Here is a 72089-nt window from a genome sequence, read left to right as displayed (position 1 = left end):
TCCATTACCTATCAGTTAGTTACATTAACTATAGGTAACAGATGTTAAATATTATTTGCATGAGATTTATGCAGTAGACATGACACCTACAGTAGATATATCTAATATACATTTGATAGTGGTATATTATATATTGGCTATAATAGATACACTTTTCATACATTAAATTCTAGTTTCAGTAGATATACGCAATAGGTATTTGCTGTTAGTTACTGTAGCTGTACTTACCAATAGAGGTTGATTCCAGATCAGCGCCTGCAGCAGACAAATAATCAGTGTGATAAACTACATCGACAAAAAGAGATTCCTCATTTGTGTGTATTGCTCTCAAAGCGATAACCAGGCATGATGATCAATGCTTACTTATAATACAGACAACTTACGAAAAAATTTGAGCTTTCGAAACTGAGAAGGCATTCGTTCAGCCACCAGCACGGTGTAATCATCTAGCCATAGCCCTGCCTCCAACTCGTGAAAGGTGCATATCTCACCCGTCCCATCAATGAGACTCACAGTCATGTTCTCTTCTTTGCTACAAAAATCTTGTAAGTCACCTAAAACGAAGTGGGAAAACGTTTATGTCAAACCACATCTCTAGGGGTACACTGGGATGTTAGAAGTTCTGTCTTTCAGTGTAGACCAGGGTGATGGAAAGAAGGCCCTTCATAATGAACAACAACATTTAAAACATAGCAAAAAAATCACAAGAAGAGTTACAAAACTCTATCAAAAATTGAAAGCAGTCAAAATCAGCTTTTAGAATTGAAGCGTATTCAAAGTTTGATAAAAACCATTTGGTATTCTCAATCTTCGCTAACGAAAGCATTTATATCGTTTCGCTTTTTCTGGCTTTTTTTGTAAAGCAACTGCATTAATCATTTTACTCTCAAAATGCACCAAAACCCTGAGACCCTTCATGGAATATTGCTAAGGATATGTCATAGTTAAATTCGATATAAAGAGTTGTTTACTCTTTTTATAAAAATAAAAAAGGAATAAAAAGAGAACGACTCCTAATACAAATACACAATCACTTGCGATATATCAATAATATTCAAGGAATTGCTATTTAGGTTTCCTAAGACAGTGTGTATGGAGTGCTCAGCAAAAGGCAATGATTTCCCTAACATTAGATGCTGTACATACAACAGGTCTGTAGTAATGCAGAAATACTTTGAGAAATTTCTAGACGAGCATTACATTAATGGTATGAAGAAAACTAACACTATGCCATCGAACAAAATATAGTTATTTGTTAGGGTTCAATTTTTTAGCATAATATCTACCTTTCTACTTTAAACAGAAATCATATATGAGGAGACTACATTACATTGTGTAGTTCTATGAACATGGCATGGCTCTATGAGCATGGTATGGCTCTATGAACATGGTATGGCTCCATGAACCTGGTATGCCTCTATGAACATGGCATGGCTCTAAGAACATGGTATGGCGCTATGAACATGTTATGGCTCTATGAGCATGGTATGGCTCCATGAACCTGGTATGGCTCTATGAACCTGGTATGCCTCTATGAACATGGCATGGCTCTAAGAACATGGTATGGCGCTATGAACATGTTATGGCTCTATGAGCATGGTATGGCTCCATGAACCTGGTATGGCTCTATGAACCTGGTATGGCTCTATGAACATGGTATGGCTCTATGAACATAGTATGGCTGTATGAACATGGTATGGCTCTATGAGCATGGTATGGCTCTATGAACATGGTATGGTCAATGAACATGGTATGACTCTATGAACATGGTATGACTCTATGAACATGGTATGGCTCTATGAACATGGTACGACTCTATGAACATGGTATGACTCTATGAACATGGTATGGCTCTATGAATATGTTATGGCTCTATGAGCATGGTATGGCTCCATGAACCTGGTATGGCTCCATGAACCTGGTATGGCTCTATGAACATGGTATGGCTCTATGAGCATGGTATGGCTCTATGAACATGGTATGGCTCTATGAGCATGGTATGGCTCTATGAACATGGTATAGCTCAATAAACATGGTATGACTCTATGAACATGGTATGGCTCTATGAACATGGTATGGCTGTATGAATGGATATGGCTCTATGAACATGGTATGGCGCTATGAATATGTTATGGCTTTATGGGCAGGCATTATTGAGCCTGATTGTAAAGCAGATTTACCAAACAAAAAGACAACAAAAATCCTTGACCTACAATTATTACTGTTACAAATAAAGAAAAAGCTATATAACAACAGGAAGTGAGAGATTTAAACGTGAAACTGAACTAGCGCGACGAGTTTCTTCTAGATGAACACAGATGAGAGAAACAACTTATAACACTAATATGATTTTATATTAAAAGTTGAAGTGAACGAGACTTCTCAGTTCTATCCTTCGAATCATTGGAGTATTAGAAGCTACAGTAGATGGTACAAAATATGATGATAAAACTATATATATCGATAGGATAAAAATTGATAGGAGTACAACTTTTTGAAAAATACGCATTGACAAAAAAAACTGCAGCGAACTGTGATACCTCCATGAAGGCAGCGATATTGTTGACACAATTGAATAAAAAAACTCTTAATATTAACGGCTTGTTGTAAAAAGAAATTGTTAAAATTTTTTAAAACTACGGGAGAAAGATTAGTTAAATATACTTCATACATTCTGTAACCTATAATTACCTTAAAGTATGATAATTTCACTTATTTGAATATCCTTTAATGGTATAAACATTGTCGAACTTAATGCTAGTGTAATATAATTAATTATATATAATAACGTAACCAATGATTATACTTTTATTCAGCATTTTAATCAATTATTGGCTATAGATATTTAAAATTGAGTGAGCGTTGCCAGTTTTGATTTTACATAGCTTAATTTTAAATAGATTAAAGTCAATTTTAATGTTTTTACTAGCTGGTTTGTGCGGACAGCTTAACCAACATTATATAGGTATAGTTCCTTGCTCGGGCCCTGGGAACAGTGAGTATGTGTTGAGCCCCAGGGAACAGTGAGCATCTGTCGAGCCCTGAGAGCAGTGAATATGTGTCGAGCCCAGAGAGCAGTGAGTATGTGTCAAGCCCTAGGAGCAGTGAGTATGTGTCAAGCCCTGGGAACAGTGAGTATGTGTCGAGCCCTAGGAGCAGTGAGTATGTGTCGAGCCCTGAGAACAGTGAATATATGTCGAGCCCTAGGAGCAGTGAGTATGTGTCAAGCCCTAGGAGCAGTGAATATGTGTCGAGCCCTGAGAGCAGTGAATATGTGTTGAGCCCTGGGAGCAGTGAGTATGTGTTGAGCCCTAGGAGCAGTGAGTATGTGTCAAGCCCTAGGAGCAGTGAATATGTGTCGAGCCCTGAGAGCAGTGAATATGTGTTGAGCCCTGGGAGCAGTGAATATGTGTTGAGCCCTGGGAGCAGTGAGTATGTGTCGAGCCCTAGGAGCAGTAAGTATGTGTCGAGCCCTGAGAACAATGAATATGTGTCGAGCCCCAGGGAGCAGTGAGTATGCGTTGAGCCCTGAGAGCAGTGAATATGTGTCGAGCCCCAGGGAACAGTGAGTATGTGTCGAGCCCTGGAAACAGTGAATATGTGTCGAGCCCTGGGAGCAGTGAGTATGTGTTGAGCCCTAGGAGCAGTGAGTATGTGTCGAGCCCTGGGAACAGTGAGTATGTGTCGAGCCCTGGGAGCAGTGAGTATGTGTCGAGCCCTGAGAGCAGTGAATATGTGTCGAGCACTGGGAACAGTGAGTATGTGTTGAGCCCTAAGAGCAGTGAGTATGTGTCGAGCCCTGAGAGCATTGAATATGTGTCGAGCCCAGAGAGCAGTGAGTATGTGTCAAGCCCTAGGAACAGTGAGTATGTGTCGAGCCCTGGGAGCAGTGAGTATGTGTTGAGCCCTAGGAGCAGTGAGTATGTGTCGAGCCCTGGGAACAGTGAGTATGTGTCGAGCCCTGGGAGCAGTGAGTATGTGTCGAGCCCAGAGAGCAGTGAATATGTGTCGAGCCCAGAGAGCAGTATGTGTCAAGCCCTGGGAACAGTGAGTATGTGTCGAGCCCTAGGAGCAGTGAGTATGTGTCGATCCCTGAGAACAGTGAGTATGTGTCAAGCCCTGGGAGCAGTGAGTATGTGTCGAGCCCTGAGAGCAGTGAATATGTGTCGAGCCCTGGGAGCAGTGAGTATGTGTCGAGCCCTAAGAGCAGTGAGTGTGTGTCGAGTCCTGAGAACAGTGAATATGTGTCGAGTCCCAGGGAGCAGTGAGTATGTGTCGAGCCCTGAGAGCAGTGAATATGTGTCGAGCCCCAGGGAACAGTGAGTATGTGTCGAGCCCTGGAAACAGTGAATATGTGTCGAGCCCTGGAAGCAGTGAGTATGTGTCGAGCCTGAGAGCAGTGAATATGTGTCGAGCACTGGGAACAGTGAGTATGTGTCGCGCCCTAGGAGCAGTGAGTATGTGTCGAGCCCTGAGAGCAGTGAATATGTGTCCAGCCCAGAGAGCAGTGAGTATGTGTCGAGACCTGGGAGCAGTGAGTATGTGTCGAGCCCTGAGAGCAGTGAATATGTGTCCAGCCCAGAGAGCAGTGAGTATGTGTCGAGACCTGGGAGCAGTGAGTATGTGTCGAGCCCTAGGAGCAGTGAGTATGTGTCGAGCCCTGAGAGCAGTGAATATGTGTCCAGCCCAGAGAGCAGTGAGTATGTGTCGAGACCTGGGAGCAGTGAGTATGTGTCGAGCCCTAGGAGCGGTGAGTATGTGTCGAGCCCTGAGAGCAGTGAGTATGTGTCGAGCTCCGGGAACAGTGAGTATGTGTCGAGCTCTGGGAACAGTGAGTATGTGTCGAGCCCTGGGAGCAGTGAGTATGTGTTGAGCCCTGAGAGCAGTGAATATGTGTCGAGCACTGGGAGCAGTGAGTATGTGTCGAGCTCCGGGAACAGTGAGTATGTGTCAAGCCCTGAGAGCAGTGAGTATGTGTCGAGCTCCGGGAACAGTGAGTATGTGTCGAGCTCTGGGAACAGTGAGTATGTGTCGAGCCCTGGGAGCAGTGAGTATGTGTCGAGCCCTGAGAGCAGTGAATATGTGTCGAGCACTGGGAGCAGTGAGTATGTGTCGAGCTCCGGGAACAGTGAGTATGTGTCGAGCACTGGGAACAGTGAATATGTGTCGAGCCCAGAGAGCAGTATGTGTCAAGCCCTGGGAACAGTGAGTATGTGTCGAGCCCTAGGAGCAGTGAGTATGTGTCGATCCCTGAGAACAGTGAGTATGTGTCAAGCCCTGGGAGCAGTGAGTATGTGTCGAGCCCTGAGAGCAGTGAATATGTGTCGAGCCCTGGGAGCAGTGAGTATGTGTCGAGCCCTAAGAGCAGTGAGTGTGTGTCGAGTCCTGAGAACAGTGAATATGTGTCGAGTCCCAGGGAGCAGTGAGTATGTGTCGAGCCCTGAGAGCAGTGAATATGTGTCGAGCCCCAGGGAACAGTGAGTATGTGTCGAGCCCTGGAAACAGTGAATATGTGTCGAGCCCTGGAAGCAGTGAGTATGTGTCGAGCCTGAGAGCAGTGAATATGTGTCGAGCACTGGGAACAGTGAGTATGTGTCGCGCCCTAGGAGCAGTGAGTATGTGTCGAGCCCTGAGAGCAGTGAATATGTGTCCAGCCCAGAGAGCAGTGAGTATGTGTCGAGACCTGGGAGCAGTGAGTATGTGTCGAGCCCTGAGAGCAGTGAATATGTGTCCAGCCCAGAGAGCAGTGAGTATGTGTCGAGACCTGGGAGCAGTGAGTATGTGTCGAGCCCTAGGAGCAGTGAGTATGTGTCGAGCCCTGAGAGCAGTGAATATGTGTCCAGCCCAGAGAGCAGTGAGTATGTGTCGAGACCTGGGAGCAGTGAGTATGTGTCGAGCCCTAGGAGCAGTGAGTATGTGTCGAGCCCTGAGAGCAGTGAGTATGTGTCGAGCTCCGGGAACAGTGAGTATGTGTCGAGCTCTGGGAACAGTGAGTATGTGTCGAGCCCTGGGAGCAGTGAGTATGTGTTGAGCCCTGAGAGCAGTGAATATGTGTCGAGCACTGGGAGCAGTGAGTATGTGTCGAGCTCCGGGAACAGTGAGTATGTGTCGAGCCCTGAGAGCAGTGAGTATGTGTCGAGCTCCGGGAACAGTGAGTATGTGTCGAGCTCTGGGAACAGTGAGTATGTGTCGAGCCCTGGGAGCAGTGAGTATGTGTCGAGCCCTGAGAGCAGTGAATATGTGTCGAGCACTGGGAGCAGTGAGTATGTGTCGAGCTCCGGGAACAGTGAGTATGTGTCGAGCACTGGGAACAGTGAGTATGTGTCGAGCCCAGAGAGCAGTGAGTATGTGTCGAGCCCAGAGAGCAGTGAGTATGTGTCAAGCCCTAGGAACAGAGAGTATGTGTCGAGCCCTGGGAGCAGTGAGTATGTGTTGAGCCCTAGGAGCAGTATGTGTCGAGCCCTGGGAACAGTGAGTATGTGTCAAGCCCTGGGAGCAGTGAGTGGCGAGTGAAGGGTGACCAGCAGAGCTTGCGATCCTCATTTATAGACTCAACTTATATTTGTAATCTTTTTCTCTCAAATTTAGCTCAGAATTTACTCAATTAATATTCTGTAGATGGATGCTGAGTGTCATGAATACACTAAGGACTATCTTTGACTACAGATAAATGCCCTTGTGATTGAATAATTTATGCTACGTACTAGACATTTTGTTACAAAACTGTTTTTCCAAGAGTTTTGAGTTCATGATTGACATAACTGGGCAGGTACTCTTTCGTTTTAAAATATGCCATAAGATTCACATTTTAAAAATAATTTCAATATGTATGAAAATACATGTTTGCTGCATAGATTACCATCCAAAAGTTTGTTTATCCCATCAACACCAGATGCAGAGTAACTTATCATGACTTCACAATATGCGAAGTTAGCAAGTCTGAATTGTAACAAGGCATCACCTACCATTGTTAATACTAAAGAGAAAGATTCTGTCAATAGCCAAGTCGGCAACAAGCAAAGTTTTTCCATCTGGAGAGAGACTAATGTCTGCGTCAGCATCACCTAGCTTCTGCTCTTGTGTGCCATAACGATACCATGCTGTCGGGTCAGCTGCCTCACTCAGGCCAGTTGAACTGCAACAGAAGGATATACAGTGATATGTAATAAAACCTGCAAAATATACAGACAAGACTTTATAGATTGACTTAGATGATAGGTCATAGGTAAATGATAAATCATTGGTATAGTATAACTTTATAACTTAGATGATATACATACTAGTAATCATAGGTAGAGTATCATGTTATAACTTAGATGATATACCTACTAGTAATCATAGGTAGAGTATAATGTTATAGCTTAGATGATATACATACTAGTAATCAGAGGTAGAGTATCATGTTATACCTTAGATGATATATAACCAGTAATTATAGGTAGAGTATCATGTTATAACTTAGATGATATACATACTAGTATAGATAGAGTATCATGTTACAACTTAGATGATATACATACTAGTAATCATAGGTAGAGTAACATGCTATAACTTAGATGATACACATACCAGTAATCATTAGGGAGTATTACGTTATAGTTTAGATGATATACATACTAGTATAATTAGAGTATCATGTTATAACTTAGGTGATATACATACTAGTATAGATAGAGTATCATGTTATAACTTAGATGATATACGTACTAGTAATAATAGGTAGAGTAACATGCTATAACTTAGATGATATACATACCAGTAATCATTAGGGAGTATCACGTTATAGTTTAGATGATATACATACTGGTAATCATAAGTAGAGTATCATGTTATATCTTAGAAAATATACATACTAGTAACCATATGTAGAGTATAATGTTATAGCTTAGATGATATACGTACTAGTAATCATAGGTAGAGTATCATGTTATAACTTATATGGTATACATACCAGTAATCATAGGTAGAGTATCATGTTATACCTTAGATGATATACTTACTAGTTATCATAGGTAGAGTATCATGTTATCACTTAGGTGATATACTTACTAGTTATCATAGGTAGAGTATCATGTTATCACTTAGGTGATATACTTACTAGTAATCATAGGTAGAGTATCATGTTATAGCTTAGATGATATACTTACTAGTTAATGAACATTTGTGACAGGAAACAAGTCATTCAAACCTCATCTAAATGTTTGTCATAGAACATTCTATCGAGATATTGACATCACTCCTATCAAACACCAAACTTGTTTTCTTTAATGGACGCTGCCTTTTTTACTAGCCTTAGTTAAAGATACACAAGACCACAGGTAAATAAGTATGCAAGTAGATCATGCAATAAACACCCACAACTAGAGCTTATAAAATTATCAATTAGCAGATTGGCTGTCTGTCACATTCATGTTTTTTTAAAGCTTTTAGTTAAGCCCATGTAATTGAACAAACTTGCCATACAGAGTTGTTTCCTCCTATTCATTGACATGCTCGAGTTGTACAAAACTATATAAGAGAAGGTAGCGGGATTGCATCAAGTATAAACGTTTTGTTTCTAAAAGATTCACCTGAGGATCCTGATAAAAGAGGAGTTATCATACTTCAGTTGAGCAGTAGAGTTTGCCACAGTGAGGTTATATATGTTGAGACCTGTAACAAATCGCAATAGACATAGCTTTGTGATTCATAATTTCTATAAAAAACCAGCTACAGAGAAAGTTGTAGCAAACGTTATGGCAGTGAGAAGTAATTATACATAACTTCTTGACCGATTTAGGTCAGTAAACACTGGACACTATTATCTGTACTCTACATTTAGGTCAGTAAACGCTGGACACTATTATCTGTACTCTATATTCAGGTCAGTAAACACTGGACACTATTATCTGTACTCAATATTCATGTCAGTAAACACTGGACACTATCATCTGTACTCTATATTCAGGTCAGTAAACATTGGACACTATTATTTGTACTCTATATTCAGATCAGTAAACACTGAACACTATTATCTGTACTCTATATTCAGATCAGTAAACACTGAACACTATTATCTGTACTCTATATTTAGGTCAGTAAACACTAGACACTATTATCTGTACTCTATATTCAGGTCAGTAAACACTAGACACTATTATCTGTATTCGATATTATCACATTGTGAAGGTAAATTCTACGCTACTGGAAACAATGCAAGTACCAGCTTGTTATTGTGTTTTTCTGATAGTTTGAATCTATCTACATATTTAAATCTTAGTGTTTGGAATTTGTTGGTCTGTTTGTTGGTCTGTTGTTTGTGTGTCCAGTTATAGCGGTCAAGTTACAGGAACAAGAAATGTGCTTCACACTAATCTCGGAACCTCCAGTTTTACAAACAGGCTATTCATTACACTGCGCATCCAACTGGCATTACTATGGAACAGTTTTGCACATACTTATGCACCTGTCAATCCTTAACGCCAATTGGTTAAAATAACATGCTTCACGCTTCATCTAGCACGCTTGAAGATCATGATTGGGTAAGAGATCATGGCACAATCTTTTTTCTTAATGCTGGCTTTATAGGGACAGATACGATTCTTACTATAGTGAAAATTTAGATGAGCTTAAGTTACTAGCTCAAATTACTCAAACTCATTGGGTAAAAAACTTGGGCAATCAAAATTAATATTAAATGCAAAAACCTTTTTAATCACCCGTGCAACACCGGGCATTCATCTAGATGGTAACAATATGACTTAGCAACAAACTTTATGTTTAAGACTTTTATCCATATTTCATATTCAGGTCACCTACACCATGTAGGTGTAGGTCATTCAGGATTTACCTACACCATGTATTGAAATTTACTTACACCATGTATTGAGATTTACCTACACCAAATATTGAGATTTACCTACACCATGTATTGAAATTTACCTACACCATGTATTGAGATTCCCCTACACCATGTGTTGAGATTTACCTACACTATGTATTGAGATGTACCTACACCATGTATTGAGATTTACCTACATCCCGTATTGAGATTTACTTACATCATGCATTGAGATTTACCTACATCATGCATTGAGATTTACCTACACTATGTATTGAGATTTACCTACACCAAATATTGAGATGTACCTACACCATGTATTGAGATTTACCTACACCACATATTGAGATTTACCTACACTATGTATTGAGATTTACCTACACCATGTATTGAGATTTACCTACACCCTGTATTGAGATCTACCTACACCATGTATTGAGATTTACCTACACCATGTATTGAGATTTACCTACACCATGTATTGGGATTTACCTACACCACGCATTGAGATGTACCTACACTATGTCCTGAAATCAAGCCTAACCGTTGCCTAAGTTCTAATGTAAAGACTTATTCCACAATTTCTTCTAAAATAGGCTAACAATATGATAGAGTTAAAAAAGCTGGGTGTTCTCTCACAAAGAGCCAAGTAACATATGCACCCACCATATCGAACCTTGTTCCATATGATATCCTTGGTCATGTACACCTGTCTCAAATCAAAGGGAGGTGAGTGTGATGCGAGTTGTAAATCTACAAGCAGTCTCCCTGCATATGTTCCAGTGCTATCCCTTTCATATGCGTACAAGCCCTGGCATAGAAATACATTAACCGGTATAGAGATACACACTGACATAAAAATTCACAAACCAACATACAGATATGTACAGACAACATACAGATATGTACAGACAACATACAGATATGTACAGACAACATACAGATATGTACAGACAACATACAGATATGTACAATGCACTAATACTGAAAAGTATGTGCTAATGTTAGAAAGACTGTCTATGGCATAGATACGAACCTTGACATAGAGATACATATATTGAAATGGCGATACTCACACTGGCATAGACACATGACATAGAAATACACAACATGACAAAAAGAATCTCACTCTAACATAGACATATACATTTGAAATAAAGAGAAAGAAAATAACACACACTGGCGAAGAGCTGCATGCATTGACATAGACTTAACTCTTACACTCACTAAGATAAGCACGCATGTTCTGACACAAACATCCTTTCATAGATTTACACACACTGACATACATATACTAACATAAACTTACACTCACATATACTTATGCCCACATAGACATAAACATCATGTTATAGAGATACGCACACTGATATACATACAGATGCAAGCATCATTACCATAAAGTTGCTTGTGTGAAATAGACCTAGAGATAACTCAACATGTATACGAAAAACAATTTAGCTGGTAGTCAAATATTATTCATTCCTCTATACACATATATATACATATTTATATACATACGTATACATCTAGTGTTTGTCATTTGTTAGTCTCTTGTCTGTATTTAGCAATAAAGTTCTAGGAACGAAAGAACCGCTTCCACTAAACCACATCTACATGGCCTACTTGCCTTACCATGGAATAATTGTGTACATACTTATTACACCTGCTAATATTTAATGGCGATTGATTAAAGTATGCACAGTTCGCACTTCAGCTAGCACGTGTGAACTACTAGAAGAAAAATACGGGCCCAGACTCCCCCAAAATGCTATAAATATACCGTATACATACACAGCATAAACTTAATTTAGCTCATAGCACACACAGAAATAAACAGACACATTCATTTAAATGTTAGATGATAAATAAATGTTCATTTTCTGTAGAAAAACCTTGTTTTAATACCCGTGCAATGCTGAGCATTCACCTAGTATATCAATAAACTACAGATAGCTGCGAGGAAAACCAGCCATTCATATTCTACTACAACAAAATATGACTTAGTAATTGTCTAGGTTGGGGAGGATCTGCAAGAATAAAAGATTTGTTTATTTTTAGTCATGAAAACCATAATTCTGTCTCCTTAAGTTTATAGTTACTGTTCTATACTTTGGACAAGTACTGTTCCCATTAACCAACAGTTATAGCAAAATAAAAATAAAAACTTTTAATTACTTTATTCAGGTTTATCAGACCCAAAGCTTATACGGTAACTGCAAAACTTTACTATAATAAGAGCAGCGTCCATCTGAAGCCACGGTGGAGGGTAGGAAAAAGGATTTCACAATTGGAGATTCAAGCTTACAACTTTCAGCATCATAGACCACCACTCTAACAACTGCACCAATCGACAACCTCGAAACACTTGAGAATGTTTGTATGTATAGTTATTACACCTGTCTACATTTCACATTAGACACACTAGACTGCCAGGGTGCTGTGAGAAATAAGTGAACTGCACAAACAGGAATGTGACTAGCAGTGACACACCTTTGGTAACTGTCATTTATTTGTGTTTAAACCTGCAGTAACAGGTGTTTAGCTTGTGATCATCCCAAACGGAAACAGAGTGTAGAAGAATAGATAGATCTGAACTTTATTATCAGGGTTCAAGGCCGTTTAAAGCAAATTAGACCATAAAACAAAAAACACAAAAGATAGAATAAAGAATATGAGAGATCGAGTACAGGTTCCGCATGCCTTTTGCAAAGGTCACGCGAAACCTGTTCTAAAAGGTCATACTGCAAGGTCATGACCTGCAAGGTCACACGACAGGAGTCACTTACGGAAGAGTTGACTAGTTTGAGTGATTACAGTTCTGACCATATCAAATATAAATAAAAAAATAAAAAAATAAAAAAGATTTACTGCCCGATAGTGGCTGTAAGGAATGTCTTCAGGCTTTCTGACCTCAACTGACAGTCAAACCCACCTTGTAAAAGATACTGAATAACCACATGTCTTTCCTCTCATAATATATCATCCCGGATATGAGACGAGATGCATTGAACATATCGAGAGTGCCACTATCACAACGACCTTGACCTAAGAACAATCAAAATACGCTACAAGATTTTTTCAACATTAAAGGTTGACTTGCAACAAAATTCGCATTACAGTTGTTTGGTATCAAAAGATTTACCATGTCTTACTCTGTTGTGTTGTAAGTGCCAAATATGTGGAAATGTGATTACAAGCTCTTAAAAGCTCAAAAACGAAAAGCCGCCGCAGATTAGAATCTCTTTATTTCGATGACGTAACCACGAAATTTAGTTATCGTCTTGTCAAGTATGTTCTCACGTGAATTGAAAGGCCAATACAAAGCTCAATATAAAACTTATCGTAGTACTAGTTTATGACAAACACTTAGGGTTTTTCTGAAGACACCGTATCAAATATAGATGCTCGCTACTTTACAGTTTTGTTTCGGCCTGGTCTAATTGGCAAGTCGTAATCTGATCATGTGACCCAATAGTTCGCAAATAATTTTTGCAGCACTTTTCGATTATCACAGGTGACCGACAGGCTCGTCATGATTATCAGACAATGATATGTACTCCTTCGAGGTAAGATTAAAATGTTTAATGAATTCTCACGGTAAGTCATAAGATATCAGTGCTAAAAGTGACAGCATTACAATGACGATAAAACGGACGCGTAAGAACCATAGACATAGTTTTATTAAATGCGTGAAGTATATTTGTGAAAATATTTCGACGAATAAGATTGCATGAAAGTGTAAACAGAAACCATCTCTCACAACTACATTACATTTTAGCCGTTTTGGAAAGGGAATCCAAACTACGGCGGTCTCGTGGGGCTGCGATTTTCTGTTCGTTTTTTAGCTTTTAAGAGCTTGTAATCACCTTTCTACATATTTTGCACCTACAACACAACAGAGTAAGACATGGTGAATCTTTTCATATCAAATAACTGTAATGTGAATTTTGTTGCAAGTCAACCTTTAATAATTAGATAATTTGCTACAAATCTTCTTAAAAATCAATTAGACAGCACTTCTCAGAGAGTGGCAGCGACATTATAAAAGAAAGTTATCTGGCAATATTCCTGTTATAAGAGTGACACCCAAATCCTGTTATAATACTGGAAACAGCTAACTATTAACTTCAACTCATGAAATTGGATAACTCTATGGCAAATTAAAATGAAGTAATGATTATTATGGAAGTCATTGTGTTACCACGGAATAAGTCTATGGATGACTAGCAAACGATTCTACGATTTACTGCAGAATATTTCAACAATAGGACTAGAAAGTCCCCATAGACTCACATACCAATTACAGTGGTAACATTTCTAGAGCTTCGATCTATTTCCCTCGCACAGGAGTTGTTGTCAACAAACAGAATCCTAGATTTATCTTCAGTCTGGTAGAGATCGGTGGGCAGCACAAGTCGGGCCTCAGCTCCGATGCCATCGACAAACAAATCGGGAGGTACGGGAAGCGCTGAGCTGTTACCGTAGAGTACTATGAAAGTATTACATTGGCAGTTGTCACATCTAGGCGGGTCCAAGTAATATGACAATGTTTGTGAACGACTACGATTTATGCATGATACGAGCAGCAAACGATCTGGGAAAACTTACTCAGTGTAGTTTACTAGTAAATTCAACTAAGTTAAAATATGACACATTACAGCAGTTGAAATGCAGAGTAGAGTAAATACAGTATGATACAGATCACCGAAGTGTCGAAAATTTGAAACAAAATATTGAGATAACTTATGAGCTGAGTTAAAACATACTAAAACCTCTGGGTGTATCACTTATCTACCTGTTATTTGTAGTCTATTATAGTCTTGTTGTTTCACGGAAATGCTTTGGACAGTTGGGAACGGTGACTATTTTAAATAAAAATACTAACTTGATAGAGGCTGAGTGAGATCAGATAGTGCCAGGTTACCAATCAGGCCTGAGCTGATCGTCTTCACACCAACCAGCAGCTTTTCTGGATCAAGGAGATCCAACTGCAAGAAAGAAACAACATTTTAAATCCTATAATACCAATAGAAAGAAACCAAAGTTTGTATTAAAAAACAAGCGATGATAGCAAAAAGTACATTGAGTATTGCATGATGCAACATTGCATGACGCAATGTGTACCATTGATTAGTAATCACCACCGAAAAGTGCAATAACCAGCTACTAGTAAATTATCAGAGTAAGGCTTTCTGGTGCAGGTTACAAGTTCAGAATTTAACCATCTTTCATTTTGACTTTTTGCTCAACAAATTTTATGTAGAAGTGGAAGATAAAAACTTGAACGAAATGGCTACATTTATGTATTTAACAGAAGTAGTTCATGAGATCCTTCAATCAAATTTGGTGATGTGAACAAAAACATTCATGTAAAAGAAGAATCAACACTAAAGATGGTGAAGTGATTAATTAACTAAACCAGCATGGCCACGGATCATCAGTTGCATCAAGTCAATATGACCATGTTAAATGCGCAATAAAACGCCGAGCAAATAAGGGAAATAGTGTTTGATTACGGAAAAAGGCAACCTTTAGATTACCTCAGAGTTTTAGCACATAACTTTGAATTAAATTGAATTTCTAAGTTTCAGTTAATTTTTTTATGTATTTCATAAAAAGGTACTATGTGTGAAGGTTCATGAATGAAATAATGTTTTTTGCACTTTCCTGTTATTATCGCTGTGTTATTGATTTAATGTATTTAAGCATAAATCATTTCTTTGGTGTAAAAATGGCATCGCTAAAACGCCAGGTGCCAAAAAGCCTGATCCAGACAGTCCTAGATCAGTAAATTATCTCTAGATATTTGCAGTAAACCTCTAACATTCTTACAACGATATATAACACTTGGCAAAAAAGAACACAGAAGAAATTATATAGCTCATGAACATTTGGAGGTAAAATAAGAAGGCACCTGCAAAGAGCCTCTGCAGATATATGCTGACTCTGAGGCTAGATTGGAATGAATAGTTTCGCTCTCTCCTTCTAATTGTCCAGCAAGTGACCCTGCTACTTCGCTAACAAAACATAAACAAAGGGGTTTCCTATAATTCTCGTGACAAAAACTTCTTTACTTTCTCTCTAAACTGTTACAATATTTTTCAACATCACCTACAGTGAATAACAAAGAAATTTGTGAAGTGATCACAGTGTTGTGATAGGTAGGTGATTGTGGCCATTTGAGCAGTAGGTATCATGTGACGGGTAGGTGATAGTGACAATTCGACAGGTAGGGTATCATGGCCACGTGAAAGGTAAGCAGTCATGGCCATGTGACTGCTAGATGATCATGGTCATATAACGAAAAAGTGAAGGTGTTCATACAGATACTCACCATATAAACAGGATGCTGGACAAACCCATGTAAACAGTTGCTCTCAATGCCGCAGAGAAAAGCATTATTATAGTATAAGCGTGTCCCAGATAAAACCGATATTTGGTAACACTATTTTCGAATTCCAACAGCAATCTACAAATGAGAAAAAAACTCCAAGTTGTGTAGTAGCTTTCTAAATACTCATTTTAATAATTAGACAACATTAAACACAGTAAAACACAGTCTTCTCCAAAGTAGATGTGCATAAATACATTCGAGTAACAAATAATATCAGCAACAAATGAGGATTAAGTAAATAAATAAAGTAAGTAAATAAAAACGATGCCCATGTGACAAAAGCCATCAAATGCCCTACGGAGGAGCAACCGGAGTACCCGAGTTAGTGTAGCAGTAAAATCTGTAACATGTGTAGAACTGGAACGCAGCTGACACTTAATTTAAAATGTTGTTTCTATCATAAAAATTCTTTATCTCAAATCCATAATATATTCCATGATGCTAACACACGGGTTGACATCATGGAGTCATTCCACACACGAGCGCTATAAAGAGAACCTGAAGAACAAAGTTAAAAGGTTGCTATTTCGCTTGTCGAAAATTAAAATGGAGTGAAATTATGACTATTAGGTTTACAGACCTTATTATAATTTAAAGACCATAGTAAGGTCAAATCGGCTCACTAATAAAAGTACGTGAAGTCCTTGAGGAGTCAGTATACCTAGTCAAAACTATAGCAAAAAATAACCTAAATTTTTTGCAAAACCTATGGCAACTTTGAAGTCAGTAAAACAGTTGCATTATACCTGAATCTTCATCTTCTTTCCCACTTCTAAATGCAAGCTGAGAAAGAGAATTCTAACTGTGCAATTTTAGCTTTTCAGAAATATCTGTGTCGATGAAGTTTCTATAGTGGCTATAGTCCAATGAGGTGGGTGCCAAAATAATTTATCAATAGCATTAAATTTTTCTTGATTTGTATTGTAGAATAAATGACATTTTAAAAATGTGAAAAGATCTTATCTTTTTATAACAAATTGTGCTTGCCTCTCTTGTTGATTCAATGCTTTCTGTTTGCAACTTGTGGAAAATCATGACTTCTACAATTCAATTTTTAAATGTAGTCTACAAATACCCTGTTGCACTGTACTAAAAAAGCATTAAATTTAGATTTTATTTCTAGGAAATAAGCTACACTTAAATTATAGAGAAACCAGACAAAGCAAAAAAGCAAGAAATTCAAAGGCATTTCTGTGTGGCCACACAAATCTAATATTACCATTCCTAACAACATAAATTAGCTCAAAATTAGTAAAATTAACAAACAAAATGAAAAGACTGTACAATCTGGCTCCAGCCTTGTTTAGTAGCAAATTTTAGTAAATTTCAGACACTTCGTGACAAGAAGTTAGACTTACATACTGAACAACTCCACAGAATGTCTAAAAAATTGAAATCTAAAAACATAATAAAATTACCATTAGCATGCCTATGCTCAAAAAAGTCCTAAGACTAACATGGATAAACTGTAAGAAGTGTAATAATTTGCTGTAACCTTTACAAACGTTGTTCCATTGATCAGTAAAGATAGCGATCGTTGAAACGCAGTAAGCGTTCCTAGAGACGAGCAGAGGACATATAGCGGTCAAGGCTAGAAAGACTGTTGGTCTAATTCACAATACAGTACCTAACGACCGAAAACCATCGAGAAAACACGGCTAAGCGCTCAAGCTAAGAAAGACAACGAGCAAGTAGTAATTTAATTATAAGAGTGAACTCGTGGGTCGATTCCCACAACGATTAACTGTACATTAACTGAGATTTTACAATAGCTACTTTGGAGTTTATGAATTATAACATCGACATAAAATGTATTTTACGTTTTAGCAACGATATTTGCTAAAATTTGAAGTTTAACTTGTCTCTGAATTTAGGTATGTTGCCAGTTTCTGTGAGTTCCAAAAACTAGTTTATTTTCAAAATGTGTGAGAGCTTAGTTCTGCATATTTTCTCCGGCACAATTTGCAATATTCAACATAGGATTCCGCATCAAAAGTCTAAAAGTTATACTAGAAGTTGGTAGCATGCTCTAGGGTGTTTCTATTAGTTCAGTGAGTTTGCATTATAACGTTTTTAGTGTCACTGTGTGCAAGATTGTCCAGATCTTCAGCAGAACCAACAGGTTACATAACTTTAACCAAATCATGCAGCAGTTATTATATTACGTCTACACACAAGTAAGACATTTTGATAATTTCAGCTTTTATAGTGTGTATCTTATCACTCATTAAATTCACTGCATTGTGGCTATAAGCTGGGTGAAAATTATTCATCATAATAATTAGAATTTTCCAGTACTGTTTTACCTAACTCTAAGCAAGCTGTACATCTTGCAATACTGAACTTTTGTATTCAACTGACCCAGATACATACAGTATACAATAGACAAAGAGAAGACATAAACACTATATAAAGACAGTTATGCAGTCACTTGAACAATAGACAAAGGGGAGGTAAAGGTATAAACAATGTATAATAAGACAGTTCGGCAACCACAGAATAATTAAGACATAAGATAATGAAATCACCGCAAGAAAGTATTATTACGTATTTACTCAAAGTCTCTGTTATACTATGATGAAGTGATTGCAGTCAACTAAAGCACACAGAATGTATACAACTGCAATTACTACTCAATAAATAATTCACAGATAATTATATTTATAGTTTATGCTGACCATAAATAGATATGTGTCTAGATATGGAGAACAATGGGTTGTTTTCATTTCATGGTCTAACTGCAAGTCCCTGACACTCCAGGAATGGTAGGTGAACATAAAAGCCCTTGTGCCATAGTGCAGACAATCGTAAATTATTAAACCATAACTGCCACGAACAACTTTTATCATATTTACTAGGTAAATCAGACACGCTGATTCCGATTTTGTAATCAAAATAAAGATTAGGCCACTAACTTTCAGAGTAATGAAGAACTTTTTATAGCGTTTTAATATCGGTCTCGAAAACAACACGATCGGCATAACAAGCTCCGCCCATAAATACTTGACGTAACCTAGCTTTTTAGGAACAGAAGTTACGTAGGGATGTTTAGACCGATTTAGAATAATAGAGATGGGTGTTTTAAAATCCATTAATATCTAAATTCAGCCTTAAAAATAATATCAGTCTTTTCTGAAAGGTAGATAAGCTATTTAGCATTGCATATTTAAAAAGCGCGATAACAACGCTAGCTCGTGATAAAACCGCGCTTTTTGAGCTCATTTTTCTCGGCGTCCAGCCCATTTAAACGTCATGTAACAAGCTGCGAGCAATTTTAAATAGTTTATATCCGTTTCATAAAAAACTGAAACTATTTTACAGGCTGGATTTAGATAATAATGGGTTTTAAGACACCCATCTCTATTATTCTAAATCGGACTAAACATTCCCAACTTCCGTTTCTGAAAAAGCTAGGTTTCGTCACATATTTATGGGCGGAGCTTGTAATGCCGATTGTGTTGTTTTCAAAACGGATATTGAAACGCTTTAAAAAAGCTTAAATGACTTTGAAGGTTAGTAGACTAATCTTTATTTTGAGTACAAAATCGGAATCAGCGTGTCTGATTTACCTAGAAAATACGATAAAAGTTGTTCGTGACAGTTATGGTTTAAGGATAGTTCAAGTACAGTCAAATCTTTGCATATGAGGCTGATTGATTTCAAGATATGCTATGGGGTGTGTTACAGGTTCGTATGTCTGAGTGAATGCTTTTATATGATTACACTATAGTTCATTGAATTTGTTTGACTGCCCACTAACCTAAGATAACTATGCACATGTATTATACACTGCAAGTAATTACCTTTAGCATTAAAACAGGCGCGTTTTAGGATACTACAAAGGTACAACTACAGATGTATAGGTTTTGTGATGCTGGCAGGTAGAAGGGGTAACAGAGATACTCTTAGACTAACTAATGCTTATACAAGTTTGTTAGTTTCATATTTTTCGTGTTTTGATATTTTTTACAACCTGGTCAGTTTATCTTGTGAAGCTGCAATCTTGGTGTGCAAAATCAAATATAGATATGTTTGATCATTAGATTGTAGACTTAACAATGCGCCCTAGTTTTGATTTTTTAATTATAATGCAGTTCCTGTATTTCAGCGATTTATTCTTGTATAAGTTAAACCTAAACCTGCTCCTAAAGCACTGTTACATCCCGTTTTGATGCTGACATTGTACCCAGGGGTTTGCGAAGTCGCAAAAACATTCAAAAATCATTCAAAATGAATGCCGGCAAATATGTGTGGCGTAAACCTTTGTGACGTTGAAGCGGTCCAAAGTTATTTTCTCATTCATTTTGCAATCAATACCATACAAACACAGATAAATGTTTGACTGGATTAAATCGCTAACACACCCAAAGACCACTTTTACCTGACCTCTTTGCTCTCTGTCAAGTCCTTTCCACAGAACTTGCTTGCCCGTCACAAACTTTTATAAGCTCTCTTCTCTTAGCTTCCTTTTCATTCTTGGGACTCTTCTCAAAACCATGTGCTCTTGAAAATTCACGGTTTAAATCTATTTTAATGTTAACGTACAAATAAAGTAGAAGTCAAATTTTATACTGCACAAATGGTCGATACAGAGAGATGCAGTGTGAAAATAATTTATAGTTGTTCTTGTTCACACCAAAGCCGTATAGTGCACAGAGTCCTTTGACCAAAACTGGAAACAAAAATGCTAGTTTTTAAACAAACAGACCATTATATATAGGCTATAATGGAGAGACAACAACATTAACAAACAAAAATAACTCTCATTTGCAGTTGCTTTAAAATTGGCTGTTATATTGATTACCATTTAAAAAAACCAAAATTCCCTACAAGCTGATACCAATAACTTTATAATTTAAGACAAGGTAACCCTTTTAAAGCTCAAGTCAAAGCACAGGTATTACCTAAATTGTCATATAGCTCAAAATCTGATAAGTTTTGTATCTACAGCTCGTTTCTGGTTTGGCTTTCTAGAGGAATTATTTGTTTTGATGTCTGTGTGTAAAAACCTAGGTGCTGCTGCTAAATAGTGGGTGTGGCCTGTTTGTTTGGAGACTAGCGAGCTCCCATATGCGCTTTCCTTGGTTGCGAAACTCTGTGCACCATACGGCTCTGGTCCAAACCTGTCATTCCTTAGTAGTTCTCAGCCACGGATATGATACAGACATTTTGCAGTTAGCAAGTTATGAGTTTCTTAATTTTTTCCTAAGCCTGCAAGTATATATATTCAAAAATAAGTGGCGGAAACAAACTATAGTTATAATACCTGTAGAAACAAAAATTAATATTTTCAAGTCAAAAATATTTGCATCGTTTGCTCTGCTGGTTGCGTTCTGATTGTTGTTTTCCTCTTGAGCCATTTCATGTTCTTCTGGTTGTTCAATACCTCCACAGTGTCTGCTGACCTCTACTCTTCTTCTGCACTGCTGAACTGGTTGATATTAGTTTCCAAACAATTTTTTTAGCAGAGCAAAACTTTTATGCGTTGATATTTGAAGAACTGTGTGAAAATAATGACAAACTTAGTCGCATGCGCGCTAAGCACAAGTTATAGTGTGAACGTAGCAGTTGCGATTCCATCGTAATTTTAAACTGTTTTTTACATACGTCGAAGTATCAAGACCGCTTTAGACAATTGAGTACTATTAGCCTAATAGAGTTGTTAATTATTTATATGACATTTCTTTCAAAGTTTTGAAGAAAAAACTGAAAGCTTTGAAGTTAGAAAACAGTTACAAACAGCGACCACAAAAATTTTTATTGTTATTGATGTAACCGAGTCATTATTAACACGATTTTGTGGACAGTTCTCTATTGATCACTTTCTATTATAGGTTCGTTAAGACCGAAGAATGTCAAAGTTTCGATCAAACAGAGGTAGCGCCCAATTAAAGGTGACATTCAAATAGAGGTGACGTTCAGATAGAGGTTTTACAGTATATTGATTTATGCATTGCTAGTCCAGGAATCATATTCTCCCTAAGTACCATGTCCTGTCAGGTCGTAGGTAATCATGGTTCTCCATTACTTCCTATAACTATGACTTTTCTTGGCAGGTTCCAACAGTGGTTTGCCATTGCCTTATGTTGGTTGTTTTTACCAAGACGCCATCTTTAGCTAGCTGGCCACTAACTGGCATCGGAGCTTCTCCGCCCCTTTGTCAGGTTTTGTTTTTAATCCTGTAGGAACTGTTCACTGATGCCATTTGGCATGCATCTCGATAATGACCTTTCTCATTATAAATAACATTGACTTGTTTCACTAAGATGGCTTCAACATCTCAGGAATAGTTAAACAATTATAATAGCAAGCTATGATTACTTACACTAGACATCATTGAATAACAGACAAGCAGGAGGAGAGTACAGCCTGTTCAGGTAATTACTCCGTTGTATTCATTCGAGACATTAACACAATCTACAATAATCGCATTATCAATATATAACATAATAATTAGAAACAATAATTGCTTTAATAATATATAAACAAGTCATTAGAATATGTTCCCATATTGTATGTTTTGAAGCCAAAGACCTGACTTGTCTGCTCCTAATCGGGTTTTCTCGAATCAGGAGCCAATTCTATGATCTGACCTGCTAGCTTCTTATTATCTCAGTTTATTAACTCTAGTCTGAGACAAAGTTGTGTGATTCTCGCCATCCTACTTATTAGAAATGTCTAATGCTATAGTCCAAAGACTTGAGGCTGGTTCACACTATCTCCATTTGTCTGCGTTTTTCTTTCGGCGTTCATTGTCTTTTAAGTGAACCGTGAGCTGATGAAAAGTCGGGAAAGTTTGCCGCTGTCAAACTTTTCCGATATTTCGCCAAGCATTGATGAGCGCCTTTCAACTGTGAACCATATCGGCGATGGTAGTTTGAGGTCGCGGATGGCATGATTTATTCATATCCATTTATGATAGTCGCTGCGGGACTAGTATTTAATTCCAGCTCGCGAAAACAAAGCGGTTTCTTTGCGAAAATTTATAAAGGGAAATGGGAACACTATGTGATGCAAACGCGAATGGGTTTGTGATAGTGTGAACATCGATGATCATTGAAGTATTGTGGCATCAACGCCAAGATACGGTGATATAGTGTAAACCAGCCTTTACAGGTTACTCTCGTCAAATTTTAAAAGATCTCCTCAAAAAATATAGATCTTTTTCTACCATTTGAGATTTAGTTTGCTGTTTTAGGTGATCTGACAGCAAGTCTGGGCATGTCTTTTTCTTCTGATCATTTAAACGGTGATCAAGTTTTGTCCGTTTTAATCTTGAAACATCCTGGCAGTCAGATCACCTAAAAATATCTATACTTTCTGATAAAATCTTCAAAAATTTAGCATAGTGACCCTTTATAGCTCTTGAATGCATTAATGTGCTCATTCATCTTTTGCTTTCTTATTTTTATATGTATACTAGCGGAATGCCCAGCGTTGCACGGGTATTAAAAATCAGCTTATAAACCATGAGAGATAATGTAGTTGCCTGCCATTAGCCTAGCACATTGCCAATGGCTAATTTGAGTAAGCTTACTAATAAGAGCTAACTACTTGCTGTCACGGGAGAGCAAGCATAAATTTACTTTGCGTCATAACGAAGAGCGACCCACATACATCGCCCTAAGAATCGATCAATCTTGCGTAGCTAAATTGGTAAGGCATGTGCCTGGTGAACGGAAGGTTCCGTGATCAAATCTTTTGCCAAACGGGTTCTTAATTTCAATATTTTGAAAGCTATAGCTGGACAAATTGAACTACCCATGGACTGAGATTTATATATATATATATATATTGTTTGACTTATTTGTATATGCCTGGTGCACACACTATTACTTCTGTAGTTAGTTTTTCGGCTTCTATATTATAACTTGATATGCAGACCTTGATAAAGAACCAATAGACCTTACTGTTGTATTGTTAGACCCGGCTCTATCTTATGTCATCAGGCTGACCACCCTCCTAGTCAGCTCTGATAAAGGTTATATACAGGTGTAGAGGTCTTTACTCTTGTCACCACTTTACTTCCTTGTCTTGTCTAAGTGATAATAGCGTTACATAATGTGTGTTTGCACAAAGCACCTGTCAATAAAGAATTGATCAGATGAACTCATATTGCTAATTAAGAGATCAGGAGTTGAGTGCTATTACCTACAGTGCATTTTTAGGAGAAGATAACTCAGTCATAATTTTTCTGTTTGTGATCTTTAGATTAAGTTTAGCTGTCTCTACAGCTGAGCTGTACATTTCTGAAACTCAATACCGTTAAGTTGTTGATTATAGTCAATGAATAGTGATGAGGCAATACTGTGGTTATCCGTTATTACTGTTATTATTATCCGTTATTACTGTCCTAAACCGAAGAATGTATAAAATACCAATTTACTGAAGTAAAACTGTGCAGAGCATTATTAATGATATAAAAATGCAAGCTAGTCAAAAACCTTTCTACGATTGTCTCACCTTTTATTAGGAGCGCTCAACTAGATCGGAATTTGTAATTATGATCTGATGTTACGTTTAAATAGTTTTGGGTTTCAAAGATAATACCCTATAGCCTTCATGTGGTCTCTTTGGTTGCCGATCTGATTTGCATACAAAAACTTGGTCGGACTTTGACCTCCACATAAGAATACTTGCCACAGGATGTATAACCTTAAGCGAGTATTCTCCTTAAAATATTTAACAACTAGCTTTGCTACCCGCCATTGCCCGGGTATTAAAAATCTGCTTATAAACAATGATAGTTGCCTGCCATTTGGTATTAGCCTGACACATTGCCAATGGATAATTTGAGTAATATTATTAGTTTATGTTCTTACTTTTAGTTGTTTTACCTAGTTACCTAGTTTATACAATTAATTTACTTTAATACCGCATGTATATTCACATGAAGTATTGATTTTTGATTTGGAATTTTGGAACAAATGTGTTCTAATAGTAATATTTATACCCCTATGGTTTTGACACAAGAACAAGTATGGCAGCAGATTAAAATATATTATATAGAGCAGGGGCTCCCAACCAGGGAGAAATTCCAACCCCCCCCCCCCCCCCGTCCTAGGGGGTATTTTGAAGAATATACAAGGGGAGAACGAGAGGTGTCTGATTTATTAAATTTTTAATTTATGTTCTGCAGTGACGTGTGAGTTTAAAGGTTGTTCATCATTTAAAGGTTGACTTGAAACAAAATTCACATTACAGTTATTTAGTATCAAAAGATTCACCATGTTTTACTCTGTTGTGTTGTAGGTGCAAAATATGTGGGAATGTGATTGCAAGCTCTTAAAAGCTAAAAAACGAACAGTTAATCGCTGTCATCACAAAACCGCCGTAGATTGAAATTATGTCATGTTCATTTTTAGAAACTCGTGAACCTGTAAAAAATCCTAGTACTGTCTATCTCGACTGATGACTCGTTTGACTGAACATTAATCCACAAGCTTCATCTTGTAGCAGCTCATGATGAAATCATTGTTTGTTTGGCTACTGAATCATAGTGGTGCCCTCCAGCCTTCACAGTTTTTCTATTGCCTTTATATGTAAGCACAACTATTTGTATAAATCAAAGTCCTATTTTCAGTGTTTATACTAGTAGGTTGTGACCTCATAGCCTTAGGTTTTAGTCTTTGGTAGGTTATTCTTGCCAGCATTAACTGCTTTCAGTAAACTCAGATGGAGCACATTGCGGATTAGCAAAAATAATGATAGCCATTTGCATTTTTAATTTATGATATTTTGCTACATAGCTACATTACAAAAATATAATTCCATGACACATTCCTAAAGGGGCAATTTAATGTAGGAACACATTTTTGGCGGTCACTTGTTAAAAACAACACATTGGCGATAAATCACAGTTTGATATCATTAAGACTGTGAGATGTGACGAAGTTAGTTCCCTCCAACGTTATATGGCTTGGGTTCATCAGAGTTTAATTCTACACCACCCCCTCCCCGCCCCTCCCCCCTCCATCCCTCTCTCCGCCCTCCCCCTAGTCTTCTGCCCTCCTTTCATCTCATCTTTCTATCCTGATTAGTAAGATCAGAGTCTAGTTGGGTACTATTCAAGGAAACATGGTTTTTGACCTCATGTTACCGCACAACTCGATAAAGTTGAGATAAAGATAGGACGATCACGAGTGCCACAGCTGTCATTGCTTTTATTTGCTGTAAATAAAAACTGCACATTTACAAAGTACATATTTCTATAGGTATGTTTCTGAGCTGGTGGCTGCCCTTACCTTGACCTTCAGATGATATCTTTATGCGAATAGTTCTTAGGACATCTGGATGAAAGTCTTTCTAGCAGTGTTACTAGGAACGACTCAAGGTTATGAAAGCCTGGTACATATATATTTACTAGCTTTGCTACCCGGCTTTGCCCGGGTAATAAAAAAGTCTTTGGACGGAAAATTGATTTGTATTGAACATATAACAACATTTCCCATTCTAACTTTCAAACTACATATCATGAGAGAAGTTTTTGTGTAGATGAAATAAATTAAGAGAAAAATAGAAAGAACTGTAATGGTTTTAAAACTGTCAAACAACTGTAACCTTCAAGCTATTAGCTTGGCACATTGCCAATGGAAATTTCCAGTAAGCTGCTTAATAAGCTAGGCTTCTAATGGCGGTAAGCCATGACTATGCGTCTGCATTGTTGTCCATCTACAGCTATTGTAATAATAGCTGTAGCTGGAATGACAGACAGATATACGACATACAGACATACTTTGAGATATATATATATATATAGATACATATGAATATATATTTAAATACTTATATAATATATATTGTGTATATTATATATATGGTATATTTTACATGTATATATACGATATATATACTAAAAATTCCCCTGCCATACAGCCCACGGCCAAAGTGATAATAGAAAAAAGAAAGGGTACTGCTGGTTGAGAAATGCAATATTAGCAGTCAAATGGGACTGCAGTGCAATAGCAGAACTGCAATGGTAGCTGCAATAATAGCTGTGATGTACTGGGTGCTATTATGTACAACAAACAACAATAACGAAAGGAAAAGATTATATGTTTATATCTCTCCCCTGCAATAGGAGAAATGCAATATTAGAAGTAAAATGGCAAGTGCTGTGTAATATACACAGTTTCAGAGTTTGTTGTGTTGAATGTAGAATGGTTTTGACAGCGGTCTGTAACAGAAAGCAAGCATTAGCATTCACTTGTGTCATTTCTTCTATCTGTCGTACGGCTTTATGGGCGTTTTGTTGGCTGGTCTTAATTTTGATTAAAAAGGCTTGTCAAGTTTTAGTGGCGATTTCAGGCCAAATGAATCTTTCTACTTAAGTATCATCCGATCAGATGGGTTAGTTTTAGGATATTGTCGTCAATATTCAAAAACGTGGTAGCATATTTAAATAGGTGTATAGGTGTTTTGTATCATTATTATACTTGAATGACTCCAAAGAAAAATGGTTAAATTTTTTGATGGGATTTCGGTACAAGGGTTTGGGCATGGCTGTTGGTGGATACTTTTCGAGAGCTGTGTACACATATGCATTTATCATAAAGCTCCCAAACACTCGCTTTGCTTGTGTTTGGTCGTGGGATTATATATAATAGGTATTGTATTTATATTGTATTTATACATGTACTGTAAAAATTTTATTTGAACACCGTGGCACTCTATTTTTCAATACTTCCTCCATAGTGTCGCTTTATTAGAGGTGACGTTAAAATTAAGGGTGGCGTTGTATTTTTTAAACACCTTCAGAATTTTCAAAAAATAAATTTAACTCTTTCACAGGCGAAATGAATGTCGCCTATATTTTGCACTCTCCTTTGAACAGAGCGACATTGACCCTTTTGGTTGCAAGAAACTTACTAACTCACCTCCAACTAGTTGTAGATTTAAATAAATATGCACGGAAAAGCTGATACATGTCCCTACCAGTTGATTTCTATTTCTTGCAATCAACCTACAATGATCTTATAGCCTGCGTTGGAATTTGATGGAGCTTTCAAGCTTTTTATTTCATTCAAAATTTAAAAGCATATTTTCATTTTATAATTATATTTAACAAGGTTGCATAAGGGGTTGCACAAAGTTGCAAGGTTAATATGTTTGCTACAGTTTGTAGCCAAAACTGGATTTTTATGTACAATAGAAGAGGAGTTATCAGCGCCAATCTATTGTAAGCCGAGTTTATATTACTGCAATGATGCTATCAAGTAATATGCTATGAACCTGCAAGTTTATAAGTTATATAATAATATATCAAATGCTACAAATATATATTCAAAAACAAGGGACATAAACAAACCATATTTATAATACCTTAAAAACAAAAATTAACATTTTTAAAACAAAAATATTAGCATCGTTTCCTTTGCCAGTTGCTTTCTGATTGTTGCTTTCGTTTAAAACCATTCCATATTCTTCTGGCTGTTCAATACCTTCCACAATGTCTGCTGACCTCAACTCATCTTTTGTACAGTTGAGCTAGTTGATATTAGCGTCCAAACAATTGTTTAGCAGAGTAAAACCTTTACGCGATGCACTTTACACTTCTCGCGCAATTAAAGAAAAACTACTTACAGTCAAAAAACCTCAAAATCTTTGCCTCAAAATGCACAAAACCTTTTGTCATATACATTGAAGTATCAAGACCGCGTTAAACAAGGAACTACTATGAGCCTTGATGATCACAAAGTATGTCTAGCTGCCATAGAGTTTATGTTACATGCCACCATAATTCACCGCTTAATTTAGCTATATTTCCTGTTTTATGATTATAAAGATTACGGACATATCAATGGCTAGCTGGATTTATGACTGATGACTTGCAAGTAATGAGCTGCGACTGCAAATTGGCCTGTTAAAGATTTTGTTGGATACATGGATATTAGTTAGTTTCTTAACTTTAGCCTGAGTTTGTGTAATAGCAGCAAAAGTTGAAGTTCTTGAGACTGAATTTATCAGTATGTGGTACACAACCCCTTTCGAAATCCTAGCTGAAGTCTCAATTGGTGAGCCTCCAAGTTCATTGCATGATGATCATCCATTGCTCAGTGAACGTGATTGCGGTTATTGTTGTCAAAATTGACAAAAAGGAACATTGGTCTATTCACAAGCATGACACATATATTTAGACTTTGTACCACATGTTTGCCTGTTAGTTGAATATGTTAAAATTGAACATAAAGACATTTAGAGGGTCCCATCAGTGTTACTTATCCTGGTGGTAAATAGCTGTGACCCGACATTAGATGTGTGTCATGCTGTTACTAATCATAGCGCTAGTACAGCTTGGGAGGATGGACATAATATTACTCATGTAATCGTGACAGCCTTATCTGATGCTCTTGTCAAAATAGCTTTTATTCGCACTCAGCAACGACCTTTCAAGTTCTCCCGGTCAACACCCTACAACATCAGCAAACCTAACATACAACATTAGCAAAACTATCATACATCAGCAAGCCTAACATACAACATCAGCAAACCTAACATACAACATCAGCAAAACTATCATACATCAGCAAACCTAACATACAACATCAGCATAACTATCATACACCATCAGCAAGCCTAACATACAACATCAGCAAACCTAATATACAACATCAGCAAAACTATCATACATCAGCAAACCTAACATACAACATTAGCAAAACTATCATACATCAGCAAGCCTAACATACAACATCAGCAAACCTAACATACCACATCAGCAAACCCATGGGATAGTCTTGAACACACACATATGTGCCGTGTGACCAGTATGTTTAGACTAACAAAGACAAAAACTTGACCATTTTACAATTCAGTAATTCCTGCCTGATTTACATGTGCATGTTCATTTCTCAATTTTCAACACTTTAAAAACTACAAGAGTTGGGTGGAAATGCCAGCTCGTAGCTATGGAATTTGTCTTTGAGTAATTAGAGCCACATTTCTGATTGTGCAATGAGGTTACCATAGTTACGATGTTCGCAACTGTCATCCATCAATCATGCATGGCTATAGATAAACAGTTTTATTTCCCGCCAACATCGCTCTATGCTCTAATGGTTTCATTGTGCCTATCGCTATCACGCATCTTTCTGTGTGTCCACGCCGAAGCATGACTGCCTAGCTTCTGAGCGGTGCCGGCGGATGTGAAATCAGAACTAGACACCCCTAAGCATCTCACCACAAATACTGTTTACTCAGAGTAACTTTAAAAGATTGGCTGTGGAGTATTCCTTTGCCATATCCTGCCTCAAGTTAATTGAATGCTCCACACTTATTCCTCTCCGCCTCGGCTTCATTCATCGCTGTTTATTTACTATCTTGTCATCGGCTTATCTTGATAATCCTAGTGAGGTATCTCACTCTAGTGGCTTCTAGGGCATGTTAAGGGACGCTATGGATCGGCTGCTAAGTGGACGAGTTGAGATTAGACTCTCTCCTTTGCAACCCGATGCTTCTCTCTTCATATATGTGGCACTCATCAATCACCTATCATTTATGCTGCCCGTTTGATGGAGGCTAACGATTCAGAAGGTCATCGCTGATTCCCGCTGGGCATTGCTTATTTCAAACTGAATTATGATCTAGTCCGCTGTAACTAGACATGTCAATTCCTGCGTGAGGCACTTTCTCTAGTAGGCAATTATGTATATGAGAATATAAACTAGTAACCGCCACATGGTATTTGTTAACCACCGCTGCGCCGCTGTAATTATGCTGCCGTGACTACTCATATTCGCTCTGCATACTGAAACAGCTGTAAATTCCATATAGTTTGCAATGGACTGATTGAAACTGCCCAACGCTTGTACCCTTTGTAAACCAAAGAGCGCGTATAATTAGTGAGTCTCCCTTAATTGGACCCATGCAAGCGCAGCATATGGTCATACAATGGGTATCTAAAATTGGACACAAATGGAACAGGGTAGTAATAAGGAAAGTATGTGTTTGGCATTTGACAAAATGAAACTAGGAGAGGACGCCACGCTTCTGGTCTAACTCTTCTAGTAAACCACAGAATAACAAGTAAACAAACTACCGCAATCTCCATACAATAGCAGAGGATCTCTCAATGGTTGAGGGGGTACCTACTTCCATATGTCTGTCAGTTTTTGTCTGTCAACTATTTCATAAAAGGGATGGGTCAGCTTCGACTGAGATCCACTGAGATCCTTTGCAGCGCTATCTGACATGCTCGTCATCTACATACAATTGAAATACCACACCGTGGCTTATATGAAGTTCCCTAGTTCACTTGCCATGCCAGACCAATTTTCAGTTGCATGATCTTGGCTCGCGAGCTTTCATTGAATGATCATCTGAACCCTTCTAACATAGATCTGCACTTTTTGCTGTAATAATAATATTTGCTGCCAAATTTAGAGATGATGATGGATTGCCAAAATTTGTCAAACCATCAAGTACATTTGTGTAAGTACATTTAATGTACTTACACAAAATTTTAGTAGATTTTATTCAAAAGAATCGGTTTTTTTTTCAAGGTTCCTATAGCGGCTCTGTTCGGTCGGTTTCAAGCAAAGGAACTGACTGAACAGAGACGTGTAATGCTGCAACTTGAGCATAATAGCCGATATCAATTATAGTAACTAGTAGACGATAGTTGATAGTATCTAGTGACGTCATTTCGCACGCTTTTCTTCTGAGTGTTTTAATTGCGATCAGGTTTTGTCGATTTTAATCTTGAAACCTGCTGGCAGTCAGATCACCTCAAACACCAAAAACAATCGCAAATGATAAAACAAATGCACTTTTAGATAAATCTACTTAAATCTTGTGCAACTTCATTTTTAAATAAAGGATTAAAACGTTCCCCCTTCCTCTGTCGTTATACGTTTGGTGAACTTATCTAAGAAAAAATTGTTAGTTTCTTTGGAATGGGTAAAGATTTTCCTGACAACGGCCTGTGTCAGTCAGGCTTTTCTGGCCCTGAGCGCAAGCAATCAATACAACACAAAGAAATTATATCTCAGAGGCATAAATTAACTAGCTAAAGCAATGCACCAATCGGTATCTATGGGACTTGTCTAGCTGCATCTTCACAGCGCAGCTATTATTGAGCGCATCCCTTGGTAATTATCTAGTACAAACATATACTACCCTTTCGTTCAAAGATTACCCCAAGATTGTTCTGGTGCTGGCCCAATCATTCAGAGACCTTTGAGTATCAGTAGTAGTTAGAGTTACTATACAGTACTAGTTACATATATGTCATCTCGAGCTAGTAGAAGTTGGTAGAGGTACTATACAGTACTAGCTATGTATGTCATCTAGTGCTAGTAGTAGTTGGTAGAGGTACTATACATTACTAGCTACATGTCATCTAGTGCTAGTAGTAGTTGGTAGAGGTACTATACAGTACTAGCTGCATATGTCATCTAGTGCTAGTAGTAGTTGGTAGAGGTACTATACAGCACTAGCTACATATGTCATCAAGTGCTAGTAGTAGTTGGTAGAGGTACTATACAGTACTAGCTACATATGTCATCTAGTGCTAGTAGTAGTTGGTAGAGGTACTATACATTACTAGCTACATATGTCATCAAGTGCTAGTAGTAGTTGGTAGAGGTACTATACAGTACTAGCTACATATGTCATCAAGTGCTAGTAGTAGTTGGTAGAGGTACTATACAGTACTAGCTACATATGTCATCAAGTGCTAGTAGTAGTTGGTAGAGGTACTATACAGTACTAGCTACATATGTCATCAAGTGCTAGTAGTAGTTGGTAGAGGTACTATACAGTACTAGCTACATATGTCATCAAGTGCTAGTAGTAGTTGGTAGAGGTACTATACAGTACTAGCTACATATGTAATTTTTATTTAGCCTTGTTACTGCACCAAGTGTTCTTCTACATTTAATTGTTTCTTTTGCTATTAGTTAATATCTTTTTCTCGATCATTTCATAGCCGTGATGGATAGTTTGGTTGAATAGAGTCACCCACTGTGTTTGATAGTGTCACAGCTGTTTTCATTGTAAGTGAAATGCATTTCTATTATGCCTAGCCTGAATGTCTCGAGGGCTCCGGTCAGCGCTCTATGAATGAAATTATACCATTCTAATCTGCCATCTGATGTATCATCACGCACTAGGTGACTAAGGCCTTCATGAATAAGAGTCTAAATGATGTAGATCCAGAGCTGCTGCCGCAGCTGCTGCTGGTAAATCCATTTTTACCAACCAGTCAAGGACATAGCATTACTATTAATAGAAACACGTACTCATCAAGTTCATGCGTCACCCTCCTCACATTCTTTGATTAACTCAGAGACCTGTTAATAATCTCAAAATGAAAAGTTTGCACGATCTGTAGACTCATTCCTCAGGTTTTGTAATCCCCTAGATACCACTTTTACGCAAATGCTTACATGACTTGAGTGTCATTTTCACATTTCTGCGAATCTGCGGTGGCTCAGAGTCAATGAAACTTGACGACTGGTGAATGAGTAGAATATGTTTACTAAATATCTACAAAACCGGATTTTCGAAACATTATCTCGATAATCCTATTTAAAAACATACTAAAAAGTCTAGTAAAGACTTTTCAGTATGTTTTTAAATAGGATGTTTTCAGTATGTTTTTAAACTCACTGGAAAGTCTAGTAAAGACTTTTCAGTGAGTTTTTACAGTAAGTGACGCTGCATGTCGCTCACTAGCATTGGGGTGCATAGCCACAACAAATATCTACAAAATGTGTTGGCAGCGCATTTCGTCAGTGTGTGTAGTAAAACCTTAACCCCTTGAGGTGTCGCACTTATGCACAAACACTTTCATGACCGAGTGCCATTTTTGCAGTTCGAATTTGTAGTGGCTAAGAATCTATGAAATTTACAACCGGTGAATGAGTATAATATGCTTACTAAATATCTGAAAATCTGATATATTCCCAGCAGAAATCTGTTTAAATTGCCTATGCAGCAGCTTTAAAGTTAGGACAATTATTTAATTAATAGGGGAAAAGAAATAGACAATGGCAAAATAGTACGCATTTCATCGCAATATTGCAAACAATTTTTAAACATTTATGAAGACTTGCTAGTCAGCAAGAGCTGTCGGCTTATTCATCAGCACGGTGTTATCACCTGAAATACTCATTTTTTACTACTGTGGAACTTCGGTTCTTGAACATAATCCAATCCAGAAGGTTGTTCAAAAACTAAGTTGTTCGAAATCCGAAACAATTATTCCCGTTAGAATTAATGTATGTAAATTTTACTCTGTTCCAAACCGAGATAACAACTTCGGTAAAGTATTTTTTTTTAACATTTTACACCATAAACTGTACTGTATACTACATACTATAAATAAAAACGGGTAGATATAAAACGTGTTTATTTTTAATAAAAGATTTTCTATCTATGATGATGAAAACAGAAAACAAAAAGTAAACATTTCGTATGTTTTGCTCTTAAAACATCGAAAACATTCTACGTTAAGATATAATACTAAAATTTGCAGAGATTGATAAAGAAACAGCAAAAAATACAATAGATCAGTTATATCAAAAACCGTGTGAAAAAGAAAATATAAACAACAATGGCACGTTTACTTCACATCTTTGAAGAAGAATCCTCCTCCAAAACAATTTAGGATAACTCGACTGGAGGAGTAGTGTCCCTAGCAAATCTTTTCGGTAGAGGGATGTCGTCCCACATGGTTCCTTCCTTTTTGTAAAAAATTTATGAAGCGTAACTTGCTTCTCCCTTTGTTAACGAATGTTTCCATGCTGTTTCCGGAGTTGTTCCCAACGTTAAGTTCTAATGCGCATGCTCCGGTTTGGTCGAGAACCGAATTTGTGTTCGAGATTCGAGACGAACAAATCTCAATTTTTTTGGGCGAGAACCGAAGCGTTAGGGAACCGAGGTTCCACTGTATATGATATTTTGAAATTAGTGGTTTATTTCTCATCTATCTGGTTAGCCGTAAAACTTATTAAAACGCTAGCAATTACCTCATATTTCACAAAGACCTCAGTTGAGGCTGGATCGAGTGGGCAGCAGATATTGTCATATTTTTTACTTTTCTCAAGTCACCACTCTTCAAATGTCAAATATCTTGTTTACTTCAATAAAGAACCTGTAGAGATGATAGTTTTTTGCAAGTAAGCTGTATGTTTTGTTTTATTAATATAATATGTTATTTGTAAATAATTTTAATTAGGAAAACTTTAATCCTAATCAAAGGCTACAGTTGACTATCAATAATCACGAGGCCACGCGGATTAAAATTACATATTTATGGAATTCAAGTGCGAGCTAACATTTAACATCTGGTTTGGGATTTTTATTATTATTATCGTTATTATTAAATTGGCTTTACCAAATAGTCACCTGTCTGAAGAAACATCTAGCAAATAACAAGGTTTAGTTGTCATTTGAAATCTAATTTGGTAGAATCCTGATATGGTGCTTGTGGATATTTCAGAGAACAACACTAGCTCTTTGGCCAACTCAATTTTATACGTTATTCTAATAATGCAAGTTCATAAAATATCTAGCGATTATTAAAGGTTAGACAGGAAGAGTTATCTGAATATAAATTTCCTGATAATATTATGCGACGCTTAAAGTATTATAATAAATTAATATTCTTTTGTTTATCGCTGCTTTGAGAGAATTGAGAAAAGTAATTTACAAGTCATAGGAAACCTACTAACATATATTAACATACCTTAAATGATGTTTCTGATATTAAGTATGGTAGCAATACAAAGAACTCGGCTTCAATTCATTCCTCATAAAAACATCAAAGTTAAACCATAACTGTCACGAACAACTTTTATCGTATTTGCTAGGTAAATCAGACACGCTAATTCCGATTTTGCACTCAAAATAAAGATTAGTCCACTAACTTTCAAAGTCATTTGGGCTTTTTTAAAGCGTTTCAATATCCGTTTCGAAAACAACACAATCGGCATTACAAGCTCCGCCCATAAATATGTGACGAAACCTAGCTTTTTCAGGAACGAAAGTTAGGAATGTTTAGTCCGATTTAGAATAATAGAGATGGGTGTCTTAAACCCCATTATTATCTAAATTCAGCCTGTAAAATAATTTCAGTTTTTTATGAAAGGTAGATAAGCTATTTAACATTGCTTGTAGCTTGCTACATGACGTTTAAATGGGCTGAACGCCGAGAAAAATGAGCTCAAAAAGCGCGGTTTTATCACAAACTAGCGTTGTTATCGCGCTTTTTTAAATATGCAATGCTAAATAGCTTATTTTCCTTTCAGAAAAGACTGATATTATTTTTAAGGCTGAATTTAGATAATAATGGATTTTAAAACACCCATCTCCATTATTCTAAATCGGTCTAAACATCCCTACGTAACTTCTGTTCCTAAAAAGCTTGGTTACGTCACGTATTTATGGGCGGAGCTTGTTATGCCGATCATGTTGTTTTCGAGACCGATATTAAAACGCTATAAAAAAGCCTTCATTACTCTGAAAGTTAGTAGACTAATCTTTATTTTGAGTACAAAATCGGAATCAGAGTGTCCGATTTACCTAGTAAATACGATAAAAGTTGTTCGTGACAGTTATGGTTTAAACTCGCCACAAGCTTTTTCTGAGGCTTCCTAACGAGACTTGTGTAAACAAAATGGCCACTTGTTTATCTCAAGGGCATCCTGACTCGAGGGGCTATAAAAGTCTTAGCATTTTCAACCAAACAAGCATCGTAGGCAGCTCCTCTACTCACTGACTCAAAGGTCGGCAACTGACGGTCTCAATTTGATTAGTGTGAGGAACTAATGTGATTCCTTGATCAATGGCCCTGCTGAAGCTCTCAAGCTTTCGGTAATTCACCTGCTGTGCCTGCCTCACACTCCTTTTTGATACAAATTCCATGTATTATATAGCTGTACGTTTTAATAACTGCCGAAGCAGTCTATGGCCCTTTTGGACCTTTCCCATGTTTTCTAGGATTGAAATTGTATCAATTAAGTGGGTAACAAGCCTTTCTTGTAAGCACCATTTTAAATAGAATTATATTATGGAATTATATTGTATATTTGTGTTAAGCTTGGATATCAGCAGTTTTTAGTATGACATATTTGAGTCTTTCAAAGATCTTTTAAAACCTATGATGTTCCCTGTAGCATTGTAGGCGCATGTGTGATAAAACATTGTCTGCTATGGGTCGCATCATTTGCGCTATAATGAATCATTCTCCATGGTTTCATTGATGCTAACTTCTATGAGTGCTAGCCCCTAATCCTAGTTGCTACTGGTCCTGAGGCATCTGTTACCTAGTCACTGTCGCTGTAATTCCCATACTAGTACTACCAGCGACTGATGCTGAGTTGAAATAAGTTATTTTTCAATACCGGCCAAAAATGGCCCGATCTTCAAGTGAGGGTGAATTTTGTGGCATTGCTTTGTGATGGCATCTGTCATCTATTATTCTTGCCCATGTCCTAAGGCTGGCTTACTCTCGGGCAGGCGTGACCTAGATTTTCAGCATTCCTGCTCTACTAGCTGGCTGCAATATCTCTTGTTTATTAGAGAAGGGAAGGCATTTGAGCATCTCTGGTTTTACTCATACAAGCCAAACAATGGGCTGCTTAGCAGGCATCTCCTGCTTACTGAGGCGTAGCCTAATGATAGAATTTAGACTCATCTTCCTTTCTGTTTTACTGCGCCAAATGATGGGGAGGCGTGTCTATACCCCTAGATGCTATCTCTAAGCGCTTGGTTATTACGCTCCACCATCAAAGTGTCATAAGGTTAGCTATGCCCTTCCTGGGAAGATGTACCACGCTAGCTCATCTTCATAGAAGCATCGCTAGTGTAAGTATTGACATCTACGCTTGTTGCAGCCGCTTCTCTTTATTGACCTCAGTTTTCTCTCGAAACCTCAACATTTGTGTTACCTTGTTTTATTTGATGCTTCCAGGTGTGAACCATTTTAAACTTTATCATGTGTGTATCGTGTGTTCATGTTTTGACCTTGATCTTGCTTCTGTGTTATTCATGTTCATGCTGCCTCCTTGCTTGTTTTATAACATGGTTCATAATACCGTAGTATTTATGTTGACACGGTAAATATTTTTGTTTCTGCGAGTTTAGAACAAGGTAGTTGAAGGTTTAGTACTTCTACCAGTTTTTTTTTATAAATTTACTGTTTTCTAAAACATCGCCAAATTTTCAGGCCTTCATATAAGCAGAAATCAAAAGCTACTTGAATACCTTGGTTGAGTTTAGTCCAAATTGTGAGGCATTTTTTGGAGTAGATTAGCACCTTTCAGTCTAATCAGCTGGCACAGGATTCTGCAGTTTACTTCCATTACTTCCAGAGGCACTTTAGAACATTTTGGTACAGATTCCATAACGCATAAATCTAATATACAAAATTTAATATATTGTTACTATTCTCTCGGTGTGATGTCCCTCACATTTGATGCTGTTCACCTTCCGGGTCAATACATATTCTTGGCTCCCGAGAGCACTTCAGTTAGGCAAATGTTATCGCTAGTCAGGGTGTCATCTGCGAACAGGGTTATCTCTTCCAGCACAACAACTCAGAAGTAGGTCATCCTTCACGCTCTGATAGATATTAAATGCCTAGCTCATCTTTGTGGTATGCTTCCCTAGAGTGTGCTAGCCTGTGCTCTTCAGTGCTATAAATCTTGCTTGGAAATATGCCAGATTTTCTGCATATTTTCCCTGCTGATGTATTTTTATAAGTTAATGCTTGCCTGCCAATATGTTTGCCGAACATGACATTCCTGAAGACTAACTCATCAATCTGCATACTAGAGTTAGTTTTTTGACACTTGTTTGTGAGCAGGATCTTGTAAGCATGTCTTGTTTCTCAAGGTCAGAAGCTTACTTGGCCGGTATTTTCGGGTTGCTTTCTCTTCTGTTTTGGATCATTGCCCAAGCACTTGGCATCGTGGTTGCTATCTTTGCTTGATCATTTCAACAGCAGGAAATGCAACAACGATTACGCTTGTTGGTTGCACCTGAAACAATATAGAAGCTCAGAGCTTGGCATTGTCTGTACTCCTGCTCTAATTGCCCTTTTCCTAGCTTCCAGCTAGACACCAAGTGATGTTTGCCATCGTTAACAGCTTAGGCATGCAAATATCTCCAGCTTTTTTGGATTTAACAACAAGCTAAGAAACTAGATATATAAATAAATTCTTCAGTCGGCCTAACAGCATCAGTAGCCAATCTCAATGACTGACTGGCTGGTCTAGTGACGTAGTCTATACCGCTTATCATTCCTCCTGCCAATGTGTGCATCTATTGGACGGAGAACTGATAAGGGCTCTAGTCTATAAAATTCATCAGACTCCGGTTGGTCAATAGCTGACCCACTAAATCAAACATGACTGTTGCTGTAAACATCAAGTTATCGCCTGTGTGACGACCATGTCGGAGGGGGTGGCATCCTTGGCATTTGTGTGAATTGGTTTGTGGTAAGTCAATGGATATGTTGAACTAGTTATGAGGTTAATATGTGCATGACAGTTGCCTCCTGTGTTTTACATAACCTTTACAAATGCCTGCTCTAGCCTGTTTGCTAACTAAATATTCACACCTGCTATCTATCGCTTGGGCTTCCCTCCCTTCCCACACCACAGAGTATTTGCCATCAATGCTAACTAATGCATTTTAAATACACCATCGATTCACCCAGTATGTTGTCCGCTTAGCAATGGTGGTATCCCCTACCAGTATCTGCCACCGCCCTTATACTGTCAAACAACACTTGCCATCATGTGTCAGTATGAAAAGTAGTTTTCCTTTTATCAATAGCCTTGTAAGCTCATCTGATGTACCGGGCAGTTTAATGAAGTCTTTTGATGCGATTCATTAACTGCTATCAGATAAAAATCTGCATACAGCATGGCTTGCTGTTACACAACCCCTCATGAGTTGGCAGCCGCCATTTCTTTGCCACAACTTAGAGTGAAGACCTCCCTTTGTGTTTGGATTGCTAATCAACAGTCTACAACTAATAGCAGCCGTGACCCATCTAGATTGCCTGACCTGGAAACTACAGTTCGGGGTTCAATTCCCAAAACAAGGCCATCTTATATGGTTCTCTACTGTCGCTCTCTCCTGTTGAAGAGTTGTGTCATGGGCATGTCCCCAGTCGTCGAGGTTCCCTTGGTGGCTGGACTGATGTCCTGTACCCATACATGCCCAGCCAAGATCACAGACCCATTGTTAGTGCAACAATGTTCTTAAAAAAACATGCACAACCTCGTCTTGCAGTAAGCTAATCAGACTTCATGGATTGCTCATGCAGCTAAAAAAAATGCTGTGGCCCTTCATCTCCTGGCTCATTACTTCAACTCTATTGGAAGTCATTTTAGGAGGACAATATACCAGCATGTAAACTAAGTAGCAGTGCTAGATGCGTTGAATAACGGAGTCATGCTCATCAAGGGCCCTCTTCTCAGCATTGACCTACATTCTAGTAAGCAAGCAAGTGGTTAAGTAGGTTTCATAGGAGGGCCGGTCCTAATTACTAATACATGTACATGTACTAGCTGTTGTGATAAGTCAATGTGGATCTGCGTGCCAATAGATTGTTGTGAGAGGTAGCTGACAGGTGACCTGCCAATAGTCTAACCTAGTAGAAAGAAGAACTAAATAAGAACTAAAGAAAGAAGTAAATCATGAGTTTTAACACTGTTTTGGAGTTGCTTTCTCATTAAACGGTACTAGTAATAGTAGAAAGCAGAGCCTGTATTTGGACTGTATTTATTAACAGGCATTGTTATTGTTGATTTCCATCTCTGGCAAACATGTACATGATTATTATATTGTCTAGCTTGCTAATGTACATCATTGCACAAAGTAATACATTGAGTGGTGCATTTGACTATGTATAATCGTACATTTTGACATTGTATAGTCGTTAATTTCGACTATGTTTAGTAATATGGGTGCGCTCAGTCCTGAAATGCTGGTTATAGAGAATGCTGGTGCAAGCTTTCTATTGTACTCCAGCAAACTCACTGGCCCAGAAAAATATCTGAAATAATTGAGTTAGGCAACAAGATGCTTATCTTATCTTGTTGCATCTTTTGAAACCTTTTTAGACTTCATTGTTACAAGAGAGCATAGGAGCTATTGTTACAACCACTCCTATAACTTCGTTAATGTTATTCTCTTTCGCAATTCCCATTAGTATTCCCAGTTTAAGAATGATGACAAGTTTATCACCATAGCAACTAGAGATTGGTCATAACACGTGTTTACTCACCCTTCAAGTGAGTGTGACAAGTAGGAGTAGTTTGCTAGTACAGGTGCTAAATGCTGCTTTATCATCAAGAAATGCTGACAGGAAATAATTGAGTTAGCATCCTGAATATGTCTATAAACAATTCAGCTGCAAAACAATTGTTACTAAAAGACAAGTGATTGTTATGTGTATATCAACAGCCTTTGGAGGTTGTTGAAATTGAGAAAGGAATTATTCATACTTCTTTCTTCCTAAGCTAGTCTGATATATCCTGGTAAGTAATAGATTTGAAAAAGAATTGCTGCCCTCCAATGCAAGAGTTTTCTAGTTCTTGTTGAAGGCAACTTTTGCTGATGCTTTGCAATGCCAGCATTTAGTTTGAGAGTCATATTCTGAACTCTGTTCTCAGGGAGTTGCTCTAAGCTGTGTATGATGTCGACCGGTTGTATTAATAAGGTCACTAGCGCTAGCTGTTGCGTGACACTGAGTAATGCTTCAATCTACTAGTTCATAAACATTACTAGTTTTGGCTGCAGGAGTTGTCTACAGCTGAGTAGATAATTCCTAATATTAAGTTGAGAAACAGTAAGTACGTATATCCACAACTTTTCGTTTTTACAAAATAAGTTGGATAGACATACTTTCAGCACTGATGAATAAACATTTTCTTAGAAATGCACCAAGTTTAGAAGCTGTCTTTTCATGGCTACTTCGTGTTATGACACTGAAAAACAACGCAAACCATTAAGTATTTTCCATTGGCTAATGGCAGCCTGAATTTGTTTTCACAGATGTATGGGGCTGACCTGGCATCTTTTTGATGAGTGATCTCCGAGGATGAGAAATCAGATCAGTTAGGAAAAATGCTCTATAGCCAAGTGAAATAAAACCATAACTGTAGCGATACACTGTAAACAAACATGTTTTTAGATATTTTATTTGAGGTCAAGGTTTAGATTTAAAATAAAATCTATTTGATTATTGTAAAACTTTAAAAAAAATAGTGGCAAAAACTAGGTATTCCATTATTAATGACCTCTATGGTACATACTTGTACATTACATTATTAATGACCTCTATGGTACATACTTGTACATTACATTATTAATGACCTCTATGGTACATACTTGTACACTACATTATTAAGTTCAATGATCTCTCTCTACTGTACATGCTGCCAGAAAAATGATAGTCTGTTATTTTGGTTGAACAAATAGTGTCACTTGAGAAATTCTTTCATTTCATTCAATGAATTAATGTAACAGCCCTGGAACTTTGAAATGTGAGTATAATTAAAATATTCTGTACAAAATATTTACTAATGATTGTGGACATCTGAATGTTTACCTACTGCTTGCATCAACAATTACAAAATTTGTTCACCTAAAAAAGTGCTGGTTTTACAAAAATGTAAATAAAATAACAGTGAATATTCTTCAGGCTCTCTAAACCGTAAAATCAGGAACTGCCAAGTCTACTTTGAGCGTTCTCGTTTCACTCATAAGCTTTAAGAATTAGTCCAAAGTTTGATCGTAGAAATAAAGGCTACATCATTGGCAAGGTAAAGCCTAGGACAGAATGAAGACTTGTCTCAGTTGGGTTAGCACAGAATCTGCTGATAAAGCCGGGTCTTGTAGCCAGCATCCCTCACTTACCACGAGTAACTGTTAAATATATAGTTCTGGTTAATGTTCGAGTTGCACATGTACAACTTCAGTAGTTGTTCATTTAGAGATCTAGCTGCGAGCTAACCAAAGTCAAGTTTTTGAGCTAAAAATGTTGGTTTACAGCAGATTCATAGCATCCAACCGGAATTCGATCAAATAATATGGTAGTATTAATAAATGAAACAGTTCCTTGTATTTTTCCCTCATTTCTGTTTTTGCTAAAAGTAACCCACTATTAGGTGCCAAGAGCTCGAATGGTACTTATTTTAGTCTGTCAGATAACATGGCAACAACCTACAGACATTTTGATTTTGCAATTTTATGTAATCTTGCTGGTATATCTCACACATATTGTCTGATTGGCTCATCTTAGTCTAAGACAATCACACATAGTGTTTGATTGGCTCACCCATAGAGTTATCTCCCCCTAGAGTGATAACAGTGCCTTCAACAACATGAGCGTCTTCGGTGCCAACAAGGAGCATTTAGGTCACGCCCCTTTTTTGTGCTGGTCAACCGTAGTGATTGACTAGATCAATAACATCAGCCATGAGAATGGTTAAACAATAATCATGAATTTCCACAGTTAAGATAGTAACTAATGCTCATATTAAAGGAATGATGATTATAGTTTATTACTCTAATATATGCTTATTATTTAAAGCAATTCCATACCTACATGACTTGCAAAGGCACTGAATAGCTAGTGTTAAGTAAGTGAGTTAATGCAATCAGTTACTCATAGATAAGATAGATAGTCATACTGAGGTTGTATTACATTAGTGCGATGGGAAGCTAATCGACTGCCAACAACTGGAAATATTGACATTGTATGGTGATAGAGTGATTCATTGACACCACAGTCCACAAACAGCCCTTGCATGTAATATTAGATTTCAATACATATCAATCAAATACATAGACTAGCTTGAAGCAAAGATGTCCACTAGTTAGTGGACATCCTTGCTTGATGTAAGCAAACAAAAAGTTTGAAAGTTAGAGTGGCAAATGTTGTTATATGTTAAATAAAAATAAATTATACTTAATAATACTAAATTATAATTGTCTAAAAATAAAATAGGCTTTTTTATTACTTTATTTATTAAATAATTTTTTATTGTAATCATAGCTAAACAGGTTATATTTAGCCATTACTTACTAATTATTTCACATTTACATTTAAACATTTGCATTTTCATTTTTCTTCCTAATTTATTTCAACAAAAAACTTCTTTCATGATATGAAGTTTAAAAGTTGTAGTTGTTTGAAAAAGCGTGAAAACATTTACAGTTGTTTTCTTTTTCTTCTTAATTCATTTAAACTGCTTAAAAATATTTTCTCATGATATGAAGTTCAAAAGTTGGAATGGTAAATGTTATATAAAATAAATTTTATGTCCAAAAACTTTTTTATTATTGGAGCAATGCCGGGTAGTACAGTTCATAGTTGATGGCAGCCGATTAGCTTCCTATCACACTAATGTAATACAACCCCAATAGGACTATCTATCTTATCTATGAGTAACTGATTGCATTAACTCACTTACTTAACACCATCTATTCAGTGCCTTTGCAAGTCATGTAGGTATGGAATTGCTTTAAATAGTAAGCATATATTAGAGTAATAAACTATAATCATCATTTCTTTAATATGAGCAATAAATACTATCTTAACTGTGGAAATTCATGATTCTTGTTTAACCATTCTCATGGCTGATGTTATTGATCTAGTCAATCACTGCAATTGAATAGCACAAAAAAGGGGCGTGGCCTAAACGCTCCTTGTTGGCACCAGAAATGCTCGTGTTGTTATCACTCTAGGGAGAGATAACTCTATGGGCTCACCTTACTATATGACATATTTTATCTGATTGCCTCCCCATAGTATATGACACTCACATACATTATCTGATTGGCTCACCTGACTCAATGTGGGCTGCGCGAGCTGCTCCCTATAGCCTTTCATTGCTCGTCTAGTAGATGATGCATTCAAATATAGCAAATGTGGTGTCACAATGTCATATTCATTGGCTAAGGCTTTGCTATAATTCAATTGCGCTCCTGTAATTCCAGACCTATGTAAGCAAGTTAATTTGGCACTTTGGGGTGCAGTCGTATCAGGAAATTTTTCATTAATGTAGAGTTCAAGGTTGTCTTCCATGGAGACTGCTGATTGGCTAGCTTCTGATGATGCACTCGCTGACCTCAGGGATTCAACCAATGTGAGTGAGCGAGGTTTGAAGCCGTCATTAGGAAGTGTTGACATATTGCTCGCCTCAGAGTTGGGTCGAGAGCGAGTTTTTAAGAGCACCTCAACATCCTGCGTTACTTTCTCTGCCAGCTCAGCTAAGTCAAGCTTAGATGGCAGATTTTCGGCATCGATTGGTGTGGAAGGTAGCTGTCTGAAATTATTGGCGTTGCATATATTGAAAGTTGTTTTTTCTGTGAAATCAGGTGCTTTCCTCACCGAGAACTCCGAAGTTGTGAGCTCTGAGAAGGCGGGGTCATTTTGAAAGTCATACTCTTCATATTCACATAAACTGTCTCGATGTGGAGAGTATTTAGTTGGATGATGGTTCACAGAGGCATCGGCTGATAGAGTGCAAGAAACGATATTGTTGTTGTAGTTGGTCTCTAGTTGGACAACTCCTACTGGAAGCACATCTTCCACTCGAATACACGAGCTGTTAGTCACATTGGTTTTACTCGTATGTTTCAAAGACGTTTTTCCTAAAAAGGTTACAAGAATTTATAATACTGCAACACTTTTAATTATGAAACGCGTTCAATAGTCACCCATATTCAAAGAAAAAACAAGACTACGTCTGACATGCTGGGTTCCTCCTTACTTATTGTCACAATGTGTAACCTGCTGTGCATAATTCTCAGCTAAAAAAAGAAGGCAATTACTGTAACAGTGGAACCTCAGCTCTCGAACACAATCCGTTTCAGAAGGTTGTTCGAAAATCGAGTTGTTCGCGATCCAAAACAGGTTTTCCCATTAAAATTAATGTATGTAAATTTTAATCCGTTCCAAGTCGATTTACCAACTTTGGTAAAGTATTTTTTAACATTTTACACCGTAAACTGTACTGTATACTGCATAAATAAAAATGCGTAGGTATAGATTGTGTTTAATTCTAATAAAAGATTTTCTATCTATGATGATGAAAAAAAAGTAAACATTTCGTATGCTCCGCTCTTAAAACATTGAAAACATCAAAGGTTACGATACAATACCAAAAACAGCAGAATTTGATAATGAAACAGCCATAAAATACAACAGGTCAGTTACATCAAAAATCATGTGAAAAAGAGAATATAAACAACAATGGCACGTTTACTTCACATCTTCGAAGAAAAATCCTCCTTCAAAACAATTTAGGGTAACTCGACTGAAAGAGTTGTGTCCCTAAAAAATCTCTTCGATAAAGGTGACGCCCTCCCAGATGGCTCCTTCTTTTTGTGAAGAATTTATGACGCGAAACTTCTCTCTTTGTTTGAGAACTTTCCAAAAGTGGCTTATAATAACGTCGTTAAACGTATAAACATGCCGTCTCCGGAACTGTTCCAAATGTTTAATTCCAATACGCATGCTCCGGTTTGGTCAAGAACCGAATTTATGGTCGAGACGAACAAATCTCAAAATTTTTGGTCAAAAACGGAGTTGGTCGAGAACTAAAGCGTTCGAGAACCGAGGTTTCACTGTACAGCTAAAAGGTCTAGCTGTCCACAAAAAACTTTTTTGCAGATACATAGGATGCAACTCATTTACGATTTTTTAATTTATTCTCAAGCATCTTTGTGCTCATATTTTTCCACAAAGAATTGGGCTCACATTTCTGATTAATCCTTGTAAGTAACAGGTCTTACCAGAGATGGAAGGCCAAACTAGTTCAGGCTCTAAACTGCCTATGGGATGGGACTCCAGACTCGTAGGATAACCCGTATCTGTGCTGCATATAGAGCCACTGCCTTGTCTCGTGACAGCAGGGTGAGAATAGTATCTGGAACATTAAACTAGTTGTTATCCAGCAGCAAATGTATATGAAGTAAGTAGGTCAATCTTGTCAATGCTGCCTTCATGATGAGTAAAAAAATCAGCAATAATGGTGCCCTCTCCACCTCTCCTGCTGAAGGTTGTACGAGTGCCCTGTTTTCCTCCCTTACTAAAGATTACATTCATTCTCTTTGAATCAATAGGCTAACTCCTTGCTACTCAGTTTTTTAGCTGAATTTCATAAAAAGAACATACTGTTCACAACTATGTCAGGAAGCTTCAGAAAGCATGTGGAATCTGTAATACTGATGATGTTCCCTTAGATAAGAGAGTACATCTCTTGAATAGTTCAGTACATGAGGGTCATAGGTCAAACAAGAGGTTAAATAAGAGGTGACTTATTCTAACTAAAAAGACTGATATGACACAGAAAATTACAGTATTAGGCAAGAAAATACTTTGTTTTCTCTTCTGCTAATAAAAAGACTTGGTTCACACCGCAAACAACAATTTGACTAAACGTTCGTTTTTCTTCAGTTCAACATGTGTATTCCCAGGCTGTTAAAGTCTAAATCATTTGCAAACTGTTTGTCCTGTTGTAAAATGGCCAGTTTAAAGTTCTGAATGTATATGACAGAATAATTTGAAGTATAATTTCGTGCAATACTTGGTGTAGCCTATCAGAACAGCTTTTACTACTTTGCTCACTATCACAAAGAGCACCTGCTATCATCTGTCTGATCAGATTACCTAAAGTTGCACCGCTCTATATTTCTGTTAGTTCATTTTTTAGTAAGGAGAGAAATATTTTGTATTTTATTGTTGTAGAGGAATATTAACATATATTCCTGCATAATGCATTAAGATATAGCTAATAATCAGACTGATAGATGACTCCTAATAGCTGTCAGCTATGAACAAACAAACGACTTCTCACCTTTTTTGACCAGTTTGTTCAACAGTTGAATGAGGAATGATAACTCCTAAAGCATGTGGTCCATAAAATTCGTAATTGTCCTCTCCTTCTATTTTAGATACCTCCACATCTTCAATTCCTGTTGTACTTGTTTCCAACCTTAGACCAAATTTCTTTATATGTCCATTAGATGGAGGCTCTTCCAAAATACCTCCAAACTTTGGCTTTTGGGACAGCGTGCTGTAGAACAAACCAAAAGCCGATATGAGAACAAAATTCAAAGTTGAGAGGGTTACAGGAAGCACAGCAGATGTGAAAGAAACAGTTTGTAGGAATCAGCCCTGTTTTAATAGAACAGCACTGTTACCCTCAACAAAGGAGAATGTTCCCCAAAAGTTGCAGACAGGCATAACCTTGACAAGCATTAAGTCAAGATAACAATGTTGTGATGTTGTGAACAATTTTTGTGATGTCTAGCTTACATGGTGTCATATCAGATATCAACTAAGACGGAGACTATACTAAATAAACATGGATATCAAATAGCTTAATTGGGAAAAATATAAGAAAGATGTTCAAGTGGAGTACATTTGCTAGCCAAAATTTGAATTTATTGTTTAACTATTTTGCCTTTCAATTATGTTAATAGACTTAAATCCTTTTTTGCAAAGCTAAGCTAATAATACAACCTTTTAAAACAAAGATGCGTCTAAAATAACTTTCCTACTGAGTAGTCATGTAAAATGATGTGTAAAACAACAAAATATGGTTTCTAAGACATTTCACAAGGAATGCTGGTATTTAGATGAAAGTTGTGAAAAATATAAGAACATATCATTGTAAGCCTTTAGTTAATCTCCTAGTTAAAACTTTATTCTCGCTGCCAATTTTTGTGAAGATTGTCCTAATGATCAATCAGGGACATATTTTGCAATATTTGATTTATTAACTAATATGTGGATATAGAACTTTTTAAAATCAAGCTATTTAAAGATAAATTTGGTATGACTATAAACTAACCAACTTACCCATATCTCATTACAGGTGGAGTAGCTCTAACTTGCTTTTGGTTAGTGATCGACCTCGACCCCTTTGTGACCTTGGATGACCTCTTGTAATGTGTTGGCTTTATTGGTCTGCCTATAAAATTCACATACAATAAATAACATACAAATCTAGACAAAAAATTTAATCGATACATTCCAAATCACCCAGTTTAGCCCATGCGTAAAATACTTCTCCATACAACGTTATAATTTAGCGGAGTTGTCTTTTCCTTATAAAAAAGCATGCAACTCAAAGACCAGATATGGCTGACATCACCACTTTTTAAATATTTGCTATAGATAATGTTAATAAAGCTGCATTGTTTAAATACAGTTTTATAGTAAATTTACATTGCACTGGTAATGAATTGTATTTATTTTTATGCCTATTTCTAAGTTTCCTCTGTATGTTATTTGTTTAGCAAAGTTGTACAATTTTAATAAAATCATTGTAAGTCCTACAGTTTTTGTTGCTATTTTTCACCAAACACAAATATAATATGATATACACAGAAAGCTGGATGAAAACGTTAATGAAGTCATCTCTAATAATCTTTTATTCAGACAAACAAAATATATATCATTAGAATCCATGAAATATCATTGGCCACCATTTTTACCAAAACTAGAACACTGGAAAATATAACCAATTTGTCCTTCTGTGATGAAGAACAACGCCTAATCGAGATTCAACTGTTTTACAGTTGCAATGCATTCTGGGTATCTTCAGAAACCTTTTCCGTTGTCGCCTTTAGTTGTCATTTTTAGCTTTCAATTTTAGCTTTCATTTTGGGCTGTCATTTTAACTGTCATTTTAGCTGGCTGTATCTAAAACATCTCAAGCAGAATTTAATTTACTAATAGAATCTTTTATTGCTGACTACTGTTCCCGAAGTTCCTTTATTCATTAAATACTGGTTCACACTATATCACCGTATGTTGGAGTTGTCCTTTCGGTGTTCATTGTCGACTATGTACACCTGGGACTGATGGCATTGACAAAGCAACGCGGATACGTCAGAAAGTTTGCAACAAGCAAACTTTCTCGATAGTTTGTCAAGCATCAACTACAGCCTGTACAGTGTACACCAATTCGGCGATGGTGGTTTGCTGTAGCGGATAGCGTAATCCGTTTATTTTCATTTATGATAGTTGCTGCGGGACTAGTATCTAATTCGAGTGCGTGGTAACAAAGAAGTTCCTTCAAGAAAAATGAGAACACTACACTGTCGAATATTTGCTGGTACAAACGCGGATGGGTTTGTGATAGTATGAACATTGATATCGCCGATGATCACCGAAGTAATTTTAGTAGGAATGCCAAGATACGGCAATATAGTGTGAACCAGCCTTTACTGGTTCTTAGTGAAGTGCTTTTATTGGTTTACTAACCAACCTCAGTCAGTTATCCCTCTTATAAAGGAGTTGTAAAGCCTCCAGTTGTTAATCTTGATAAAAACCAATTCGTTTGATTATTAAAATAGTCGCTTAGCCCAAAATTGACTATTCACAATAAATACACGCAGTCACTTGAAGTACTTCTCTCATAAAGCACTAGTTAAAGCACTAGTTACCAGAAAACCTCTATTTGAACACCATGGCATTCTATTTTTAACTCTTCCCCTTTAGTGGCTTTCTATTAGAGGTGGCGTTCAAATAGAGGGTAGCATTGTACTTTTAAAATAGCTTATCAGAATTTAGGGAAGCTATCTTTAACCCTTTTAAAGGCAAAGCGAATACCACCTATATTTTGCACTCTCTTTCGAAAGTAGCTACATTAACTCATTAGGATGCAATAAGCCTGCTATTATAACTTATCCAACTTGTTATAGATGCATTGTAATTTGCATTGGGAAGCGGAGAATATCTTTAACAGTCGATATTTATTGCTTGCAATTAACCTACAATGATCTTATAGCCTGCGTTGCAAATTGTTGGAGCTTTCAATTTTTTTTCATTTCAAATTTGAAGGCATATTTTTATTCTATAGCTATATTTAACAATGTTGCATTAAAACTCACTGCAATCATTGATATGTCTGCTACAGTTTTCAACAAAAAGGGGCTTTTTATGTGTAATAGAAGAAAAGTTATAAGCGCAGATCCATAGTAAGCCGAGTTAAGATAAATTGAATGATGCCATCAAATAGAAGACTATAACTCTGCAAATTTATAAGTTATGTAATAGTAATCTATCAAATGCTACAATTATATATATTCAAGAACAAGTGACATAAACAAACCATAATTATAATTACCGGTATAATGCCTGCAAAAACAAAAATTAACATTTTTAAAACAAAAATACTTGCATCGTTTGCTCAGCATGTTGTGTTCTGACTGATCTTTTTGTATGGAACGATTCCATTTTTTTCTGGCTGTTCAATATGTTCCACAGTGTTTGCTGACCTCAACTCTTTGTCTGAACTGCTGAACTAGTCGATCTTAGTGTTCAAACAGTCTTTTAGAAAAGAAAAACTCTATGTGCTGCTATTTTCAAAACTTTTCGCGAAAGTAATGATAAACTGATAACCGCAGGTTCGCTAAGCACAAGTTATAGTCTGAAAATAGTAGAACAATCTCCATCGTAAATGTTCAACAGCTTTTCTTGGTCAAAGTACCAAGATACGTTAAACAAGGAGCTACTATTAGCTTGATAGAGTTAATAATTACTTCTATGGCGTTGCTTTCAAGGTTAAAAAACCGTAAGCTTTGGAGTTGGAAGCCAGATTTTGATACGAACAGCAACAACAAAAAAATTAATTGCTATCGATGTAACCAAGTCATTATTAGTGCTATTTTGCAGACACTTTTCTACTGATCACCTGCTACCATGGGTTCATAAAGATGGAAGAATGTCAAAGTGGCGGTGAAATAGAGGTGGCGTTCAATTAAAGAGTGGCACCTTATATTACAACCCTTCCCTCATAGTGGTAGTCAAATACATATGGTGATCAAATAGAGGTTTTACGGTATGTGGAATTACATAATCTAGAAAATCAATGCGGAGGTTCATTTCCACAAAACATATTAATAGTTGTTTCTGCAAACAAATTCATTAGTTGTTTTGTCTGACTATTAGGCTATAAATAACACAAAAAGCTTCTTCCACAGTTGATCACTATGTCCGTAATCATCACTGTCATGAATGTGTCACATTAGCGCAGCATCTCTGTTAAACAGACTACTAACTACTTCCATAATAAATTACCAACCGTTATGTTTATTCCATGAAGCTACCATTTCAAGTAAGACAAGAGCGTAGCTTCTGATATCAACAGAGAATCTGTTTTCTATTTCCTTAGAAATGCCTTTTTCAACTTTGTCTTCATTCCGATTTGCGCAGTGATCTGGGGCTACTTGGCCACTCTCCTCAAAGTCTCCAATAACTGCGGATAGGGCCTCATGCTAAATATAAAAAAGCAGTATTTACCATTTATATTTTTAACAGAAGTGCTTCCAAAAGTTATATATTATCAGTTTATACCACGAAACTGCAGTAACCCTATATTCATATTAGAATAATACTAAATATTTCCATTAATACAAATAGTTTCACTTACTTTAGGTGATGATTTGATGAATATGGTTTTGGAGCTAAGGTTATTATGAACTATCCGAAGTGTTCTCAGATGTACTAGCCCGAGAGCAACATCCAAAGCTAAATATCTAGTAACTGTATCTGTTACCACTTCTGGCTCCAAGTGGATGAGTTGCTGAAGAGATCTCCGGTCGCAGGTCTGTATGCTGATCATTCTATAACACCGAGCATACCCAAACCGTGAAATAATGGACAGCAGTTAGGTATAGCTTTGAACAGATTCAAGCATATACACCAATCTTTTGCTATTTCATGCTTCAGCCTTTGTGGCTTCAGTACTTCGCAGGATGAATATATTCATCAGAAAAACTGGAAAAAAAATAAAAACAGGGAAAAAAAGTCTCTTATACTCTGGCCCAATGAGATACCTCGGTGAGCCTCCGATACCTCCGCCATTGTGATAGTAGTTGTTGTGGTTTACCATTTGTCTTGTTACATTTTGCCTAAGTCTAAAAATTCAAAGTTCTAGTGACACCCTTCATCATGCCTCTTAAATGCATTTAATCCTCACAATTGTCCCTTGACCTAATGACCTCAAAAAAAAGAAAATGCTTATGATTAATAAAAAATTGACTTTATTAAATGTGAGTTTTTTAGTTTTTATTTTATGGATTTTCATTTTTTGAAAGATTTGCTGGTCTCAATTAACTGTGAAAAGTGAGAGATTACTGTACAAATTATTAGCCATCATTAAAGTAAGAAAACAGAGTTGTTTAGACGCCTGTAATTATAAATTTCAGCCAATTTTATTATACAGTCTGTGGTAATAACTCCAGCATTGTCTATGGTCCTTCAAAGTTCAATCACTGAGGGCCATGTGGCCACAATACTCCAACTTGCACGTGTTCTGCATGAATATTCATGACTACTTCCACTTGTAAATGAACAGGTCGCAGAGTTTGAATGTCGGGTATCAGAATATTGACCACTGACTCAGGTTACAGCAAACAAATCGCAAGCCCTTCCGTTTCCCATGGATTGACATAGAGGTAATCTATGGGATAAATCTTACCACTAGTTATGCAATGAGAACTACTTGTTCATGTAATAGTAAGAGTGGCTAGTATCTCTAGTAGTCACAAATATCGTACTGATAACTCTACTAGTCTAATGACAGAGTTAATACAAGTTTGCCTAATAATAGAAGAGCTAGATGCCAGCTCTCCTAAGCTAGTAGTATCTACGCATAGCCTTCTGGGGGTCCACCAAGGTCAGGCCTCTGAATGGAGTCAGCTAACACACTTAAAGATAAACTCACAAAGTTTTAGTAGATTTTTTCAAAAAATACTGATATTTTTCTATCATTTGCAATTGTTTTTGACGTTTGAGATGATCTGACTGCCAGGATGTATCAAGATTAAAATCGAAAAAACTAAATCATGGTTAAAACTCTCAGATCAAGTGAAGGTGTGATGCCTGTAGTTGCCAAGGGACTGGCAAGACAGACTGCAACCTGTACTCAATAGCTGATATCAATTATAGCAATGATAGAACTAGTCACATCATTTTGCACATAATTTTCTTCTGAGCGTTTCTTTCGAAAATGTTGAAACATTCTGGCAGTCAGATCACCTCAAACATTAAAAACAGTTGCAAATGATAGAAAAATATCTATACTTTCTTATAAAAGTTTTCTTACTAAAATCTTGTGCAAGTTCATGTTTAAGAGCGCCTGATGAACTAACAACTAAAGCGTACTAGCTGTGCTCTCTGGGAAATCAATCTATTACAGCCACCAACCTTTCAATGACTGCTAGAAATTATAAACTACCTCAACATTTTCCTAGCAATGAGAAATTGCCAAATGTTCTGTTCTACATGATGAGATGATCAAGTGCTGGTCATTTGAAATGTGAAGCAACATCTTGACGTAGGTGCCAGGCTAAATCTGTTCAAAAATTTTGGCAGACTCTTGCCTGATGAGATTACATGGAATAACGTCAATAGAGTTTATGCATGCAGAGGTTAGATTAAATCACTGCGTATCAAGAAGCATCAGCTGGAGACTGCTTTAACAGGTGTTTCTAACATGATATGGATGGATTTTTAGGTCCTTTTTCAGCTTTTCAGTAGCGAGAAGTTTCTCAATTAGCTGTACGAGGCCAGAATTCTGTCAAGCTCTGTGGAGATGGATGAGGAATGGAAGGAAACTTTGCATAAATTAATAATCTGCCAAGATGATAACTTAAACCGGACTTCTTGCCCAAGACGAAGTATTACAACCTTTCTCCATCTCCATTGCTATGCCAGTCCTATTTCCTCTCTAAGCCAGAAATGGTACAGGATATGAGTCATACACGAGTTTGCATTTGCATAGGTGAAATAGGTCATAGGTGAAATAGGTCATAGGTGAAATAGGTCATAGGTGAAATAGGTCATAGGTGAAAAGGGTTCAAAAATGAACTCGCACTAAATTTTAGTAGATTTTATCAACACTTATTGTTCTATCATTTGCGATTGTTTTTGTTGTTTGAGGTGATCTAACTTCCAGGATGTTTCAAGATTTAAATTGAGAAAGTCAATCGCAGTTAGAATGCTCAGAAAAAATTACATGCGAAAGGACATAACTATTTGATATCATTGCATTAGTTGATATCGGCTATTGTGCTAAAGTTGCAGCGTTACGCTTCTCTATTCTGTCGGTCTCTCCGAAACTACAGACTTCATATTCACACTTTCTTTTGATTTGAGCGTTTAACCACGAACAATTTTTATCGATTTTAATCTTGAAACATCCCGGTACTCAGATCACTTCAAAAATTGAATACAATCGCAAATGATATAAAAATACAGATACTTTCTGATAAAATCTGCTAAGATTTTGTGTAAGTTTATCTTTGAATTATCAGTTAGCTGGCATATTGAGGTCGGAAAGGTGTTTGAGCTGAACAAGAGCCACCGTAATGCAAGAATTCTCCGGATGGAACCTCTACATGATGTCAACTTGTTTGCGTAAGTAAAAAATGTTCGGACAGACCAGAGGAGCTCAGCCGAAGGTGTGCTTTGATGAGCTGACGCTTGTGCACTCAACTGCTAGTAAATATTGACAGCAGGTGTATCAAGTCATATACACCTAGCAGAGCCTCATTTACCTGCAGCTCTCACAACTAATGATGGTTGTTGAACACAACTCTTTTTAGAAGTTCAAAGAAATAGTTAAACTCACAACCACTGTTAAGCAGGAGCCCCTTTCAACTCTGTCAAGCACTTGAGACGTTGCGCGAAACAATGCAAATGCTCGGTATCTTTAGCCCCTCTTGAGGGCACTCAGCCCTCTCATAGCACTCATTTGGTTTCACAAACATTGACACAAGTGCCCCATTCACTTAAACCTGAGTATTCTTCCGGTTAGTTGTATGAAAATCTCTTCTACTGCCAAATTAGAGACCATTGGTGCAAACGTGCTTTTAACATCTGGTTAATTGTGGTTTGTGGCTAAGATAGAGTTCAAAACTGGTCAGTCTGTCAAAAATAGATCCATCAGCTTTCAGCCCATCTAGCATGATGGCCCGGTTAAACTGGCTTGGTTAAACGATTTAAGAATTCAATTTTTAACATCTGGTTTTGATGTGAAGTTGGCTAGATGGCTAACATAGCGATTGATTGAAGTTAAGCCGCGTGCTTATTTGCTTTAAAAACGTTGAAATACTTGCCAACCAATCATGAGAGCATTACACTCGACTCACGATTTATTACACAACCTCTGGAGATAATTTTGCCAAAAGGAGCTGAAGCTATTTGTAGCAACTTCTGGTTCACCTTCATGAGGAAAACCTTGAGATTAAAAGAAACATTGTGTAGGTCTCCGCAAGTCTTTAAACCTCACACTTTGAGAGACTATCTACAGAATACCTCGAGACATGAGTTTCCTGATGTGTGAGAAATTGAAGAAGCTTCCACAAAACTTTAGTAGATTCTATCAGAAAGTATCAATATTTTTCTATCATTTGTGATTGATTTTTACACTTGAGGTCATCTAACTGCCAGAATGTTTCAAAATTAAAATCCCGATAAAAACGCTCAAATCATGCCAAAGTGCGATTATGATGTCTATCGTTGCAAAAAGATCGACTGCGATCAAGTTTTGTCGATTTTAACCTTGAAACCTTCTGGCAGTCAGACCACCTCAAACATTAAAAACAATTGCAAATGATAAAAAATACCGCTACGTTCGGATGAAATCAACTAAAATTTGGAGTAAGTTCATTTTTAAGTAAGTATCTTAAGGTATCACAGTATATATTAGTCCTACCTTCTGCCTCATTCATGATGCCAACAGGACGGTTTCTTATTACGATAGCAGTTTAAAATAATGGACAACCAGAAAACAATGGATTTGGCTCAAAAGTGCACCAACCAGAAACCGACTGGTGTACATACCTGTTGTTCGGGTCAGTGAACATATTCATATACTCTTTAGCCATGTTCTCGGAGACATTAAAGGATCCTCCTCTTTCTGCCCACAAATATTTAACAATGTTCGGGTGCTCAGTCTTTGCAAGCAACGCAAAGGCTTTTATCTCTCTCAGCCATTTACTTCTTTGGTCTGTTTTATACACTTTGATGACTCCTTGGATCTTTTCCCCACACTTCCCCATCCATAGTGCATGGAAGCTCTGGAAGTTATGGTTCTACAGACAAAAGAAAAGCCATCTGAAAGTTTATTTATATATTTTTTGCGGCACCAAATATGTAAAAAATTGTCGATAAAAAGCGATTTTGAACTGCCCAATAAAGGTAAATATATATAAAATGTTTAGGAAGAATTTAAATTCTATTTAAAAAGGTTTTTCATTAAAATGGAATGATCTCATAATTTCTAGGCTGGCGATGTTCAACCTAGTTTATGAGCTGACATCAAATTTTAAGTAGTTATGTCAATACATCAACTGAAAGGCTGCGTCACACTGTATCGTAGTTTGTCGGAGTTGTCCTCTATGTGATTATTAATTGACTACGTGCACCATAAAGCGGGGGGGGGGGGGGGGGGGGGGGGGGGAGAGGAGCTAAAGCAACGCGAATAACTTAATAAGGATTGCAGTTTTCAAAATTTCCTGACAGGTTGTCAAACATCCACCACATCTTGCTGTATTATGTGCACCACTTCGATGATGGTGATTGGTCGCCTCAGAATGCTTCATCTATATTTTCTTTCATGACAGTTGCTGCGGGACTAGTATTTTATCATTTCTGTGGTTGTATTGTACAATGAAAGCTCTATGCTTTGTACCATTCACTGGATGTAAACACGACAAGTTTGTGATAGTGTGAACAATGTTATCACAGATGATCGCCGAGGTATCGTGTGGTTACCACCAACGGACGGCAATATGGTGTGAACCAGCCTTTTGAGGTTTCAGTTTGAATGCAAATTGTAAACAAAGAAAAAAAAAGTTTTTATCCGCTGCGGGTTACAGTGGAATGCGTAGAAGCAATTGTTTGGTGACCTTATGAACTCTTTGTCAGTGAATACAGCAAAACTACTTCAAACCACAACCTCTAGACTCTGTGTGGTTCATTTGGGCTACCAAGTGTGGAAGTTACGTTTGACAGGCATTTTATTTTACTATTAGCTTGCCAAATAGTTTAACATTCTTTTACTGTCAGCTATGCTGTGTTTAGATTGATTAATAGGCATGGGCTCACTTGATAAAATCGTTGGAACAACTCCACATGTGACAAACACAAGCTGTAAGCCGGATTTAATGCACTTACAGAAATGTCAGATAGAATTGTCAAATCCATCAATCTCGAGGGAACCTCTCTTGCCAATCTAGCGAACAACTCCGTCTCCGCATCAGCCAGCCAATGACTGATCAGAGAAATTAGTGGATGGCCAATCACCATCATGATAGCAAAAATAACAGCGATGAGAAGCAAGTTCTCTCGCAATGTCCAGTAAAATGCTGTTGCCAGTGAGACAGCGGCTGTCCAAATGGTTTGAATGATCACCGCCTAAACAAGAAACGTCAATTGAGTCAGCTTGAACCAAGATACATCTGACTTATATCTGTGATACATCTGACCTATATCTGTGATACATCTGACCTATATCTGTGATACATCTACCTATATCTGTGATATATCTACCTATATTTGTGATACATCTACCTATGTCTGAGATACATCTACCTATATCTGTGGTACATCTGACCTATATATGTGATACATCTACCTATATCTGTGATACATCTACCTATATCTGTGATACATTTACCTATATCTGTGATACATCTGACCTATATCTCTAGCCAGTCATAAGACTCAGAGCAACGGAGCAACTACAGTAGACTCCGCCATACGGCCCATACGACATTAATTCGTTATGGTGATGGAATTGTCTGGCGAAAATGTCGCATAGAAGGATATAGGAACCCATAGTAGTTATCTAATACAAACTAACCCTTGGTAAAAAGCATCAAAATTTTATATAGTATGCAATATAGTATAATATATATAATAAATAAGTATACAGTATATAATAGTAAATACATATATATAGTAAATATTATATTAAACACTAAATTGCACAACAAATTCAATATTGTTTCACTCATGCAAGTTCAAGCCTTTATGAAACCCGAAGAATGCTGAACTGAGAGTGTATTGAATATCTTTCAGGCGTTGTGGAAGGGATTTCAGCGAATAGCAGATCAGCATCTTTGTGACTCCGACGTATTCAGTGCACTGAACACCAAATTCAAATTTGAGAGACTATTTGTTGATGTCGTATAGCGAGGAAAATGTCATAACGGGGAGCCGGAAAAACTTTGTCTTTCACATTGTAAGATGAAAAAACTGTGAGGCAGGGATGCCGTAACCCGGGGAGGCACTGTATCTGGTTATTTTTATCCAATAAATCACTGCTCTACATATTTGCTTTGCAAGGTTCTTCCCTAATTTTATTTATGACCCGTGACAAATTTTGTGTTGCCAATGAAATCGACATGAGCAATTTTATTGAAGCTCCAGCCAAGAGAAAAAGGAAACATTATTATGCAAATGAAAGCTTGCCAATGTTATGAATAAATTAATATTTTAAGAAAGACAGGGAAGCTGTTTGAAATGAGCACCGAACAATGTAGATTAATTAGGTCTTGCTAAGGGTTCGATAATAAATTAATTTCAAAACTGAGACAACTTCTCCAGATCACTTTTCTAAAGCCTGGTATTTTCACAACTTGGTATGAATAGAGAGATTTGTAAATGACATTATTAGATTATTTTTAAATAACTCTATTAGCTCTTTTAACATTACTCTATTAACACTATTTTTGAATCACTCTATTAACACTATTTTTGAATCACTCTATTAACACTATTTTCAGGTCACATTATCAAAACCGTTCTCATATCACCCTTCAGAAGATTTGATGAAAGCGAGTGTTTAGTGAGAGCCATCGTGTACTCACCCTAGTAGGCAAATCTCACGATTAACTTCAGAAACTTCACACTTTAAATGTTAAAATCACTTCCTTCGACTAAGTATAAAATAAATTTTGAGTCAATGTGTAACATTTTGGCCCACTCTCGAGTTGACACCAAACTCCACAGCTATGTTTAGCACGCATTTTGATTTCTATGTGCGCAGTAGATGAGTTCACATGACAAAATGTTGCAAAACTATATGTAGTTGCCTGGGTTCACCATGAGCTCACGTATAAACTACTTCCTTTTCTCTACAATGACCCAACTCAGTTATGGCGTGCTCTAGGAATGCCATCCAGAGCAAGCTACTGTAATTCTCCTACGATTGTGAGGGGTGTCTGACGGTAACCCAAACACTATTAACCGCCTACTCCAGTGTAGAAAGCATCCTAAAACACCTTTAATCTTCGCTCAGCCATCTCATCTTACAGGGATAAGCAGCGTTATATACCTGTATACCAGATAGCCTGGTAGTTTTATGGCGTCCTATAGCGTGTCTCATAGAGTTGTTATTTTTCAACAGAAACACTAGCCAGGTAAGCAGACAAGCCCAGGTAGAGAGGAGACCACTCCAGACGAGGGCAACTAGTAACTCGCTATACTCAGAGCTGTCTTGGTAAGGGAATGTCATTGGCACGCAGAGCAGGTGTCTGAAATGAGCATCAAATTTTCATGAATACCTACTGCAGTGAACTGCAAAACATGAGCATTCTCAATTTACAGTGTGTGCATACCAGAGCATGGGTAATAAGATATGCTTTTTGGAATAAAAACAGGAAAAAAGTCAGTCGCAACTGTCTTGCGAGAGCTTCATTAATAATTCATAGCAAGGATCTTTCAAGTATGTAAAATACAGTAGGCATTGAAGGAGTTAATTCATTTATTTAACAGCCTGTCTGGATGGTCTTAAAACAATTTCTGAAGAGATAATTGAATTTGACATCTAAACGACTACATTAGGGAAGGAAATAGAGAGATTACCTTTTATTGCCTGAGTTCATTATAGGTGCATAGTTTATAGAAACCAAAGCAGCGGATATCAGAAGCAGAGCGGATGTTAAAAATGTGACTATCTTTGTAGTCATCCCCTCATATGATTTGACGCGTAAGCTGTACCGCTCTTTCTCGTACAACACGATGGCCGACACGAGCGGAGTCCAGCTCAAAGCAATAATAACGTAGAGGCTCAAAAAGCCTGCTGCATGACACAAGACTTGGCTTTCCTTGAAGACGTCTTGCAGTAAGCTGCCTAGCATAACAAGTGCCATGACAGCGAAGAGTATGTCATGAATAAGGAGGCACCAGTGATGCTCATCCAGCTGACTTCGCTGTCGCTTGTAAAGTCTGAGAATAAAAGCAGCGATGTTTAAGACTATTCCAATTGCTGCGAGAGCCATGTAGAATCCATACACCATGACCATCTTGAGCCCAGGCTAGCTGATCAAGAGTTCGCTTCTGCTGACAGCGTTTGATTAAATTTCAAGGCATCCAGTAAAACATGCCTCATCAATATCTTTACAATAAAAATTTACACGACTTTATCTTGCCCGGATGATTCACCCTGCTGACTCTCTGGTGAACTGTTGAACTGGTGAACCACAGAACTGCGTTGTGTCAGCAGAATGGCTTGTGATATTGTAAAGCTTGGCTCTGACTACCAAATGGGAGGAATTTTTGCTGTCTGCCTGTCAAACAGAACGGCAATTAAATTACTGTGACCCGCTGCTGGACGGACTCTAAATGTTTACTTTATAACAATACCACACTCTCCAGCTGACTTGGCAGCAAGCTCATTGCTACAAACATTGCTGCGAAGGATGTTTAGTAATCAGAGGTCGCAGAAAACAATAGAATTCAATAGAATCGACATGAAGAGCGAGAGACTTCATTGTAACCACATGTTATCAATTAAAGAGAATGATGCGCCGGTCTGACTGTCATAAACCTGCCACTGTGGCTGAACCAACCACACCAGAATAAACAGCTCAAACTCGATCTGGAGCTCCTGAAATTTCTGACGTAGCAGGTTAGCCAGCTATTGTCAGTTTTTGTTGTTGAGAGTGAAATAATTATGCGTGCACAAAGGCATAATCTTGGGCTACTGTAGCACAAAAAGTATAGATGCAATTTTTTGATGATGATATGCAATTCAGATGTCATCGGTAGGAATGACGGATAGAAAACTCAACTCAAACTCAAGTCAACAACTTGATTACGTTTCCTTTACACACATATTCATGACAAGCCTGTTCTCTAGAGCACACTAGCATAGGACATTCTACATACAGCATACCCTTGCGATAAGATATTAATTCGTTCCAGTGTTGGCATCTCAAGGCAAAAATTTCGTATAGAGTGGTATAGAAACCCATAGTAAATATCTAATGCAAACACCCTCAAAACAAAAATTATCCAAACTTTATATATGTACTGTACATATTAAAATTTAGTAACAAAATACTTAAAGCTAAGTTTTAGTATGTATTTTTAACTATTTTATTAAACTTGAACTTTGTCATCAGTTAAAATTTTATCCCTTATCTGTTTCCAGTTTAATTTTCAGTCTAATAAATAACGATTAGCGGTGAACTGAGAGAGTTGGAGCACTGCATATTTTTCATGCATTTTGAGAGAGATTTTGGCGAATACCAATTGTCATATTTATTATTCCGGAGTATTCAGCACACCGCATGCCAAAATCGAATTTTGAGAGAAATTTTTGTTCATATCAAAAAGCAAAACATATTTTGTATGAAGAGGGGGAAAAGCATTGTGTTCTACATTGTAAGGCTAAAACATCATATAATAGAGTCATCGTAACCCACGGGTGCGCTGTATACATAACAGTAATATGAGTTCTCAGCTGCCTTTGTTTTAAAATACTATAATCTACTAAAATCCTCAGCTGTCCTTATGAAAAATTGAATAGTATGGGCTCCTGACTGACAGTTTGATTTGGTACAAAGGCTATGCAAGATTGCATAAACTTATTAAATAATAAGTTTATGCAATCTTGCATAGCCTTTGTACCAAATCAAACTGTCAGTCAGAATTACAATATTGTAATTCATGTAGAAGTTATGATTTCTAGCAACGATTATTTGCCGTTTCACTAGGCTGCTTGATGCATAGACAATAGCTGGTTATTTATTCAGTGCAAAGGTTATTCGCACATGCAAATTATTATTGTATTTTTGATAACAATTACTTGTTTCCAAGGCTATGGGATGAGACAAAAAGTAGTTGGTAATGCAAAGTATTAACGGCATACGGTAACTTTACTTGGTACTTAGGCTATGCGAAATGCCAATGACACATAGTTGATTCACTGATACAATTCTATGCAAAGTAGCAACAAACCTTGCTGATATACTCCGTACAATGGCTAAACGAAATACCAATAATACCTAGCCACTTTATATGGTACATAAACTATCCGAAATACCTAAGACACGTAGTTGATTCACTGGTACAAAGGCTATGCAATGTAGTCACAACTATACTTTTTATATAAATTACATTATAATTATCACTAACAAGAGTAAAGTGACTTGAAATCTTCAAATGAGCGTATGAGACAATTCAGTTAGAATTAGTATAACAGATTAGAGTTGCAGAAGACGAGTGATTGCTGACGTCTTAACTTGCTCACTGATGCCTAAACTAGCTCATGCTATGAAGGTAGTGGTAAGGTAACTTCATAGCATACAATTTTTACAGTTACTGTACCTTAAAATGTTGCACCTGCTACCGCGAGTCTAGTTGCCTGAGTAGCCTGCAAACACCTGCAGCCACCAGTCTAGCTGTCTAAGTAGCTTGCAGGCAGATGCTGACTCTCCACTGTATAATTAAACTCTCTAAACTTTAACAATTTAGGAATTATTGTAAAACATTTTTAATGTAAATAATCTTTCAGAAATACCTTACAAACACAAATCCTTGACTAATAGAATCTGGACGTCTGTCGGTGCGACGCAGCCTGCTGAGCCGAAATGAAACACCTCATATGTTAGTAAATGCTTAACAACTAGTCAAGCATGCAAATTACTGATATACAAGATCCTGTCCATTCACACAATCCGTAAATGACTTGCTGAAAAGCTGCACCAGAAATGATTATCCTTTGTTTGAGACCTGAGCACCAATCATTTCATCTAAACCATATTTGTGTCAATATTTGACTGCTTGTTAATGTCACTAGGTGATTGGAACTTCCCAACATAAAATACAGGCAATTGAGGAGCACGGTATGACTATCTCACCACAGGTACAGACACCTCTAATATTGCATTCAGCGCTAGTGGTGATTAATATTTAGCCTTTTAACCCACAACAGAGGAAATTAAACCATTTAAAAATATTTTGTTATTGCAAAAGTTGTTTACTAAAAAAAACAAGATTCTTTGGTACATCAGAGCCCAGCACGTAAAAGTGTTTACAGAAATCTATCTGTATAGCTAGTGTTTTTGGCAAAAGCTGAACAATGTTCCGTGATACCAGTTTCAGTTTACATGTATTAAAATTGTTTTTTAAAGTCTGTCAAATCTAAAACGGATACAAGAGGCTAAAGATGAGCATACACAAAACTTTAGTGAATTTCATTAGAAAGTATCAGTATTTTTCTATCATTTGCAATTTTTTTTTATGCATGAGATGACTTGACTGCCAAGATGTTTCAAAATTAGAATCAACAAAACCTGATCACGGTTAAAAGCCGAGATCAAACTAAAGTAAGATTATGAATTCTATAGCTGCGAAGAGACCCACAGAATAGAGTCAGTGGGTACTGCTAAATATATTATCATAGCCCTCTTGTTCTTCTTGACCACAACAACCATATCTAGAGATGTTTTTAAAGCTTTAAAATATTCAATGCAATCTATCAATAATCAATAATCTATCATACATTCAGGCCTTTAACAATACATAAATTCCACTCCAGTTCTGAGTTTGTACAGCTAATAAATGTTTCTCGTTCGTTTGCAAACTATGGTATTACGGTATATGTAGACTACGCTGTGTTTGGTCACGAAGGGATCTTTTATATATATATTAGTTATGTCACATTATTAGAGTTGATCAAGATTTTTATTTATATGCAGATTATGTATGGCCAGTATGATTAGGCTCTAAAAGCTGGTTCAAACAGTATTGCCGTTGTCTTCTCAGCCATTATTCATCATCATCAGGCATCGTCGAAGCAACATGGACACATCGGGAAAGATTGCAGTTGTCAAACTTTCTTGATACTTAGCCAAGCATCCACGACAGCCTGTGCAATGTGTGCCACTTCGGCGATGATGATAGGCTGTCACTGATTGCTCGATCTATACTTCTTCATGGCATTTGCTGCGGGACCAGCGTTTTAACATTTTCGTGACCGCAATTAATAATGAAAACGCTATGCCGGAAACTATTTGCTGATGTAACCAGCGAATGGGTTTGTGACAGTGTGAACATTGTCATCGCAGACGATCACCAAAGCTCTGTGTGATGACCACCAACATACATTGTACGGCGATACAGTGAATCAGCCTTTTAAATTAAGCGAGCTAGCAACGATACCTGTCATGACCAGGCTTTAGTCTAACATGTTGACGTAGAAACTGGTACCGCGATTTGGATGAGTATTTTACTCTGAAAGACACTTATGTCCAAATTGTGTCTCCGAAATTGTTAAACCATAACTGCCACGAACAACTTTTATCGTATTTCCTAGGTAAATCAGACACGCTGATTCCGATTTTGTACTCAAAATAAAGATTAGTCCACTAACTTTCAGAGTAATGAAGGCTTTTTTACAGCGTTTTAATATCGGTCTCGAAAACAACACGATTGGCATAACAAGCTCCGCCCATAAATACGTGACGTAACCTAGCTTTTTAGGAACAGAAGTTACGTAGGGATGTTTAGACCGATTAAGAATAATAGAGATGGGTGTTTTAAAATCCATTAAAATCTTAATTCAGCCTTAAAAATAATATCAGTCTTTTCTGAAAGGTAGATAAGCTATTTAGCATTGCATATTTGAAAAAGCGCGATAACAACGCTAGCTTGTGATAAAACTGCGCTTTTTGAGCTCATTTTTCTCAGCGTTCAGCCTATTTAAACGTAATGTAACAAGCAACGAGCAATTCTAAATAGTTTATCTACCTTTCATAAAAAAACTGAAATTATTTTACAGCCTGGATTTAGATAATAATGGGTTTTAAGACACCCATCTCTATTATTCTAAATCGGACTAAACATTCCTAACTTCCATTCCTGAAAAAGCTAGGTTTCGTCACATATTTATGGGCGGAGCTTGTAATGCCGATTGTGTTGTTTTCAAAACGGATATTGAAACGCTTTAAAAAAGCCTAAATGACTTTGAAGGTTAGTGGACTAATCTTTATTTTGAGTACAAAATCGGAATCAGCGTGTCTGATTTACCTAGTAAATACGATAAAAGTTGTTCATGACAGTTGTGGTTTAAGCCACTCAGCTAAAAATCAAAATAGTATGGAAATGTATCAGAGGTGGTTACTGTCAGTGATAAGATATGCTGCTCTGTTGACAAGAAAAAATGACTCGATGATCAGCTACGATGTTGGCAATAAACTTGGATATTAATAGAGCTAATTGTACAGATATTTGCTCCATGATGTGCTCATCTTCTTCGCTTTGAGCACAGAAGCAAAAAGTAATCTCCAACCTCCAAATAGAGCAAGTCAAACTTTTAAGTAGGGTCTAGTTCACATGGCCTTGGTCTTAACTTTATGGTGAGCTTACACAGAATTTTGGTAGATTTTATAAAAAAATATTGGTATTTTTCTATCTTTTGCGATTATTTTTGATGTTTGAGTTGGTCTGACTGCCAGGATGTTTCAATATTAAAGTCAGCAAAACTTGATCGGGGTTGAAATGCTCAGATCACATGAAAATGTGATGATGTCTGTAACTGCACAAAGACTGACAGAATACAAATGTGTAGCGCTGCAACTTCAACAGAATAGCCGATATCAACTCTAGCAATAATAACAACTAATGATGTCATTTTGCACGTATTTTCATGAGCATTTTAACTGTGGATCAAGTTTTGTCAATTTTAATCTTGAAACATCCTAGTAGTCAGATCACCTCAAACATTAAAAACAATCACAAATGATAGAAAAATACTAATACTTTCCGCTAAATTTTACTAAATTTTGTGTAAGTTCATTTTTAAAGAGGAGAGCAACTGTGTGCTGTATCCAGGCCAGCGTACCAGTTAAAAACAAACAGCGGTGATAAGCTGTCAGAATTTGACAACCTGGCACAGGTGAGTGACTACTTACTTCCAACTAAAGCCGCTCTCCTTCATTATCCATTCAACTTTTGATGAATCTGATAACAGAATTTCCACGCAATTTGCATAACATCGTGTCAACCCGGTAATTAGCTAATCGGGTGAGAGAGATAAAAGACTTTTATGCGAATTGAGTCCTTGTGTCATGCGAGGTCAGATGTGAGAGCTAGTACTCCGTAGCTGGTAGACTTGTAATCATGAGATTACATAATCGTCGGAGCCTTGAGCTTAAACATATATCAAGCTCAGGGCTCCATTGAATTCGTAATAACCTTTCGTCCTTTATGCTCCGCTCGCCACATTTTAAGATGAATTTTCACAGAATTTTAGTAGATTTTATCGGAAAGTATTGGTAGTTTTCTATCATTTGCGATTATCTTTGACGTTTGAGGTAATTCGACTGTCAGGATGTTTCAAGATTAAAATCGACAAAACTGGATTGTGGGTAAAATGTTCATACGAAAAATATGTGCAAAATGATGTCATTAGTTATCGTTGCTATCAGCTGTTTTCTTCAAGTTGCAACGTTACGCGTCTATAAGCTAGCGGTCTTTTTGCAACTATAGACATCGTAATTTTTGTCGATGTTTTGTCAATTTTAATCTTTAAACATCCTGGTAGACAGACAACTTCAAACACCAATAATAATCGCAAATAATAGAGACATACTGCTACTTTCTGATAAAACTAACTAAAGTTCTGTGAAAGTTCACTTTTAATTAAGTAGCAGTGCCCAAACAATTAAATGTATTAAAAGTCTGATAAATGGTTGAATAAGCTGCAGAACTATCAACTTATTTTAATCAAAAGAACTATAGTGGCACACCGTACTTTAACAACTTCGTTTTGTGGAACATTTCACAACATCGCTTTGGTAGAAGTCTAAAAAGAAGCTGCTCAAAATTATAGCCTGGTGCATTGTAATTAATGTTTATTGTTCCTCAGGCTTAGCTCTCTGACCCTCGACCACAAAACGTGTCACATCTATTGTTTGTCTAAATTTCCATCTTCAAGTTTATTGTTCTGTCTAGGAGAGTCTAGATTTAAGGCCGGCTCACACTATATCGCCGTAGGTCAGGGTTTTCCTTTCGGCGTTCATCGTCGATTATGTGAACAGTAAACCGATGGACACATCAGGAAAGTTTGCAGCTGTCAAACATTTTGTCGTGTTTGCGCTGCTTCGTCGATGCCATTGGTTTAGGGTTCACTTAATCGACGATGAACGCCGAAAGGAAAATGCTGACCTACGACGATGTAGTGTGAGCCGGCCTTTAGAGCTGAGGGCTCGCTGTTTCTACTAGTATTAACTGCTGCCAGTCTAAGGGAGTCTAGATTTAGATCTAAAGATTCGTTGTATCTATTAATATTAGCTACTGCTATGGACCTACAGCTCGTGTTACAATGAAAAAAACCAATTTCTGTCTATTTTGTCTTCTAGTCATGAAATGTGTATAAGAAATGAGAATAAGATTGAGTGATGAGAACTTGTTAAATATACACATTTCCTACTCATTGCTCAAGAAATGACTGAGCATTGTTCTATAATACCTTCATAGCTAGCTAAGGTTTTTTACAGGAGCAGACAAATCCAAATGTAGCGTTTGATAGAATATCTGTTGATTTTAGCATCTATTTCTGAACTAGAAAAAGAGATTAGTGAAATTAGAACTGATCACTCAGTTGCTGACATAATTCTTGCCATTCCAACGTTATGGATGACTAATCAGAGGTTTCATTGGTAGTTTGGTAGCCAATCAGTTTCTTCAAATGTGGTAGCACCGCTTCACTACTTGACTTTAAAAATTTAAAGTTTTTGGCTAACTCACATTCAGCTAAAATCATAAATGTTCAAAAGTAAAACATAGCGAATAACTTAATAAGGATTGCAGTTTTCAAAATTTCCTGACAGGTTGTCAAACATCCACCACATCTTGCTGTATTATGTGCACCACTTCGATGATGGTGATTGGTCGCCTCAGAATGCTTCATCTATATTTTCTTTCATGACAGTTGCTGCGGGACTAGTATTTTATCATTTCTGTGGTTGTATTGTACAATGAAAGCTCTATGCTTTGTACCATTCACTGGATGTAAACACGACAAGTTTGTGATAGTGTGAACAATGTTATCACAGATGATCGCCGAGGTATCGTGTGGTTACCACCAACGGACGGCAATATGGTGTGAACCAGCCTTTTGAGGTTTCAGTTTGAATGCAAATTGTAAACAAAGAAAAAAAAAAGTTTTTATCCGCTGCGGGTTACAGTGGAATGCGTAGAAGCAATTGTTTGGTGACCTTATGAACTCTTTGTCAGTGAATACAGCAAAACTACTTCAAACCACAACCTCTAGACTCTGTGTGGTTCATTTGGGCTACCAAGTGTGGAAGTTACGTTTGACAGGCATTTTATTTTACTATTAGCTTGCCAAATAGTTTAACATTCTTTTACTGTCAGCTATGCTGTGTTTAGATTGATTAATAGGCATGGGCTCACTTGATAAAATCGTTGGAACAACTCCACATGTGACAAACACAAGCTGTAAGCCGGATTTAATGCACTTACAGAAATGTCAGATAGAATTGTCAAATCCATCAATCTCGAGGGAACCTCTCTTGCCAATCTAGCGAACAACTCCGTCTCCGCATCAGCCAGCCAATGACTGATCAGAGAAATTAGTGGATGGCCAATCACCATCATGATAGCAAAAATAACAGCGATGAGAAGCAAGTTCTCTCGCAATGTCCAGTAAAATGCTGTTGCCAGTGAGACAGCGGCTGTCCAAATGGTTTGAATGATCACCGCCTAAACAAGAAACGTCAATTGAGTCAGCTTGAACCAAGATACATCTGACTTATATCTGTGATACATCTGACCTATATCTGTGATACATCTGACCTATATCTGTGATACATCTACCTATATCTGTGATATATCTACCTATATTTGTGATACATCTACCTATGTCTGAGATACATCTACCTATATCTGTGGTACATCTGACCTATATATGTGATACATCTACCTATATCTGTGATACATCTACCTATATCTGTGATACATTTACCTATATCTGTGATACATCTGACCTATATCTCTAGCCAGTCATAAGACTCAGAGCAACGGAGCAACTACAGTAGACTCCGCCATACGGCCCATACGACATTAATTCGTTATGGTGATGGAATTGTCTGGCGAAAATGTCGCATAGAAGGATATAGGAACCCATAGTAGTTATCTAATACAAACTAACCCTTGGTAAAAAGCATCAAAATTTTATATAGTATGCAATATAGTATAATATATATAATAAATAAGTATACAGTATATAATAGTAAATACATATATATGTGTGATGAATTCTTTTTATAAGAATTGACCTTGTTTTATGTAAACTAAACTAAATTGTTCAATAACATGTCTAGAAAATTAAAATTATATTTGCAATTTTTAAATTAAAAACATATTTAAAAAACGCTCAAGATTTTGTTTGTGTTTTGATGGCCAATGAGCACTAGTGAATCGAAGTTTACTGACCACACTTGAATTTACAATACAAAAGGGCTGATGCTAAGCAGATGATAGGTAAAACGTGATGTTTTATGCTGAGATGAATTTTCCATTTACAACTTGAGCAAGTTTGCTGCTCTCACCTATATTCATCTCCTATTTACATGTAAATCTCAATTTTTTTAATTAATTTCCTATTTACTATTGTCGGCTAAGTCAAATCAGAAGTTGCTTTACCACGGCTGAGAAGATAACTACCCAATATCAGCAAACATTTAATAGTCAGACCCTGGAAAGAAGAGAGTTATCGTATAAAAGGTAAGCATGATTATGCAAATGTAAACTAATTTACTTAAAGGTTGACTTGCAATAAAATTCACAGCTTACATCTGGGCCAAAAGTAAATTGATACACCGTGGTGGGCGTCTGACTTTCAATTCTATCATGTAATAAAGGTAGTCTTATTTAAAACCATAGCTATGCACTTTGCTATGGAAGTGAGCTGTTGTTCCATGCACGCAGAGGCTATGCTTCCGTGACAACGCAATGACGAACCCAATATGTTGCTTCAGCTTACATTCCTAGTAGGAATTCATAAATCAATTTTGAGCTTGATTAGAAACTGAACAAAAAATACTTTGTTAATACCTATAAAAATTTTCTAATTTCTGTCAAATTAAATGAAAAAGTTTTGTCTACGAAATGTTAAAGTGATTAGTATTACGGTTATTCACAAAGCGAACTTGAGAGAATTCCTGCTGTAATATTAAAACAACCTTAAAAGTGATGATATAGCGTATTAAAGCGATCGTGCTTACCAAATGGTTTTATGTCACTCCCTCCTACCTAATGCGCTGTTTAGATGAAATTAGTAAACGCTCCTTTGACCGTTAGCGTGTTTACTTAAGCTAGCTTAAAACTTGCGACTGCAGCGCGTGTGAGGGTCGTGGTCACCCTCCCCGGTACTGCATAATTGTTTACTAATAGTCATAGTTTAATAGCAAACACCAACTGTTTACTCATTTCATTTCATGCTATTCATATGTGAAATAGTTTTACAAGGCTTCGCTCTTCACACTCGAGTAATGACAAAGGATCTCGCAGTGACACTTCAATCGTCTCTGAAAAACATGGCTGACGATGTAATGTTCGTGTGA

At 37.1% G+C, this 72089-nt stretch overlaps 2 protein-coding genes and 2 long non-coding RNA genes across 6 annotated transcripts in view; 1 reads left to right on the top strand and 3 right to left on the bottom strand.

Annotated features, from left to right (window-relative positions):
• The window catches only part of LOC137397585 (uncharacterized), a 22531-nt gene extending 6335 nt beyond the window's left edge, over window positions 1-16196 (bottom strand). The window contains exons 1-10 of the mRNA XM_068083878.1: window positions 16158-16196; window positions 15738-15840; window positions 14709-14811; window positions 14121-14312; window positions 12756-12868; window positions 10487-10631; window positions 8571-8652; window positions 6966-7135; window positions 384-554; window positions 229-255 (exon numbers count right to left, since the gene is read on the bottom strand). Of these exons, the coding sequence (XP_067939979.1) occupies window positions 229-255; window positions 384-554; window positions 6966-7135; window positions 8571-8652; window positions 10487-10631; window positions 12756-12868; window positions 14121-14312; window positions 14709-14811; window positions 15738-15840; window positions 16158-16186 (1135 nt within the window). The 5' untranslated portion in view covers window positions 16187-16196. The remainder of the gene's footprint in view (window positions 1-228; window positions 256-383; window positions 555-6965; window positions 7136-8570; window positions 8653-10486; window positions 10632-12755; window positions 12869-14120; window positions 14313-14708; window positions 14812-15737; window positions 15841-16157) is intronic.
• A 1796-nt stretch (window positions 16197-17992) lies between these two features.
• Window positions 17993-26583, top strand: LOC137397630 (uncharacterized). Its single transcript, XR_010978710.1, has 3 exons — window positions 17993-18091; window positions 22052-22111; window positions 26432-26583. It is a non-coding gene; the product is annotated as an uncharacterized lncRNA (long non-coding RNA).
• A 2744-nt stretch (window positions 26584-29327) lies between these two features.
• On the bottom strand, window positions 29328-39399 carry LOC137396234 (uncharacterized). Its single transcript, XR_010978500.1, has 2 exons — window positions 38427-39399; window positions 29328-29627 (listed from the first exon to the last, which is right to left on the bottom strand). It is a non-coding gene; the product is annotated as an uncharacterized lncRNA (long non-coding RNA).
• Window positions 39400-42363: 2964 nt separating this feature from the next.
• Window positions 42364-71811, bottom strand: LOC137396233 (uncharacterized). Of its 3 annotated transcripts, none has more exons than XM_068082417.1 (13): window positions 71751-71811; window positions 61078-61781; window positions 60548-60746; window positions 58384-58623; window positions 57049-57299; window positions 52631-52823; window positions 52283-52475; window positions 49051-49162; window positions 48044-48262; window positions 46980-47113; window positions 45028-45836; window positions 42552-43103; window positions 42364-42475 (listed from the first exon to the last, which is right to left on the bottom strand). In XM_068082417.1, exons 2-12 carry the CDS (start codon window positions 61515-61517, stop codon window positions 43008-43010), a joined length of 2886 nt encoding a protein of 961 aa, XP_067938518.1. In that variant the 5' UTR covers window positions 61518-61781; window positions 71751-71811; the 3' UTR covers window positions 42364-42475; window positions 42552-43007. The 3 variants fall into 3 exon arrangements, with proteins under 3 accessions (XP_067938518.1, XP_067938519.1, XP_067938517.1); XM_068082418.1 differs by lacking the exon at window positions 71751-71811 and adding an exon at window positions 64024-64076; XM_068082416.1 differs by lacking the exon at window positions 71751-71811 and adding an exon at window positions 64019-64067.
• Window positions 71812-72089: the final 278 nt, after the last annotated feature.

The sequence above is a fragment of the Watersipora subatra genome, chromosome 5 (genome assembly GCF_963576615.1).
Source record: "Watersipora subatra chromosome 5, tzWatSuba1.1, whole genome shotgun sequence".
Classification (NCBI taxonomy): Eukaryota; Metazoa; Bryozoa; class Gymnolaemata; order Cheilostomatida; family Watersiporidae; genus Watersipora; species Watersipora subatra.
The sequence above is the reverse complement of the archived record's forward strand: the minus strand, read 5'-3'. Positions and strand labels throughout refer to the sequence as shown.

What these genes read in the sequence shown, in the direction of transcription:
- LOC137396233 (XM_068082417.1), bottom strand. Translation starts at nt 61,517, where the DNA reads ATGGTCATGGTGTATGGATTCTACATGGCTCTCGCAGCAATTGGAATA. An exon ending in ATGAACTCAGGCAATAAAAG is followed by an intron (nt 60,747 to 61,077) that starts GTAATCTCTCTA and finishes TGCTCATTTCAG; the next exon opens with ACACCTGCTCTGCGTGCCAA. An exon ending in CCACCTGTAATGAGATATGG is followed by an intron (nt 48,263 to 49,050) that starts GTAAGTTGGTTA and finishes TTTGTTCTACAG; the next exon opens with CACGCTGTCCCAAAAGCCAA.